The 72,089-nt window shown below is 41.6% G+C and overlaps 2 protein-coding genes and 3 long non-coding RNA genes across 12 annotated transcripts in view; 3 read left to right on the forward strand and 2 right to left on the reverse strand.

Annotated features, from left to right (window-relative positions):
• The first annotated feature begins 1,671 nt into the window (after positions 1-1,671).
• Positions 1,672-10,671, forward strand: preb (prolactin regulatory element binding). Its single transcript, XM_079693504.1, has 10 exons — positions 1,672-1,873; positions 3,484-3,673; positions 5,267-5,477; positions 6,134-6,378; positions 6,859-6,939; positions 7,433-7,560; positions 7,658-7,831; positions 9,297-9,369; positions 9,676-9,835; positions 9,923-10,671. Exons 2-10 carry the CDS (start codon positions 3,539-3,541, stop codon positions 10,015-10,017), a joined length of 1,302 nt encoding a protein of 433 aa, XP_079549630.1. The 5' UTR covers positions 1,672-1,873; positions 3,484-3,538; the 3' UTR covers positions 10,018-10,671.
• An 18,507-nt stretch (positions 10,672-29,178) lies between these two features.
• On the forward strand, positions 29,179-35,664 carry LOC307013003 (uncharacterized protein). Of its 5 annotated transcripts, none has more exons than XR_013800802.1 (6): positions 29,179-29,919; positions 30,998-32,013; positions 32,464-32,620; positions 32,842-32,934; positions 33,639-34,079; positions 34,223-35,664. XR_013800802.1 is itself a non-coding variant. In XM_079640232.1 (6 exons), the coding sequence occupies exons 3-6, from the start codon at positions 32,603-32,605 to the stop codon at positions 34,234-34,236; spliced, it is 303 nt and encodes a 100-aa protein (XP_079496358.1). In that variant the 5' UTR covers positions 29,179-29,919; positions 30,998-32,013; positions 32,464-32,602; the 3' UTR covers positions 34,237-35,664. The 5 variants fall into 5 exon arrangements, 2 of the variants coding, with proteins under 2 accessions (XP_079496358.1, XP_079496357.1); XR_013800803.1 differs by having other exon boundaries at positions 30,998-31,033; positions 31,139-32,013; positions 33,639-35,664; XM_079640232.1 differs by having other exon boundaries at positions 33,639-33,816.
• A 7,969-nt stretch (positions 35,665-43,633) lies between these two features.
• LOC307013005 lies at positions 43,634-45,406 on the reverse strand. 3 transcript variants are annotated; one of them, XR_013800807.1, is made up of 4 exons: positions 44,979-45,406; positions 44,523-44,799; positions 44,296-44,394; positions 43,761-43,858 (listed from the first exon to the last, which is right to left on the reverse strand). It is a non-coding gene; the product is annotated as an uncharacterized lncRNA (long non-coding RNA). The 3 variants fall into 3 exon arrangements; XR_013800806.1 differs by having other exon boundaries at positions 43,634-44,394; XR_013800808.1 differs by having other exon boundaries at positions 44,296-44,799.
• A 5,296-nt stretch (positions 45,407-50,702) lies between these two features.
• On the forward strand, positions 50,703-52,519 carry LOC307012924. The gene is made up of 2 exons (XR_013800781.1): positions 50,703-51,143; positions 51,933-52,519. It is a non-coding gene; the product is annotated as an uncharacterized lncRNA (long non-coding RNA).
• A 4,266-nt stretch (positions 52,520-56,785) lies between these two features.
• The window catches only part of LOC307013006, a 33,393-nt gene continuing 18,089 nt past the window's right edge, over positions 56,786-72,089 (reverse strand). The window contains exons 1-4 of one of the 2 annotated variants that reach the window (XR_013800810.1): positions 60,450-60,775; positions 58,707-58,891; positions 58,100-58,168; positions 56,786-57,044 (exon numbers count right to left, since the gene is read on the reverse strand). This is a non-coding gene — a long non-coding RNA (uncharacterized lncRNA). Of the gene's footprint in view, positions 57,045-58,099; positions 58,169-58,706; positions 58,892-60,449; positions 60,776-72,089 lie in introns of those variants that run through there. The other variant, XR_013800809.1, reaches the window with a different exon arrangement.

Genomic DNA, 72,089 nt, shown 5'->3' on the forward strand with positions numbered 1-72,089 from the left:
ATGCAAAAATGTGTAGGTCAGCTAAAGCCCAACATCACAAGACAGTACATGATGTTTCTCCGGAAATAGACACCCTATATATTGGGAAGGTGAACATTGATCAGCTAAAGTCTAAAGCTGACAAGTCGTGGCATCATAATGTAAATGTTGACTGCATGTGTGTCAAGCTTAAGTTGGACACCGGAGCAGAGGCCAATGTCCTGCCACTGAAAGACAACATTTTATGTTTCCAGGCACTCATCCATTCCCATGCTAGGAAACGAGGCATGTGAAGAACTGCATCTGGTGAAAAGAGTGGACATTGACTCAATAGAAGTGAAACATCCCACAACTAAAGAGGAGCTGATAGCTCAGCACCCAACTGTCTTTGAGGGTTTAGGTGAGTTTGCTGGAGAATATCACATCCACACTGACCCCGAGGCCACACCTTTCATACATGGCTGTAGGAAAATACCACTGGCAGTAATGGACAGACTGAGAGACACTCTCGATGACTTGTTACAAGCTGATGTTATTGTACAGGTAACTGAGCCTACACCATGGGTTAATAGCCTGGTGATCACAGAAAAAAAAGACAGAAAAAAGTTACGGGTTTGCTTGGATCCCAGTGACTTAAACAAAGCTATACTCAGGCAGCACTACTCCATTCCAACGACCAATGAAGTTCTGTGAAAACTAGCTGGTAAGAAACTTTTCACAGTGCTGGATGAAAAAGATGGATATTGGCAAGTAAAGCTAGATAAAGAGTCCTCCCTACTGTGCACATTTAACACACCATGGGGGAGATACCGCTTTAAACGGCTTCCATTTGAGATGATGTCAGCAAGTGAGGTTTTCCAGCAACGCAACTGTGAGACCTTTGGAGATATCCAAGGGATCCACAGCATTGCAGATGACATGATAATTGCTGCATCGTCAGAGAAAGAACACGATGAGATATTACAGAAAATGATAGCCAGAGCAAAGGATGCTAATGTGAAGTTCAACAAAATACAAGATACAGTACAATGTGAGCAGTGTCAGGTACATGGGCCATACTATAACTTCAGAGGGTGTTAAAAGCAGAGAAAGCTAAGATCAAGGCTATCACAGGCATGCCAACAGCAACTGATAAAACAGGACTACAGTGATTTCTGGGCATGGTAAAATACCTAGCTCGGTACATACACATACATTCAGTCAATTAAAGTTGAAAACATTTTCTAACAAATCTTAGTTTGCATAACAAGTTAGAAATATACAGTTTCTATTTCTGCATATTCCCCCCTTTATACGGGGCTTTGAAGCACCAGCTTCTGTTTTAAAGAATGAGCTACCAACACTTTTTGTAACTACATAAATTAAACGTTATTGGAAAGCTGTGATGTAGCATAGGCTGATTTTTTAAGCATATTAAATTATCAAGAATTATTTACCTACGTTTGATTGATTTTGCTAACTTTTAACTTGACTTATGAGGCGAAATAATACCTGACCTGAGTGGCCCTTAGTATACTTTTCTGTATGCGGCCCTAAGTGAAAATGTTTTTGACACCCCTGATCCAGCGCCCCTGATCTAAATGGAGAGGCTGCAGTGATGGATTACTTCCAGAAGATGGCAGCAACGCAACATAAAAGATCCCAGCTGCCGTTAAACACCACAGAAGAAGAATACAACTTTTTGCAATGTTGTGGTGACGTCAGAACGCACCGCACGCTGCTGACGTGTAGGTCAGGAAGTGGCTGTTGAGTGGAGGTAGCATCTAGCCAGAAACTCTTGATATTCCCCTTCTTTACAAGCCTTTAACATTGACAGACCAATATGAAATCCAACAGTTGGGTGCTAAGTTAGCTGTCTGATAACAAAGGAAGACGAACCGAGCCTATTGCACAGGTAGGGGACTCCATCAACCACAGGCAGGAGCTAATAGCAGCCAGTAGCTTACTGTAGAGCTAAACGGTATTTACATCGTATTTGACACATTTAACGGTTGTCATTACGCTTTTTTACGTTATTGTGGAAAACAAATGCTTTTATATTTATAGTGTTACATTCGTATTTACCCTATGGTGTTGACAGTGTTTGTTATGTTATCTGCCGAGCACTACAATTAGCTCATATGCATCATAGCTCGATGAGGAAAGCTGCTCAACATAAAGAAAAGAGATACAAAACAAATCAAAATAAGACGTGTCATTTAAATCACGTAACCTTATTCCTTAATATATCTTACATTTGTTTTGCAATGACATTTATTGTTGTTTACTCCCTGATTAACATTAATGGTCACAGAATGTCATTAGATTATTCTCCCAGTTGATCAGGTCAAGCAGAAGCTAATGCAGTGCACGAACAGTCACATATTTATCTTGGTTATGAGTTTATTCAAAGCATTTCATCTGATTATGAATTATTATAGAAGTATGAACTCTTAATATAAATCAGCCTCAAAAACTCCAGTATGGATCAGGTTTCCGAATGCAGAATATCAGCTGTTCTAGTGTGACTTTTCATAACACATCAGTGGGACCACCCTCAACTAAACAGCTGACTTGTACTCCTCCATTTATAAACCACATATTGTGATATCAATATTGGGGATCACCCATCTGATTCATTTTGATCCCCACAAACTCCAAGTCTTACTACTCAGGTTCAACTCTCATTGCATTATTTTACACTAGACTAGGGCTGTAACTTATTATAAAACAGGCAAAACAAATCAAGCTATCTCAAGGTTCAAGGTTCACGGTTCTTTATTAGTTATACAACCATATCTGCAGAAAGAAGTCCGGTCGATTTGACTGTATACAGTTGGGCTGAAAAGCAAACTCCATGCAGTTTGCTTTTCAGACTGGGACAAGAAAACAGCGGAGAAGTAACGGGGCAGAAACCCTCCTTTTTACGCAGCGGTCCAGACATAGACATCAAATGGCAAAGACATATTCAGTTGCCAGTTACCACTATGCCCCAGAGCCCCACATGATGTCTTGAATTCTCATGACTTTCTACAGACAGGCTTAAACCAAGAGATATCAGTAGTATTACAATTATTTTAAAAAACTGCAGCAAAACTCCTAACTGGCAAAGCAAGACCCAGAATCTTTGCTTTTTTTAAATAGTTTTCAAAGTAGTTTTTTAAAACAGCAAATTCATTTGTTGTCGATTGAAGAATTATTCACATTTTTTGAAATTCCAAAAGACACACCTTGTGCGTTTTGCACATGGCTTTCTTGGATATATTGCTCTTGCATTTAGCCTACATGTTGATTTAACAAAAACACGGCTTCATTGATTCCTTCGTTCAGGAACTATCATCTTGTTTCCTCTAGCTAATATGTTATGGATTCATAATGACTTGAAATGTGTATGGAACAGTTCTAAGATAGTGTTGTGTTGTAAACCTCCGTAATAAACCTGAAGCTTGCTGTTCCAGAGGTGAAGCACTCTCCGTCCCAGTAGATGGAGGACACATGATTAACTAACACTCTGTCTTCCTGCAGGTGTGCTTGAATGCAGCAGTTTTATGAAGAAGTGTGAGTGACGTGCACAGCAACAATGGGTAGGAGGAGGGTTCCAGATCTGTACAGAGCCCCCTTTCCCTTATACACCATTAAAGTGGACCCCAAAACAGGGCTGGTGATCACAGCAGGAGGAGGCGGGGCTTCCAAGACGGGCATTAAGAATGCTATGGTAAGTACTGAGGGTCAAGTTTAGGTGGTTCAACTGTATAACAATATGTTGCAGTGGCCCTGAGAGCTCGATGCACTGCAATGCCCGATACATGCACATAGACAAACACAGTGAAATTGACCTTTACACATTATGTATTTGTGCTTTTTTCCAAACGCTTTGCATAAGCAGCCAAATTGCTGAAGCTGTTCTCTTCATTTGCATATTTGCACATGTTTTTCTTAAATTGTATTGATTAGTGTAAAGGGCTTTTTCCTCTTCTCTTGACTATGTCTTTGCACAGTTCATAACGGCCCTTTTTAAACTCCTCTGATAACTCTGCACAGTCTGGTGTGTTTAGGTTTTGGGCGGTTGACTAACTGCTGACAGTTTGCTCCAATGAACATCATCAACAGTTGAGATGTCATTTCAACGATTGACCTTGGGCAAACAAGCCAGGTCTCAGTCACACTGAATTCACTGTCAAATAAAACAACTCCTAATGACTGCTTTCTGTAGCAAAGCTCAACTCAATAAGAGTTAACAAACAGCTTTCTATCAATAATTACAAATGACAAAAAGATACAATTAATACACATGGATAAATAATTACTCTCTATATCATTATAACTGTTTTCTTAGTTTGACTGTATATTATCAGGTTTTCATTAAGCAGTCACACACTCAACTTGTGTTGGAAAGTAACCAAGTAGATTTAGTCCTCCTTTACCAGCTGCAAAAATATAAGGATGATCACATTAATCCAGAGATATTCTGCATTCTTTTAGTACATTTGGATTCTAAATACTTTGTGCGTACGTACAATTTTGAATGCAGGATTTGTACTTGTAACAGAGTATTTCTACACTGTAGTATTACTACTTTTACTTAAAGGTGGGGTGTGTAATTTATTTCAGATACACGTTTTGTTATATTCCATGGAATGCTCTTAACATCCCGATAGCAATGAATATCTTAAGTGCTTTGACAATAAATCCATAAAAAAATGTAATCTGTGGAAGCCGTAGTACTGTGAAAAGCACGACCAATCATTTTAGCCGGCCCGGCAAAAGTATCTGGATGGCCTACCTGCCTGTCAGCCTTCCATCTGTGCACAAGCTTATCTCGTGCCCTCATTCGTCATGTGCACGTTCGTGTGTGTTGGAGGAGGGGCTCTGTAAGGAAGAGGCAGATTTTTTCCAACTGCGTATTTTCAAATTCTAGCGTGCTCGAGCTGGTTTCTCCAAAATTACCTACCCCACCTTGAAGTAAATGTTTGGAGTATTTCTTCAACCACATTGTGGCAGATACAAGCCGCACTGACCAGTTCCCCCGGTGACTGTAAACTAATAACCAAGTAAATAATAAAATAGTAGTATAAGAATAACACTTATATGTACACCTTACAACTATCATATGAAGCTGAAATTACTCGTTTTTCTTGTAAATATGTATTTTATGCATGTACTGTAACTTGCATAAGTATACAGTACATTTTTAACACACAAGTGACATTTAAGTGTCAACACTGTAACATGTTATTCTGAGTGTGTGTTTAGAAATCTGGATGACATTGCGAGAGTTTGTAGTATTAACTCATGATTTTTCTTCCAGCACTTCCTGGATCTGCAGCTGGTTGGAGAGCAGCAGTACAGCGCCAGCCTGCTCCACGCTCACGACACGGACACCCGTGCCACCATGAACCTGGCGGTGGGGGACGGAGTGATCGCTGCGGGGCAGGACGGCAGCTGCAGCCTGATGAGGTTCAGACACAGCTCGCAGAGAGAGGAGGACAGCGCTGCGGCCAAGCAGGATGAGGACTACGGTCAGAAATATAACCCGTATACCACACACATCAAAAAGCATGCTACATAATTTCATGCATTATATTTATTCAACTTTTTTATTTGTTGATGGCAGTCACAAATGTGTGCATCTTAATTTACAATACAGCATTTATTTTTAAAGAGGCCCAGTTATGCTTTTTTGGTTTTCCATTTCCTGTAGTGTGTAATATAGGTTTCTGTGCATGTCAATGGTCTGTAAAGGCTAAAGTTCCTGTGTTCCCACCAGAGGGGCTTTCTCAGAACTATGAGTACAGTTATAGTATCTAAGGTGACATTAAATGGGCTAATTAGGTTTCGGCAGTAGCAAAAAGGGACATTCAGTAAGGTGAAGCATGTCCAATATAATTACACAACTGCAGGGGCGAAGACAGTCCTAACGTTAAAAGTAAGGCCAAGGTTGTGAGTAAATACATCTGCCTTGTAAATGAACAGATTATCCCTTCATACTCCATTGAGACACATGCTGTTTTTCTTCTGTACAAAGAATAATGATAAGATAAAAACTGTTTGAATAAAGTAAGAATTTCCTTGCCACCAAAGCAAAGAGGAAATGTATAAAAGATCTGAAAAACAAAAGAAATGCTTTATAGTGTCTGTCGACCTGACTTGTTGGATTTAATAAACGGTGCTGCAGGGAATAGCGAGGGGAAGGCCCGGCGACGTGGGGGGAAAGGAGACAGAAGAGGACAGGATGAGGCGGCAGCATCCGGAGACAAGTCGGACATGAAGGACGAGACGTCCCACATCTCTGTGACTCCGCTGGCTGAGGTGCAGTCAGACCTGAACCCCAAGGACCCCCTCCAGAAGGTGGTCCGCTTCAGCCCCGACCTGAGCCTGCTGCTGACGGGGGGCTCCGACGGACACATACGGGTGTGGGAGGTAAACACTGCCCACATTCTGTCACCACTACAGTGTCTTCACTGGGTTTCTTTCTACAGGCGGCGGCCACTAACAGGCAAATATAAACAATGCAATTATACTAAATAAGAATTGGAGCCATTTATAGCTTTTGAACATTATGAGTATTTCTAACAGATATATATTGAGTAACAGTATGATTTATGAATCATAATATATAGAATTGTTAAGATATACAACTGTCATTTACATTTTCACATTAGCTACATGCTATCAAGTGTGATACCTGGTATATCTAAGCAAGATGCGTTGTGTTTTTTTTATTTCTGACATGCACGGAAAGTAAGTTGTGATGAAGAGAATAAAACTTACCCTGCTTTTGTTTTCTATGATCAATATTGAAAGCCCATTTGAAACCATTTTCAATTTATAATTAAAATGTAACCCCCCTCCTGGACAATTACATTGATGTGTTGAATCTGTCCGTCTGTCCGTCTGAAGTTTCCATCCCTGAAGAAGAAGTATGACTTCAAAGCACATGAGGGGGAGATTGAAGACTTGGATATGAGTCCAGGGAACAAGGTAGGGATGCCAGAAACAAACCATGATCAAATTCATTTTTTTTGTTGCGACACAATTTATTTTTTCATTTACACTCGTCAGTTTGAAGTAGATCCACGAGGAACTCGGGGGTCGGTGTGTAGCAGCGCAGGCTGCACTGCTGGCTTCCTCCAAGTTTACAGTAAAACAAACTGGTGGTGTGACCAATGGCCATTTACAATTATTAATACTATTACTATTATTAGCATGAGTCTATATTTTGGTTGAAACTAAGCCAGGAAAAAAAAGGAAAAAACATAAATAATAATAAAAAAATATATAAATAAAATCGATTTTTAAAAAATAATTTTCGATTATGGAGACTGTAACGAATATTTGAAAAATCGAATAATCGCTGGCATCCCTAGAACAAGGTGACACTATTTTAATATCCAATAAAGACTGGCACTACCGATGAGCTGAGCCCTACCCAAATAACGACAATAACAGTGTTATTGTTTGTGTGGTGTCGCAGCACCTGGTGACCGTGGGCAGAGACTTCTCCTGCAGCGTGTGGAGCGGCAGTCAGCTGGCCATGGGTCTCAACTGGCTGGAGACCACGCCTCAAATAGCAGAGAAGTCTTATCGATACATGGCATGCAGGTAAAAAATCTATTAAAGAGCATCCCAGCTGTTCTGGGCATATCCATCAGAAGGATTTTACAGTGACTATACATGATTGTGTTCTGATGTATTTCAGGTTTGGAAAGGTAGAAGACCAAAAAGACGCCCTGAGACTTTACACCGTGCAGATCCCCCACAAACGGGAAAGAAAACCCCCTCCCTGCTACCTCACCAAGTGGGACGGAAAGAGCTTCCTGCCCATGCTGACGGCCCCCTGCGGCTCTGAGGTCATCTCCAGTCTGGCAGTCAGGTGACTGATGGGTTTATGGACTCATTGAAACATATTCACATGAGCTGAGAGGTGTACAGACACGACTCAGTCACTAGAATTATAGTTCTTATTATTAATAAGTCGCCTGCCACAATTTGTGTTCAATGTCATCTTGGCATTTACTTGTTTGTTATGGCACTTAGCAAAAGGTTAGCATTCTGGTGTGAACACACCAACAAAATCTACTATCTACTCTAAAATGACATTCTTTAAAGAGGCCCTATTATTTTTGGGGTTTCCCCTTTCCTGAAGTATGTTATATTGGTATGTGTTCCCCCCCAGAGGGAGTTTCTCTCCCACACATATTTCTGATCTAGAGTGTTTACCTGAGTCGGAAAGTGAGGAATGTTATTTCTAGCTGAAGTCTTTTTAATTGGACACTATGGGAAGGATGGTGTAATCTACTATACTTTAAAGCAGTAGTTCTCAACTGGTCAGGCCTCGGGACCCACTTTTTCCTTTGCCAATAAATCGCGACCCGAAATGTCAACGACTCAAATCTATTCAACAAAAAATCGTGCTGTAATATATACGCTTTTCAGCATACATTATTAATTAAAGTGAAGTACAGTGCATATATCCCTTCACATAACTAAAGTATGCATTTGAAAAAGGTTTAATGAGATGATGGAATCAAAGATGAACTGTATTATAAAAAGGCACACATACTGAAAACCCAACCCCAGCAGCGGGGTCTGGGGGGATTCTCCCCCAGGAGATTTTTAGAACTACTAACATATAAACTAAGCATTCTGGTACGCTCTCAGAAGAAAATAAATAAATATATTACTACCCGACATATGACTAATATTTGATGCTATTGTATGTTTTTCACTTTGTTCTGAAGCTGAACTTGCTGCTCCACACAGAGAGAAGAGTAAAGGGGAGATAGTCTGTGTGACTTACTTTAAATTGTGGGTAAGGGTAGATAGCTCCCATTGTTCTGTGACCTGTCAATCATCAAACCGGGGGTCATATTTCATTATGTGTTCATTTTTATCTGAAGTTGTACCCATGGATGTATAAAGAATAGTTCTACCGCAAAGTTATTATCCGTGGGGACTTCCGGCAACAATCTTGATTCTGATTGGCCAGAAGACTCGAAAAAACATCAGCAAAGATGTTTATTGAGAAGATGATCACTATGTGACAGACGTTTTCAAAACCGTTTATGGTCTCCGGTACTTCCAGTCCAACACCTACAGCATGCACAGCGTTAGAAAATCGGGCCTTCAAAATAAAAGATTGAATTTTTTCCAACCAAAAAAAATATATATTATTTTTATTTGTAACCTTTCTTTTTCTTCACTCACACATCTGCGACCCACTCGAAACGGGTGTGTCACAACCAACCAGTTGAGAACCACTGCTTTAAAGTGTCATTTTGTTTGGAAAGGTTAATCAGACTTTTTTAGGTTGAAATCCTCTTTAACTTGTTTGACAGTGACTCCGGAACATTTCTCGGCCTTGGAACTGTAACAGGATCAGTGGCTATCTATATCGCTTTCTCCCTGCAGGTAAACACAGTGCATACACACATCTTAAAGTCAGGTAAACCAAGCCTTGTGTGTGACTGACTGACTGACTGACTGACTGACTGACTGACTGACTGACTGACTGACTGACTGACTGACTGACTGACTGTGTGTGTGTGTGTGTGTGTGTGTGTGTGTGTGTGTGTGTGTGTGTGTGTGTGTGTGTGTGTGTGTGTGTGTGTGTGTGTGTGTGTGTGTGTGTGTGTGTGTGTGTGTGTGTGTGTGTGTGTGTGTGTGTGTGTGTGTGTGTGTGTGTGTGTGTGTGTGTGTGTGTGTGTGTGTGTGTAGAAGCTGTATTACGTGCAGGAGTCTCACGGCATTGTGGTGACAGATCTGGCCTTCCTGCCTGACATGCTGAAAGGCAAAGACATCAAAGGGAATAATGAAACGGCCATGCTGAGTGTCGCCGTCGACAGCCGCTGCCAGATACACACCGTCCCCAATCGAAGTGAGTCCTGCATCGACATCCAATGAGCAGCCATGATTCATGACCTCTGACCTACTCACCTTATTGTCTGTTTTCCATAACCTCCAGGATCTTTTCCTATCTGGCTGGTGCTGTTCTGCTGCGGCTTCATAGTGGTGGGGGTCGTCTTCCTGCTGCAGTACCTCTTCCCAGGATTTATTTAAGTCATGCGAGTGATGTCACGGATCTGTCAACATCAGCAGCCCCCCCCACCCCCCCACTGTACAGCCTCTCTGCTGACATCATGGCCCTCAGCTCCCTCAGGGTGGTTCCTCTCACCAGGATAGACTGGGGGTGTTACTTTGATCTCTATCAATTATTCTTAATCTTTTCTTGAATCATGTTCAGAGAGTTGGAGGGCTCAGGTTCGTGAATATTTAAAGTGTGGGATCTTTAATCTACATATTTAAAGAATAGTGTACACATTTACAAATGAATGACACATAATGAGTCTGGTTCGGTGTTTTGTACACACTGACACTCTAAATCAGCCTCTCTGAATAAGTGCTTGATAAAGCATTTATAAAGGCATGTTAACTTTGACTAGGATGCCCAATGTTAACTCAATATGACATCACAACAGTGCTTACAGTCCATAGGAAGCAGGGAGATGTGTGATGACATGTTATTACAGCAGAATATAGACCGACCCATATTTTATGAAGACGTTTATTCAAAAATGTACTGCAAATGTTGCCCAGCTGATGTACAAAAATGTGAATTAATCTTTTAAATGATGCCCAGATTATTGTAACTAATTTGGTGGAATGAAAGAAGAAATAAAATATAAATATGAATAAAAAATGTTGTTCTTTGTGCTACGTGATCCTGACCGTCTGTGAACCGAAAACGGAAAAACAATCTCACCTCCAGCTCCCAGAATGCTCAATGAGGCCTTCACTTAGTTTATTTTAAACAGGTTTTAACACGATCTAGCTCAAAATGTGTATCATGTTACTATTTCTATGAGAAAGAGAAATTTGAAAATTAAGGGAATGAAAGACATGATAAATGAAGTAGAGGAAGATTGTAGAGGAAGACAAACCTTACAGGACAGAGGGAGAGTTCAGGATATAAAGTTTCAAGCATAATCGTCATGGGGTTTTCAAATCATGTCCTGAAAGTATCTACACATATTTTTGTATCGATGGTTATTTGCCTTATATTGCTCAGGTTTGAAATACAAGAAATGGGATAAGAAATCAGGATACAAAAACAAAAGTAACTGCATTCTCTGATAGTCAGATAAATGCATTATCAGATTTCTGTTACATTTAAAAAATAAAAAAGGGGGGGATTACGAGAAGGATTACAATGTAACATTACATTTCAGAATACAGAATGATACAGGTTGGTAATCAGGAAATGTAATCGGGTTTTTTCTGGTGTTAAAAACCCGAGTGAAAACTGAATTATATAAATAATTAAGGTTCATCTTATCTTCACTCATTTCATGTTCCAACAGGGGGCTCCACATGTCCACTCTGCTGCTGAGAGCCACAGGCCCTTTCTCATTTCGCTAGCCTCATCCCAATACCCCTCCTCGGGCCTTTCTCACTTCTCTTATTTTTCATTTCCTCGCTCCTCGGTCTCGGTCTCACCGGAAGTTGATTTGTCTGCGCCATCTTGAGTAGCGTCCCAATGGCCTTATTTTGTCAGAGGACCGAGGAGCGAGGAGGGAGGAGCGATAATGGAGGAGCGATAATGGAGGAGCGATAATGGAGGAACCACCAAACCATCCTCCGATGAAATCCTCAGACACTCGCCCCGCCCCCTTACTATGTATCGCTCACTGATTGGACGATGCAGTGCATGCACTGATGTGATGCTTCTTGACATGAGAGCAGTTTCCCAGCGGAGTGAAGAAAATACATGAACCTCACGGGAGTCACTCCTCAGTTTATACCGTGTTTTGTGTCAATTAATGTATCATTTAGTTACAAATATGTGATATATCTGAACAACAAAGTGGTCAAAAATCATTTTATTCATGTTTTGGAAACATTTTCATGATCGCTTTTTTCGTTTTACATTTTCATTTATTATCATTTCTATTCAGTCAGTCATTAAGTGCTATTTAAAATGTTAATTTGCTACATATCCAAACAAACAAACAAAGTGTGCAATCCAATGAATGTTAATCTTACTGGGTTTTGATATATAACATATCTCTTTTTCTTCTCTCAATTATTTTATTTATTTTGTGCACTCAATCAATCAATATTAATCAAACTATTGTTCGTTTATACATTTTAAGAATGGTGTTGATGATACAAATGTTTGTGTCAGTAAATGTGTACTAACAGAGGCGGGGGTGTGTGTGGAAATGACGGGGAAAGAGCTGGCTGCTGTCAGACGATCAGCTGTGCAGCGTCATCACAAACGGACGTCGCTTCACGTGACGCTCCGGAGGAAAGGACGTCCCATTGCTCTTAAAACTCATTTCCCTGCTTCTCGTGGTTTCCTTGCTTCCCTCCATGCTTCCCTGGTGGGAGGGAATAGTCACAGGGAAACTACGCAAGTGAGGGACGCAAGGAATCCATTTAACCGAAGTGAGAAAGGCCCCTCGACTCCGCTCTTCCCCTCCTCTGGGACTTGAACCGGAAATCGATCAAGACACGCCATGTTGAAGGACGTCCCAATAGCTGAAATGCACACGGAGCAGTCGAGGAGGGGTGAGGGAGGAGGGATGCGGGAGGAGACGAAAGGGAGGATACACGCGAGCAGACTACGCGGAAGTGTTTTCACTACTCGCGTATAAAAGCCCCCCCCCACCTTCAGAGCTGGTCGATTTCAACAGAGGAAAACCGACAACTGGAAGATGGAGAGGGGTCTGCCTGCAGACCTCTACTCTCAGGACAGTTCCGGTGCAGACCTCCACTCTCAGGACACCTCCACTGTCAGTACAGGAAGTGATGATTCTGACGTGTGCTAGCTAATAGTGATGCTAATGATAGCTAATTCCTAATAGTAGTATGTGTGTCGTTTGTACAGTGCTACTCAGAGGTTGCGGTAGACTTTTTCGCTGCCCGTCATTTTGACGGACAGGATCGTAACATTTCCGTCAAAATCCATTATTACCCGTCGGTCTGTACACAACTGACGGGGGGGGGGGGGCCTCGTGAAATATTAGCGCCGGTGTTGTGTCAAATGATGCACCCCCGTCGTGAAATGCACCCCCTAGCCTGCCGTAAAAAGCACCCCCCCCAAAAAGATGCTTATATTAATCCCACGCTCAAGCACATTGGAGGGTATAGTTGTAGGACTAGTACCAATAAATGAAGCAAGTTTCATGTATGTGACACGTTCATTGTCAGAGATAGCAAGGGGTGCCGTGGCAACCAGGCTGTTTGTAAAAAGCACCCCCCAAAATAAAAATGTTTCTATTAATCCCACCCTCAAGCACTTGATGTAAAAATAAACAATACATTGTAAAGCACAAGTACAAGCACACGTATACAGACAGGATGTCACAATTAAATAAAAACATATGTTAAATACAAAATTAACTGAAAAATAAGTGAGTAAGTAAGTATGGAAAGCCAAAGGTGCCATAATACGCCCGTATGTTCGTCCGTAGTTTTGCACCAACTTACGGGGAGGCCCGTAAGTAAGAAAAAACAGGCGAAACAGGAAAAAAACAGGCGAACATACGGGCGTATTTTTGCGCGGTTTTTCATATGATAATGAGCCCCACCTTCTGTTTTGCATAGCCAGTACATTTAAAGTGTGTGCAACCAATCAGTGAAGAGTTGACCCAGACTAAAGCAATCTGTTGATGAAAAGTTCCTGTAACATAACTGTTCATTGTGAGATTTATATAGATAGATAGATAGAAAGAATAAAGAATAATCACAATAATTAAATCTAAATTAAACATTTACAGTAAATAATATAAAGTATAAACATATCTACAGTCACAACTTAATTATTGTTATTCATAATTTCTGTTATGTAGTTTATTAATGTTCCCGTGCTTTCAGTTTCCATCCAGTAATATAATCACAATGCTATTTTGAAGGTGTGTTCAAAACAATCTATGTAATGCAACTTGCTGTACGTACTGCTATTGGGGAATCTGATGTATGTTGTAATGTAATGGAGCCGCTTCATCCAAAACAGTACTCCGGTTAGAGAGATGACACCTGACGGGAAATAGTCTCAATTGGTACACACTGTGAATATGAGTGGGAAAAATGAGTGTAATAAATGCTTTTTAGACAAGAAATATAAAGTTAACTCAACCAAAGTTGCTCAGTATTTTTGTATTGTCAATACTATTACTGCATAACTAATATCTCACATCTGAAGGTTTAAAGAAAAGGCACCTTAAAATAAAGATTCGTCTTTCAATACATTAGCTGATTGATTTTGTCTTTTCAATTGTTTATCTAAAATCAAGTAGCTATAACTGGTACTTATCGTTTGAAGATACAGTCTGGTTATAATGCTGTTTGAAGGAGGCACACAGATAAGAGCACTAACTAGCTAATGTATCTTAGCTTGAATTAAATGTATTTAACGTATAATGAAGTGACTGCAAAGAAAATGTATCACAAACTTTATAAAAACTTTTATTTCAGTGCACAAATACACAGAATACATTCAGGTCAATGTAGAAAAATAAGAAATACTTTAGTCCCCTCGGTCTTCCTCTCTTTGACGTTTCCTCATATCAGTAGAGGAAAAGTGTATGTGTACAAGATAGATATTAATTTTACTCCACAATTTCCTACCGTATTCTTAAATAAGTCTGCAATGCAACTGAAAGGTACACTAATAAAAGTAAAATGTTGTATCAACAAAAAAAAATTAGAGTAGAGAAATATTTTACATTGACTCAATGAAAGTCAATTTCTTCAGATCAATCTGTATATTTTAACTCAATTTATTTGAATGAAAAACAAGTTGTTCACACAACCAGCTTTGGCCTCTGAGGCAGCCATTACCTGATCTTAGACATGTTAATAAGTACCACAGTTAAAATGCAGTAATATGTGCCGCTTCCAAACATCAAACTCTTAGAAAAAAGACTTGTCCTTATTATCCACTGCACATTTTTTTAAAGACATGTAATCTCTGAAAATGATTAGACATGCTTCTACAGTGAAAATCGGTCATACTGTAAGTGCAACTTCTGAACACAACACTTTTTTGCAAATGTTTTATAATGCATAATTATTATAAAACCTTGGTTTTAGAAACCTTACCATGTAACAATGGTAACTGTGAGTGAGTGCAACAAAGTGTCTACTCTGGGATGAACAGCTGGGTTCTCAGTCTATTCACTTTTGGGCTCATCTTTTTCCCCTCAAGCTCCATCAGGACTTTTTGCACAACTTCAAAAGAGGATTGCAGTTATTTCGGATATCTTAAGTTCAGTGCGTATATGAGCCCGAAGAGCATGGCAAAAGCTGTCACAAACCGAGGGCAAGCTGCTGAGGACCTCTGTTCCTTCGATGAGAACCTTGATCTCTTTGGGTTGATGAAACTGATCCTCTTTCCCAATGACAAAGATTGCCATTGTTGCCTGCTCCAGTTCTCCAGCCTCAGCTTCCTGCAGATCATGCAAACAAAAAGGGAAATGGATGAGGACCACAGAGTGTAGTTCAACAGGCCTGAGGCACAAACGTTTCCCCAAGTTTGCAGCTACCTTGAAATGCTTCTTACAAAGCCACTCCTTCATTGCCCGGGCGGTGTGTTTGAGATCATTGTCATGCTGAAAGACCCAGCCACGTTTCATCTTCAATGCCCTTGCTGATGGAAGGAGGTTGTCACTCAAAATCTCACGATACATGGCCCCATTCATTCTTTCCTTTACACGGATCAGTCGTCCTGGTCCCTTTGCAGAAAAACAGCCCAAAGCATGATGTTTCCACCCCCATGTTTCACAGTAGGTATGGTGTTCTTTAGATGCAACTCAGCATTCTTTCTCCTCCAAACACGTCTAGTTGAGTTTTTACCAAAAACTTCTATTTTGGTTTCATCTGACCATATGACATTCTCCCAATCCTCTTCTGGATCATCTAAATGCTCTCTAGCAAATTTCAGACGGGCCTGGACATGTACTGGCTTAAGCAGGGGGACACGTCTGGCACTGCAGGATTTGAGTTCCTGGCGGCGTAGTGTGTTACTGATGGTAGCCTTTGTTACTTTGATCCCAGCTCTCTGCAGGTCATTGACTAGGTCCCCCCATGTGGTTCTGGGATTTTTGATCATTTTGACCCCACGGGGTGAGATCTTGCATGGAGCCCCAGATCGAGGGAGATTATCAGTGGTCTTGTATGTCTTCCATTTTCTAATAATTGCTCCCACAGTTGATTTCTTCACACCAAGCTGCTTACCTATTGCAGATTCAGTCTTCCCAGCCTGGTGCAGGTCTACAATTTCGTTTCTGGTGTCCTTTGACAGCTCTTTGGTCTTGGCCATAGTGGAGTTTGGATTGTGACTGTTTGAGGTTGTGGACTGGTGTCTTTTATACTGATAACGAGTTCAAACAGGTGCCACTAATACAGTTAACAAGTGGAGGACAGAGGAGGCTCTTAAGGAATAAGTTACAGGTCTGTGAGAGCCAGAAATCTTGTTTGTTTGTAGGTGACCAAATACTTATTTCATACCATAATTTGCAAATAAATTCTTTAAAAATCAGACAATGTGATTTTCTTGATTCTTTTTTCTCATTTTGTCTCTCATAGTTGAGGTATACCTAGGATGAAAATTACAGGCCTCTCTCATCTTTTTAAGTGGGAGAACTTGCAAAATTGTTGGCTGACTAAATACTTTTTTGCCCCACTGTATATATATATGAACTTTGACCTTGTACATGAATGTATCTTTTAAGAGTTATTAGCCGCATTCCCCCAACTGTATAGTCAGCCAATGGGTATTCTTCCTCAGGAAGTTCTTCAGATGGCAAATCATCATTCAACTGATCAGTAGTACCCGTTTCAAATTATTCTAAAACATCATACCCATCAAAAATTCCTGGCTTGAAATCATTAAGTGTATGTGTGGTATGCTTCCTCCATTTGTGAGTATTGAAAGCTCCATAATGATTTGTATGTATGAGCAACCAGAACACATACAATTTACAAATTCATACCCTCATGACATTTTTATTTATTTGTTTTAACTTACCACAAGCAATGACCATTCACAGGATCATCCAAATGGGTAGAACAGTGGAAATAGACGGCTGCTTCCCTGAAGTTTAAAGAGAAAACCTTTCATTAGTCTTTAATTAGCCATCAAAGTGTCTAAGCTACAAGAAGATCATTGACATATTCAAAATATATCAAACATTAAACTTAAATTCGTTACTTAAAGCCTATACTTTATTTTAGGACAGTGGTCAACATTTTGGTGATGTAAAAATATATAACACAATGTTGTAAACTAAAGTTACATTTACAATATCTTTATCAATTGAACTCGAAAATTAAAATATAAGTCGCTCGTCAATATGAAAGAAGCCCACTTACTCTGTCCTTAAATTGACGTTTAACACCAGAATTTCTACTCAGGTAATAAATACAAATTCATAGTCTTATCTATTTATTTACAATAGAAAACACGCAGCCCGTCTGTTCATACTGTTTACAGGCCACCAAGCCTCAGTTAAGAAAAGGTAAAGTTGATACTTAATGTTTGTCTGAGTATATCTACCTTTGAATCTGGCCATGACTCATGCTGGTAGGCCGCTTCATTGTAAATATAAAAAAAGAACACCATGCGTGTCATGATAGCACATAACAGCTCGCGGCCGCAGATTACTCCGGGTCCCAGACCCCCCCATACTCTAAAAATATTTCTATTGCAGATCTACATGAATCACACAAACGACCTATTTTGGATTCAAAACGGCAAATTTCGCCAAAAGGTGACAAGTTTGCATCCCTGTATGTTACACCCACACAATTAAAGTACACTATTACTGGAATATTTACATTGACCTATCTTCAAATGGATCCTTGTTGTTGTTGCTGTATTCTCCAGGTTCTGATGCTCCATCTCCACTGCTGCTATAAGTCCGCTGTGCAGAGCTGGTAAACAGATAATAAGCCTGTTGAACAGGAGAAAAGAATGAAGCAGAGGGAAACTTGCTGCCGTTTGTGTGGTTGTCCTAGGCAGAATTTATTAAACACATTAATAAATTCACTTATATCCGTTTTCTCTATTTATCTAATAATTCTCTGGTTTGACGCCACATGTATCTCTGCGTTGTGTTGTGTGGTCGAATGAATATAATAATAATACATTACATTTATAAAGCGCTTTTCCTGGTGCTCAAAGCGCTTAATATGACTTCCTTCTTGCCAACCAGGTTTATTATCTGTGCAAACAGAATATAAGGAAATGGCTTCACCAGCTTTCTACCTCAATACTTCTCCTCATTGAGGCCTGAAGCTAACTGAGAATGTAAAAATACATTTAGCCAATCAAAATAACTGTATGTCTGACATATTTCGTTTTCTAATCAAAAATGGACATAAATCCACATGCCATATTATGACTTTCATGAAGGATTAAAGCCTTTTTAATTTACAGTATAATACAGTGATAACAGATAACACACACAGTACATGACTGTACTCACTTTAACATGGCTGTTGTACAGGCACAATATTAGCATAGCATTAGCGCTTTAGCATTTAAATAATATGAACAATTATGAACTCAGACCAGCATTTCACATATTTATACAAACAGAATAAACTTGAAATGTAAGCCAGACTAGTGCACGGGAGGCGTCTATCGTTATTCCAACCCAGTTTAGATTTAACCACTCCCACTTCCGCATTACGCAAGAACGTAGCTTTAGCGTCATAGACTTCATCTTCGGCAATTATAGCGGTCGCGGTGTAAAGCAGGATATTGAATAGTTGTTTTTTGTCTTTCCAAAGGATTTGTTGACTGAAAGTAAACGATCCAGAGTCCTGAGATTGTATTACTGGTGTTTTATCATCTCAGCTGGTGTAAGTGCAGAATATTGAATATAACCTTGACTATTACTGTGTAGCCTACTTAATTTATCTGACAGCATTATTTAATGATGCTATTTTATATATATATATATATATACACACACATTTATTCATTTATAAACATATATATATATAAACTAGGGCTGGGACTTTAACGCGTTAATTAAGATTAATTAATTACACAAAAATTAACGCATTAAAAAAATCAACGCATTTTAATCGCACTTATTTTTGCACCGCGGAACGTTTCTCACTGGATGAGTTTCAGGGGTACCGATTATACTGGAGCACCAACTAACGTTCATTACTTCAGAAAACAACAAACCACAGTGAACAATAGTCAAACATGAACGAAGAAGCTGATGAGACCGCTTTGGTTGGCCCCGTGGATTGGACATTTTGTTTTAAAAAACGGACGGATGGAAGCGTCAATAAGAGCACGGTTGTTTGCAAATTATGCAAAAAGGAATTCGCATATCACCGCAGCACATCAAGCCTCAAGTATCACCTCAATTCAAAACATATAGCAGCTAGCGTGGAAGCTAGCGTGGACGTTAGCCCGACTCGGAGTACAAGGACCCACACCCAATTCGCGTTGATCAAACAGCGGCCTATGCAACAGAGAGATTTTATTTTTCATCAGGATATTGGAAGAATAGGAGGGATTGAGGTCAATCACTGGCACTTTTTTATTTTATTTTAAATGGTACACTTTATGTTTAACTATTTATTACGTTGTTGGTGCAACTGGCACTTTATGTTGAACTGTTTATTGTTTTGGCCAAGGTTATTGAGAGAGTTGGACTGAAATTGATTAGATTTTTTAAATCAACTGTTGGTAAATCAACAAAGTCTGTTATGGCCTCTGAAGCATCAGAGAGATGTTTTCTAATAGTCAGGGTTTCCAATGTTCTGAATGTACTTGAAAGTATTGTGTTTTACTTAAAAAACAAAGTGTTATAGTTTACAGAAGGTCTACCTACCTATAGGCTACCTGAATCTCTGAAATGTACTATATTCCTAAATATGCTATTGCTACACTTTATGGCAAAAATTGCACTTTTCTGTTGGTCTTGGTTAAGTACCACCTTGAAAAAAAATAAACAATGTTTTGTTGCTTAAGCTTATTTATTCAATCATTATACAATGGTAAACTAAAATCCATGTGAAAAAAATTGCTTCTCACTGTTCTCAGGTCAAATATTTATATGTGATTAAAAATGCGATTAATTTTGATTAATTCATTACAAAGCCTCTAATTAATTAGATAACATTTTTTATCGAGTCCCGGCCCTAATATAAACACACACTTATATGTACTCACACATGTATTTATTCATTTATACACACAGATGTATTCATTCATTTATACACACACATCATTATTTAATGATACTATCTTATATATATACACACATTTATTCATTTATAAACATATATATATAAACACACACTTATATGTACTCACACGTGTATTTATTCATTTATACACACAGATGTATTCATTCATTTATACACACACACTCACATATATACACTTTATATTAATTAATTTGTACACACACATATACATATATATATATATAAACAAAACAACACAATATAATAAAAACAGTTGCAATAATAATATGGTATGATCAATTCTACCCTTTTGTTTTTGCTCCCATATTTCAATATTGGTGGGGGCTCTTTTGCAAAGATAATCAATAACACCGCCTGACAGTTGTTGCAGATTATACAGCATACTTGTTACTTACACACATGTGCCATGATCGGAATGATCTTGTCTTGTACCTTTACTCAAGTATAAGATCTTATCACTTCTTACACCTCTGGAAAGCACTTTTATGTAAAGGAATACATTTTTATAAATGTCCCAACATTTCATTTTTACATGGCAAAACGTTAATATGTTATTAATGTTAAAATAGACATTTATAACATATTATAAATGTCTATAAAATATTAAATAAACGTTAACATGTTACATGACAAACAAAAAAACGAAACATTATATACAGATTATATATATATATATACATATATATATATATACAGATGTTTGCTAATGTATCCCTCTTATATCCATCAGGAATTAATATTAAATGATGAATTAACATTACCTCAGCACTGCATAAGTGTGGTCGGCAGTCATATTGACAAAGAAGCACTATTATATTGTATATTATGCAGCGTTTATAAGGACAGTATTTTGCTTGTCAGATTCAGATTTTGCGGGTGTGCCGTGTCTATGACGCTATCGCGTAGAGCTACGTCGATCCTTGCGTAATGCGGAAGTGGGCGTGGTTAAATCTAAACTGGGTTGGAATAACGATAGACGCGCACGGGACTCATACACATAGTAACATAGTAGAGCTACATTATTCAGGGAGCAACAGCCTGTTTTAAAGAAGCTAGCGGACGCCATTAGCCGCACGCTAATGGCGTAGCTCACAGAATGACATTAAACTACACATAAAACAGTTTCAAAGACACTTCTTAGATCGAAATATGACATAATCTGGGTACACAGTACACACTACTAACCTGTTGAACAGGAGAAATGAATGAAGCAGAGGGAAAGTTGCTGCCATGTGTCTGTCGTCTTCTTCTTCTTCTTCTTCTTCTTCTTCTTTTTCTTCTTCTCTCGGACCATGCCGTTTCTTTAACGCTAAACCGGAAGTGGCGATACCGTAAACCGGAAGTGATGCTAAGAACGGCGAACTTCAAGATAACAATACCATTAGCACTCCCAGTGGTGACTTTATGAAGTGCAAACATTCCTCATTCCTCATTTGGTGGTGCTTTACCAAAGCACCACCTAGAAATACTCACTTCCTATTTGTGTTGATGATAGTGAAAACTGGGTAATGATCACTTCCTATGGTACAGTCACTTTTTACATGGTCAGATAATAAGCCTGTTGAAAAGGAGAAAAGAATGAAGCAGAGGGAAAGTTGCTGGCGTTTGTGTGGTTGTCCTAGCCAGAATTTATTAAACACATTAATAAATTAATAAGTGTGATTGTCATTCATGGGGGTATTGATGGGTATAGCTGCCTGGTCGTCTTCCTCCGGGCCTCAGACAACAACAGGAGTACTACCGTGATGGCGAGCTTCATGGACGTGGTGGCCAAGTATGGTGTGCCCTCGAGGGTCAGAACCGACCATGGGGGCGAAAACAACGCTGTCTGCCTAATGATGAACATCTTCAGAGGCTCTCACAGAGGCAGTGCTCTCCGTGGAAGAAGCACTCACAACCAGAGAATAGAACGGCTCTGGGGTGACCTGTGGCGAGGTGTGAGCAATGTCTATTATGACCTCTTCAACAAGTGAAGGCATAAAAGACGAAGACAATGAAATGCACATGTGGGCCCTGCATTATGTCTATCTCCCACGCATAAACCATGACCTACAGGTTTTTTTGGACCAGTGGAACAATCATGGGTTGAGGACCGAAAGACACCAGAGTGCCATACAACTTTTTGTCCAAGGTTGCCTGGAACGGCAGGGCCAGACCAATTCTGCCATGCAGAGCCTCTTTGGTGGAGGAGAAGGAGATGCTCAGGAGGAGCCAGAAAGAGAGGGTGGAGCTGATGCAGGGGATGTTGCATTGGACTGGCCAGAGAGGGTCACCGTACCTCGAAACTAGCACCTGCTAAGCGATGAGGACATGGAGCAACTCACCGCACAGTTTGATCCTCTTGCTGGTCGTAGAGGAGATCTTGGACTGGACGTCATCCAAAATATACTGTCATTCATGGCAACATTGAATGTTGTCTGATTTTGTCACGGAAATGACACATATTTCACAGCGGCTCCCCTGCAGGCTGTTCTTTGCCCTTTGAACTCACACTAATTGCCTTTTTTAAAACTACTACTTTGCACATTTTTCTAGTGTGCAGTGTATATATGTGTGTACATATGTTTTTATGTTGTAGTATTTGAGTGAATTTTCCTTAAATAAATTACTTAGTTTAAACAATGGTCTCTCTCATTGATGTTGTGACAGTTACTAGCCCACTTGTGGCCTGCACTTTGCCACGGTGACTGGGCTTTATATAGTCATCCATTGGGATGTGTTTTCGACAAATAACAGTCCAGACCTAATGGGGAAATTCAATAATAGCCACTAAATGTTTTTTTAAAGAAAACATAATGTGTTGACATTGATATATTACAAAACATATCCCTGAGTTTAACATTGTTCATTAGTGCCACGGTACAGAAGCACATACTGTAGGAAAGCAACAAAAAAGCTATAGATAAATGCACTATGCATTGCTGCCTGAGAACATGCACAGCTTGAAATGCTATTAATATCTGCATGAAGTTTAAAAAATGCTCTTGTTTCTTTTACTAATTACAATGCTTTTCAACATGTATATATCCATTTTCATTCAGTCTTCATACACCATGCTGTTTCTTGGTGAGCTTGACAGTAATTCTTGACTCCAATGAGGTGAAGAGGCTAAAATTAAGTTTATAATGTAATCTCTGGATGTTCTCAGACATCTAGGATATGTTCTGGGCATAATGTAATCAAATATTCTGACTGACTAATTGTGATACCACTTTTACCTACTGATAATCTAAAACCTAGCAACGGATAATGTAAAATTCTCGTTAAAATGCATAATTGGGAATTGATCACGTTTTTTTTTTTTTTTTAAACTGATAAAGTTATACATTTGGTGTTCTAAGACCTGGGATGTATTTCATACATGTGTGGCATGGCATTCAGCTAAATTGAAAATATCTCCATCACAGCTACACACTGTGTTGTGTGTCCACTTGCACTTCATCCCCTCGTCACCCTGTTAGTATATAAGTCCTGGTTTTCTGTCCTGTTCTTGTCGGTTCCTTGTTTGTCTATGTCATGAAGTTCTGTTTTTTTCCGTGTTGATTGTTGTTACTTGAGTTCCTGTTCTGCCTGTTAAATATACATTTTTGTTCAGTTTTCTGGTTTCTCCGCATTTGGGTCCAACCACTCCTTGCTTCACATGACAATGATTGATTTGTACTATATATCGAATTGCTATTTTTGCCATTATTGTATTGTAATTAGTGCTTTTGCAGGGAATTATTATTATTACTTTAAATCTCATAGATATTAACACTATTATACATATGGCTGAAATAATCATCATCATTAATTGTTTTGTGATATTATGTCCCTCTTGTTTTCATATATATATATATATATATATATATATTTATATATGTGTCCCTCTTCCTTCACAAGCACTATATATCAATATATATATATCTATTCTGAAGCATGCAATGAAATAGAAGCAGAAAATGCTGCAGTGTTTGTGATGAACCTTTGTATTCATTTCATTTCATTTCAAACCTTTATTTAGACAGATTAGTCCCTTGAGATCATCGATCTCATTTACAAGGGAGACCTGCATCATTTAGTTCCACATGAAACATAAAAACAACATACAAACAACAGAGGATATCATATTTACATATTCAACATTTACAAATACCCAGAGTGTCAGAAAGCATTTCATTTAGACATGCCTTAAATACATTCAAAGAAATAAAAATGCTCAATTTCAATTTTGCCTGTAGACTGTTCCAAGCAAGTGGAGCTGCGCACATAAAAGCTGTCTTACCTAAGACAGTCCTTACTCTTGGCACATCTAACAAGACTATATCCTGTGATCGCAGACAATAGCTGCTTGCAACTTTCTGCTTTATCAATGAACAGATATAATACGGGAGTTTGCCCAACATAGCTTTATAGATAAAAGTGTACCAGTGACTGAGCCTCCGTACAGTGAGTGATGGTAAACCTGCCTTGGTATACAATGTACAGTGATGAGTAAGTGCTTTACAGTTAGTGACAAATCTCAGAGCACTATGATACGCAGCATCTAGTTTGCTTAGGTAGTTGGCAGGTGCATTCATATACAGCAGATCACCATAGTCCAGCACAGGTAAAAAGGTCACAGTGACTAGCCTTTTCCTGGCCTCAAGCGAGAAACAGGACTTATTCCTGAAAAAGAAACCTAGCCTAACCCTCAGTTTTTTAAGCAGGTTATTGACATGAAGTTTAAAAGAGAGACAGTCATCAAGCAAGATACCAAGGTATTTGTAACAGGCAACAACTTCAAGTTTTGTTCCTTGCGTTGATACAATATCTAAAACAGGCTCTGGTGACTTTTTAGCTTTTGAAAAGAGCATTATCTTGGTTTTATCCACATTTAAAAGAAGCTTTAGTTCAGAGAGCTGAGTCTGAATAATGTTAAAAACAGCCTGTAATTTAACAACCGCCTCCTGAATGGAGGGACCTGCACAATACATCACGGTATCGTCCGCATAAAAATGTAAAGTAGCTTCATCCACATTTTCACCTAAACTGTTGATATATATAGAGAATAAAAGTGGACCTAAAACAGAACCTTGAGGAACACCATTAGCAATGTTTAACCACTCAGAAGACAGCCCATCAAAGTGAACACATTGGGACCTTTCAGAGAGGTAGTTCACAAACCACCCCACTGCATGGCTGGATATGCCAGTACTGAGTAGCCTCTGTTTTAAGACACGATGATCAACGGTGTCAAACGCTTTGGAAAGGTCAATAAACAGAGCTGCACAACTCTGTTTATTATCTAGCATACTAGTAATATCATTTACCACTTTCATTGTTGCAGTGATGGTGCTATGTTTCTTCCTGAAGCCTGACTGATGTTTAGACAGGATATCATTTATACATAAAAACTCCTTTACTTGTTCACTCACAAGTCGTTCGAGCACCTTAGCCAAAACTGACAATTTAGAGATTGGCCTATAGTTATTTAAAATAGTTGCCTCCCCTCCTTTCAGTAGAGGCAGGACATAAGCAGACTTCCATACTTTAGGAATTGTATTTGTGCTGAGGGAGAGGTTAAAAAGAGAAGTAAGAGGTGGAGCAATAAAATCTGCAGCTATCTTTAAAAAGAAAGGTTCTACGTTGTCCGGGCCAGCCGGTTTCTTAGGATCTAACTTGGATAAAGCTTCATGGACAATACCAACAGTTAAAGGAGTAAAACTGAAAGGGTTTTCCAGACCACATTGTTCAGAGTCAAGGACTGGAGCGTTCACAGAAGCAGAAGCACAGTCAGTGACAGAATCAAACAGAGAGCCACAAGAGACAAAATGCTTATTAAAGCAATTTAGCATGGTGGCCCTGTCTGATATAATGCCAGATGCTGTGGTGAGGTACGGAGGTAGCTCATTTGGGATATCACCAGTGGAAATCGATTTTATGGCTTTCCAAAATTTACTAGGATTATTCAGGTTTTCTGTGGTAACTGACAAATAGTACTTTGACTTAGCACTTTTGACATTTGAAGTAAAGCTATTCCTTAGCTGCCTAAAGCGTAGCCATTCTACCTCTGAGCCTGATTTCCTAGCCTTTGCCCAGGCATTGTTTCTCTCATGAAGGAGACTGGACATTTCAGCAGAAAACCAGGGATTGTTTCGTCCCTTCACTCTAAATTTACGCAGAGGTGCATGTTTATCTATAATTTTTATAAAACCAAGATAAAAATAAGACCATGCAGTTTCTACATCAGCACACAGATCGATTTTTCCCCAATCAAAATCAAACAGATCATGTAAAAAACCCTGCTCCACTAAGTGTTTTTTATCTCTCTTTGTGATGATGCGTGGTTTAACTTTTTGGACCTTAGTGTCCCTAATTGTGGCTACAACACAGTGGTCACTCACATCATTAGCAAATACTCCCACAGATGAGTATTTATATGGAACATTTGTTAAAATTAGATCAATTAAGGAGGATTTATTTGGGGACTTAATATTTGGGCGAGTAGGACTGTCTATAATCTGAGTAATGTTCAAAGAGGTACACAGGTTTTTAAAATCCTCTGACACAGAAGTTAACCAATCCCAATTAAAATCACCAAGCAGCACTATTTCCTTGTAGGAAAGTTGAGATAACAGTTTTGCCAATGAAGATAAGGAGTCCTTGACAGCCGAGGGGGCCCTGTAGCAACCCACCACCATGACCTGTTGACCCTTTGTTACTTCGACATTCACAGCTAAAAATTCTAGTTGTTTACTAACAGATTTGGAAACCATTTTTGTTACACAAAACTTATTTTTGACATAAATGGCAACGCCACCACCTTTTTTAGGACGGTCAGTGCGATATACATTGTAACCATTTATGTAAATGTCAGAGGCCAAGATCGATTTGTCTAGCCACGTTTCTGATAAGACAATGACATCAGCATCAGTTGAACTCGCCCAAATACGGACAAAATCTAATTTAGGTAACAGACTGCGCACATTTAAATGAATTAAACCTAACCCCGATCTAGAACTAAAATCAGCAGGAGTAGCTATTTGACTAAAACTACCAGGTGGACCCGGATTTGGCTGTACATTTCCTGATAGTAACAACAATAAAAATACCAAGCACCTTTTCCTCTTAATCAACACACATACATTTTCAGCTGTTCTAGAGTCACCAGCAAACTTCGCAAAAGTGAGATTAGAGTTCAAAAAACAATTCTGAAGGACCATTGTGGCAGGCATGTGAGAAAGACAGACATTTGACGAAATGAATGTCCGCGACAGTGCAACTAGCAATTGTTTGTGCAACCCATCCGAACCTGTACAGGGGATGTCCACTGCGGGCGGCAGAACGGACCCGCATCCAGCAGAATTGTCAGGATGACTAGCGAACTTCTCCTTGTCCAGCACAGTCAAAAAAAGGCACAGCAGAAACACGACATTTGCCATTTTCCCAGTCCAGCTCAACAGCATCCACGATGTTCCCGAAGCAAAACCACGTCAGGACAGCAGCAAGGAAATAGGCAATCAGCAGTGTGGCAACACTCCGGTTTCTCCGCGGTATCTCCAGACCAGGCCTCCCCCGCACAGTAGCACCCAACAGGTGGGAGTAGGCCTCTAACAGCAGGTGGATAGCGGCCTTCAGCCGTGGGAACCACCACCAGCAGAAGCAGAAATGGGTGGACGGCAGGCCCTCAAACCGCGGCAGATCCTCCACAGATCAATGGCGTTAAAGATGGAACATAGATGGACATAGATGGAGCCTAAGCCGGAGAGCTAGATCTATGCTAACAGATGCCAGATGCTAACAGGTAGTGGGAGCCTGTAAAAATTGCGACTGCCTCACGCGAGGCTGGGTATACATTTCTGAATAAGTCTCAGAACCATTTTGTGTTACGCTCTGAAAAGTGTACTTGATAGTAGTTGAAGCAACTTAATACATTTAATAAATCTGATTCAGATTTATGCTTTAGAGATTCCAATGTACTTTTGTGGGTTGTATTCATGTGATTTTTTTGTTCGTTGATTTGACTTGCTATTTTGTTATCAGTGAAAGCAAATCAATCAAGTTTCTCTCATCTAACGTGTGTGTGACGTCATGATGTCAACTTCAACGTCTTTGCCAGATCTTTCCACCGTCACATGTGCCGCCTTTTTCTTTTGAGATGTGACTTCGACATACGATAAGTGTGATTCAGACAAGTTATATTTCTTATATAAAAATAATGTACAATGTCAGATATAACATGTTCCACCTAAATTGTTTAACCAAACCAAACCAAGCTATGATGCACTGGCTCCACTGTTAGCTAAACCGCTAGCTTTAGCTCAAACATGACGATAGTTGGTTGCTTGCGGGTAGAAGCCTACTCTCTTGGTTTAATATTGTCACTGAAATGTGTTAAAGTTATTCCTATTGTGTACTGGCGTAGCTGCTTATTACCAAATTAGCGCAAAACTAATGCGCAAACTGGGTCATGTTAAGGCTAGTACTATCATTATTAGTACATAGCTTGTCACCAAACTGCACACATTTTTTTTGTACTATTTCGGCGTGTGTGTGTGAACGGTTTAATGTAGTGTCACCGCCGCTGCGTCGAGTGTAATTATAAAGACGATACGGCATCACTGAGCAGTGAGGGGGCATGTTGCGCTGGTGAAAGCCCGGTGATGCATCCGGCTGACGAACATAAAACTTAACCTCGCTGTGTGGGAGATGCAGCAATAATTTGTTGTGCCGGTCGCCTCGATGGCAGAACTCCCTTCTTGTTTATGCTGGAAGTGATTGATGCGGCGTTGATAAAGCCTCACATTTATAGTAGCTCGGTGGTTAAAGCGTTATCCAGCTCTGTGTTGCTGTGCTAATGTGCTAATAAGAAGCCTTGTAGTGTAATTTGCTGTTGCTGATAAGACCATTACTACGTTCGGGGTGATAATACGTGACTGTGAAAGCTTAACAATGAATAGAAATGTCCCCCCTAATACAGTATATAATAGGGATGCACCGAATATTCGGCCACCGAAAATTGTGAAAAAGGCCATTTCGGCTTTCGGCATTTTTTTTTTACAAATCGCAATCCGCGCCTCTCTCTCTGATATTTTTAAATATCTCCAAGCGGCAGACATGTTGGCTGTGAGCCAGCCGCGAGCATGGTCGCGCGCCGTGCTTGTTGCCGCGTTTTGATTACGTCATCACAACAACACGTTAGGTTACCAAACTTATAGGTGCTTTTGTTGTTGTTGAAGGCCTGGCTGTTACAGTCTTTATTTACACTATTTTGTTGTAGGCCTACTGGCCTAGATGTTTATGCAGTTCAAAGCACCTTGACTTTGTTCTGAATGCACTTTGTTGTAGTTATCCTACAGAGAAAAGAAAATGCACTTGACTTGGAATTAATGTACTGTATGCATTCAAAAGTACTGAATAAATGTTTTATGGACCCATAATAATGATTATTATTTAAGTTAAGTTAAGTTTTGCCATAATCATGTCTTTTTCCATAATCAGGTAGCTGAACAACATTGGTAAAAAATGTATACATTATATATATATATATATATATATTTCTATTAATCATTTTCGGCCTTTCGGCATTCGGTTTTCGGCCAACTGTTTCCTATTTTCGGTATCGGTTTCGGCCAAGAATTTCCCATTCGGTGCACCCCTAGTATATAAATGTATTTCTTTTTCTTCTTATGATTTCTCATGCCTGACCGGTGGTGGTTTCTTCAGGCTTTGACACATCGTATTGGACTACTACCTAAGGTACGTGAAGCTACACTACCGTGAGTGATATAGAGAGTACTTTAATGTTGCTGTGTGTTCTGAAAGTAATTTCAACGTAAACGCAAAGTGCAGGAGGTGATTATATGACAAAATCCACTGTTTTGTTTTCTGTGGAGTTATTCAATTTAGAGTTCAGCCAAAGCTAATATACAAATTATTTTGTACCTACAAAGATACTCCCAGTAAAGTGTGGGATGATCTTGATCTACGGGGACTCCCAGAGTTTTGTGAAATCCTCCAAATGGTGATACTGCAGGACAAGTTGATCTTCATGGTGAAAAAGCTCAGTGGATGGTACATTGAACATTATAGAGCTTATGATCTCAAAACGTCACCAGGCAAGGAAGTGGAACTTCTTGAGCCACAAGATGATTACCCACTGGCAGACTTCAAAATCCGAGGGATGCGTCTTTTCACATTGAAAAGATATGTCCATGTTTAAAGGGTGAGGAAGCGAAAAGTGATATTTCATTAGGTGGAAAAAGAAATAATTCATAACTATTGTGTTCTCAAAACAGATTTATTTCATACCAGTGTTTTTTTTTGTTTTCAAAGGTTTTATTTATCATTTCACCAACAAATAATTACACTAGGTAAATATCAGAAAATAATTTGTGAGAACACTCAAACAGTGTGTGGGCTTTTTTTGAGTGGTCAGAGTTTTAATGCTTCACCTGCAGAACAACAATATATTAGTTTTTTATGACTTCCTATACATATTTGTTATTGGTGCAAGACTAACTATCAACCCTTTGGAGATTTCAAATGATAACATTCAACTTTTTTGCACATACAAGTTGTCAACTGCAGATTTCATTTATTTAAAAGGAACCTAACATTGAGGGTAAGGGTGGGCATTATGTCATTTTTTAAATATGTGCTGATGGAGTCCAGTCAGCAAATGCTGCCAGTGGAAAAGGGATTAACACGAAGCTGTAGTCCTTTCACTGAAAACTGATAACACATCTATAAGATGATACATTAACAGTGTGAATAATAAGGAATTATGTTTAATATGCCTTTCTTAAAACGTATTGTGCTTGTGTTGTCTTCTCAGACTGCCATGGCTGATTCGACGCCTGCAAGACTGAAAGTGATTTTGGGGGAGAACAACATTGAAAAACTGTCTCTTCCAAATGGCATACCGGAATCATTGGATGACCTTCTCAGCAAGTTAAATACTTTCTTTGGGTTAAAGGGCGACGTCAGACTGCAGTACATGGAACAAGACTTTGGCAACGACTTCTTCAATCTGAATTCCACCACTCAACTTCAGGATTTGGGAACAATCAAATTGATCCACCAGCAAACAAATACACCTTTGAACATTGCCACTGATACCACATCATCGTCTTCACTTGAGTGTGATGACAATGTTTCGTTGGCATCAGATGACACAATAATCCTCTCATTCCCCAAATCTGTGTCCTCTCGTGCCAAACAGTGGCCAGCGGACTTTCCGATTCCTCAATTTTCATATGACACGGAGCTGCAGCTAGTGAAAGGGAATTCTGAGTTTAATGGAAGCCACAAAATGTTGACTGTCAGCTCCCGAAGCAAGTCTGATATTTTGAATAGACTTGCAGAAACAATTTCTGGATACAAGGCCTATCCAGATGATTCACATTTCTGCACAGTAGCAGAGGCTCTTATCAAAAAGCATCCTTGTTTGAAAGAACCTGGCTCATTCAATGGCTGCAATGGATGGAAACAGCGCCTAAAATATAAGATGGGGAAACTACAGGACTCAGCTCAAATTGCAGGGGTGCCCAGAGCTGTTGGTACATTCCCTGAAATCTAAAGCTGCTACAGATGCTTTCCCTGCTAAAAAAGTCAAGAGGCCAAAGCGAGCTGAGTCTAACTTTTATCCATCCTTCCCCACTGGTGGCAATCTGGAAAGCCTGGAAAAAGAAAGAATAGAACTTCTGACAGACATCAGGATAAGGAACAATAATAGGGTCATCGCAGACAAAATGGCTCACACGTTCGCACAGACGACAGGAGCTGGTAAACCAAGAGCCAGGAATCAAGGACTTCAAAGACAGGTGGCCGGCACTGTTCCAACAAAAAGAGGTAATAATCTAGTCTGTATCAATTTTTTAGTAAGCTTTTATCCATTCATCATAATATGGTGTGGTAAAGATTATGTTTAACAGTGTTTACTGAAAGAATTTACATTTTTAGTTTGTTATACTTTTTGCCAGTGTGTAGGCATGCTTAGTTTATTTTTTTTTCCTCGAGCGTGTAAAACCAAAGAAAATACAAATGAAACAAAAGATGATACAGTACTATACAAATGAATGCAATAACGAAACATTTAATTAATAATTGAATAATCTGTAGTGTCATTGTCTGGTATCAATAAACAACAAAGCTTTGGCTAATTACACGTCCGAAAAGGGGTCGGAAGAAGTTTACACTTGCTTCAAAGGTTCTTTTTTCAAATGTTAATTGCATACAGACTGAGTTCAATTGAATTTTTATGAATGTACTCACTGTCATTTTTGTATTATTCTTTCATAGATCAATGCAGAGTTCCAGAGGATAATGACCATTCCTCTGGAGGAGAAGTTCATGGCCCAGTTGGACATTCACTCAAGTCAGCTAATCACAGTCATCCGTGCCAAAGGAGAATCAAACACATCAAAAGACTGCTGACATCATGGACATTTTTGACCAGGTAAATCTGCATTGTCAAATGAGTCATTGCCAGCTAAAAGGGATACATTTTGTGTATCCTTTTATAGATGCATTGGGAGGGCAACCGTTGTTTTATGAAACTCTGTAACTAGGACTGTCCATTTGTTTCTAAATAAAGTGAAAGATTTTAGCTGTAAGAGTAAGGAAATCTGTCAATAGACATTTTGAAAAATAAAATTAACCAAAATAATGTTGTCCTAGACTGAAGACATTCATCTTTGGAGGGAGTGTGTCCTGAGAGCCCTCATTATCTTCCTGGGAGAAGATCCAGATGAGCTGATCAAGGAATATCTAGTAAGTTTTAACTGCAATTTGCATGTCAGCACAGCTTGTCAAAGGCACACGTGCTAATACATATTAGATTGATATTAATGCTGTAAAAGGGACATTTCTATACTAAAATAACACCTGTCGGGTTTGATTATATTCATAATCTTGGACATTTGACATCATGTAAGTTTAAAGCACCTTTATGGTTTTCCAACTCCTCATAGCATTTTAATACCACGTTCACATTCACCCATTCATACACTGATGGACCATGCCACCTGCTCATCAGGAATAACTAAAGCATAGCATCGGAATTTGGGTTTTTAGTAATTTTCCCAAGTATACCGCGAAACACAACATGTATATGTAAAAAGTAGTCCTAGCATGTTAAATACTCATTGTTGAATTTTACACATTTTAACACAAAACACAGAACAATGCACAACAACCCCCCCCCCACCCCCACAGACAGCCACACAGCACGTCCACAATTTGACAACAATTGAATGATATTAATATTAATCCTTCTCAACATAATCGCAATAATACAGATGGATCAGATGAGATAAATGAATTAAATATTAGGTTCTGACCATGTGATTCGTCAGAATAATCCAGTGAATAATCACAGAGTAGGACTCCGGCCAGTGATATTATTGTCCCATATTAAGTGCATATTAGTGCAAAATGATGCCAGTGATGTTTGTTGTCATTTACTCCTACTCTAGGACTCCAGAACAGATGATCTTCAGAAGGAGATGGAGGAGCTCACAATGGGTGTGTTTGTGATACGGAAGGAGGAGGAAGGACTGCAGGAGCCACCAGCAGACATCGGCATCATCATCGAGGGCGTGGAGGTGCTGAATGAACTGCCTTCAGTTGCCTCAGCTTGTGCCCTCCTTCTGGGTTTGCTATATGCACTCAACATAGCATATCCAAAACCCCCTTCATTTCACTTTTGAAGTACCTCAGAAAATAATCATGCAGATTGACCAACACAAGATGTCCGCCAAAGTCCAAAGTCTGTATGGCAGACTTCAAAGCTCAGAGTAACGACAAACAAAAGAATGTTTTCCTCCTCTGGGCCAAAACATGGCCTAGTGCTGTATTAGCACAATGGCGTCTTGACATCGGACATTGCACATGTAAAAGAAAATGTTGTGGGTGCGGTAGGTTTCTGTTTCACCATTTTAGTTTCGATTCCAAGAAACGGTTGAGTTGTGCATTGTTATTTGTGCTTGAGAAACATTCCACTTGAACTTTATATTTTAATGAACTAATTATTGTCCTATATTTCTTTCCGATTTCACAGCTGCCTGGGCCTAGCAGCAAGAACCTCCATCTGTGCATGCACCCAGGTCAAGATCTACCGTGGCTCAAGGGCCTTCACCAGAGCCATCACCACCAAGGACCAGCATCACTACAGCGGCCTCCACCTCCATCTGTGCCTGTGTAGCTGGTCTGGGCCTACTTCTCAGCAGACCCTTGCTACGACTCTGCGTTGTGTTGTGCGTGTTTGATGGACAAGGAGATTCGGTTGTTGTCCTTAACCGAAACTGTGGCGTATTTATTCCTCTGCATGAAGTAAACACAATAATGCAGCAGCATTAATACACATGGACGTCTGCAACACACCAGTCTCAGTCTGCCATACAAACAACTGAGAGACTAGTACTTATAAAACATTCAGATATCAAATCTGTCACAATAGATCACAATACACTGTACAATTACAGTTACACTGGAAATGTATACACCACCGGCTAATTAGTATTTTTAGACATGTAAATAAAACAATAAAATAAACACATAGTACAAAACACAATAGACCAAAAACATGGGAGCAACAAACATACCTGCATGAAGTAAACACAATAATGCAGCAGCATTAATACACATGGACGTCTGCAACACACCAGTCTGTGGTGGGGAAAAGACGCCATTAAACATGCTGCAGGTGCTGTGTGTGAGTCCTCACAAGTGCTGCTAAACAGTACACTTAACTAAAAGTTTGCTAAAACACTCAAACTTCTGCAAAACAACTACACAGCAACACATTAGCACCATGGAATGATATTATAACCTTGTTTCACAGTTTAAGATTATATAAACACTGTAAACATCATTTAGAACAGAAATCTACAAAGAGCACATGACAAACTCTCCTCACCTCAGTCTGCCATACAAACAACTGAGTGAGAGAGGGTGCAACGCAGGTAGATGACGTCACTGCCGAAAGTGAAGACTTCAAAATAAAAGCATTAGCTCCCAAAACGGTCTTTTGTAGTAAACATACCAAAATAAAAGTGACAATAAATAATATTGGAACAATAAAATAAAACGTGAGGGATTATTGGTGGAATGCATTCCTGTATATTTATATACCTGCTACACCTGCCACAAGATTAAGATACACCTCGGTACAAAGGCCTCCACCACAGCCATCACGATCAACCCAGCCAGCAAAGAAGTCTCTCCTAGTAGACGTACCTCCCACACAGCCGCCAGCATCAACCTGGGACAATCACACCTACCTCCCTCCGACACAGCCACCAGCAGCCCATGCACCATCACCCCCACCTACACAGCAGCCAGACCCACTGTCATGGAAGACAGACCATTACACTGCTCTCCCTGTCTTTACATTTCTAATGAATAGTTGGTAAAGAAGGTTCTGATATTGTAAATATTGAGATTTTACAGTTTCTTATGTTAACATAAATAGTTGGTTGAATAAAAATGTTTAATGGTCAATTTGTATTTGTACACATCATCACATGAAACTTGGTATGGAATATGAATCAGTCCTGATGTAACTTTTCTGTGGTGAAAGTAGAGGGATGGAAATATTTTACTCTAAATTATAATTTACACATTTTCATTTTACACATGAACAACACATTTATATAGGCCTATAGTGTAATTCATATATTTCACTACTTTGGTGAACCAAATCTGAAACACCAAAACAAATGGATGACATGAGTACATCTGTGTTTGAAAACAGTTTTAAAGTCTTCCAAAAATCGGATTTCTAAGCTTAGTATCTCATAAGGTGAGTGCATTTCTAGCAAGACCAGAGACTACTGAACATTTTGAGATGTAACACCATGCTATGTTATAAGAAGTAAATTTAAAAGTTGATTTAAGGAGACATCTAAAAATTGAGAAAATACCCTTCACTTCACACTCCAGAGGGTTAAGGAAAAGGGTAAGGCAATTGTATTTTTTATATATATGTATTTTATATTGTTTGATTTATTGATTATATTCAAAGGAAAATTAATACTTGGTCCCCTTGGAACTTTTCATCTACATCATAGTACATCTGTGTTTTCACAAGAGTTTTTAAGTTTTCCAAAAATCTGATTTCTAAGCTAAGTATCTCATAAGACAGTGCTCTAAGGTGAGGAGTGACTTTGCATTTCTAGCAAGACCAGAGACTGAACATTTTGATATGCAAAACCATGTTATAAGAAGTACATTTAAAAGGTGATTTAAGGAGACATAAATACCCTTCACTTCAGTAAGATAAGGTAAGGTAAGGCGATTTTATTTTAAAAGACAATGAAGGCAGGATATATTGATTGATATATTTATTATATTGAAAGGCAAATTAATACATACTCCCATGCATCTGGAATAACGTGCAATGTACAGCCTCACAATGTCAGGAACTTTTCATCTACAGATTGCTTTGGTCTGGCTTTACTCTTCACTGATTGGTTACAGAAACGTTGAACTCATTGGCTATGGAAATCAGAAGGAGGGGCTCATTATCATATGAAAAACCGCGCGAAAATACGCCTGTACGTTCGCCCGTTTTTTCGCCTCCCCGTAAGTTGGTGCGAAACTACGGACGAACATACGGGCGTATTATGGCACCTTTGGCTTTCGATACATGCGCGTGTAAAAGCACATTTCCCGCTCGTGAGCAGTGTCGGGCAAGTTACTTTTAAAAGTAACTAGTAATAGTTATAGTTACTGCTCTCAAAAGTAACTAGTTACTTTATTCGTTACAAAATTATAAAAGTAACTAGTAACAAGTTACTTTACTTTAAAAATAATAACAATACAAATACAAGTTTTTGTGTTGTTCTGTGGCACAGTAAGAGAAAAGACAACTCCCCATCATTGTAGCAATTATCATTATGAAATGTAATGGAACAATAAAACACAAAAGATATGTTTAGACATTTTGACAGGCATCTTTATTGTAGCCTCAACAATCAAGTGGACAATGCTTTCTGTCCTGCACACAGTTTACATTTGACCGTAATGTTTTTTGCGTCCTTTATCCCCACAAATTGAAAATAGTGGTTATATTTCCAAGTTGCAAATGCGCTGCTGCTCTCGCTGATACTTGCATCTGCCATTGTGTGTGTGTGTGTGTGCTGGTGGTGAGCTTTGCCGTGTGTGTGTGTGTGTGTGTGTTAGCATTAGCAAGTGTTCGTGTGTGTGTATTTTCCATGGTATTTTCCCCATAAGGCAAGACCATACGGCAAGACCCTCCCAACTCTGTCTCTGATTGGCTTACCCTGAAATGTTACCCCGCATTAACCAATCATCACTCCTCTCTGGTTACTTTCACTTTTCCATGGTACTGTGAGAGGACATCGCTGTATTCACGTGTAAGTTACATCCGCAGGGAGATTCGCTTTGTAACGCGTTAGTCCCAACACTGCTCGTGAGTAGCTTGTTTTGCGCGCTAGAATATTGACCCAAATCTGACTCCATACCTGAGGATTCCTCTGTCCTCGCGTCACCTCTTCGTGTCTCTCGCTTGCATCTTACGGAGGCGGAGCTAAGACGCAAGGAAGGGAAGCGAGTGAGGGAAAGGAGGAGTCAAGGAGGGGTATTGGGATGAGGTTTCTAACTCCCCTCCTCGACTCCTATCCTCGAGACTTAGTCCCGCCCACAGGAGATGCGAGTGGAGGAGCCGAGGAGGGGAACCGAGGAGAGAGGAGGGGAAGCAGCAGGCGGTTAGAGAAATGAGAACTCCTCTCCTCTGAGCGGTCATTTTAAAGAGACGTCCATTAATGATGACAGGAGGCAAAGAAGCCCTCTGTCTGATGGACAGATGTGTTCATGACGACTTATCAGTGTTGGTACTAACGCAACTACTTTTTGCGGTAACTAATAGCGTTACTAGTTACCTATTCCCATTAAGTAACGCCGTTATAGTTACTGTGATTTAAATGGGTGCGTTACTACATTATGTGATGAAACTGAACCGAATCTCCCTGCGGATGTAACTTACAGGCAAATACAGCGATGTACTCTCACAGCACCATGAAAAAGTGAAAGCAACCAGAGAGGAGTAATTATTGGTTAACGCGGGGTAAAATTTCAGGGTAAGCCAATCAGAGACAGAGTTGAGCGGGTTTTGCCTTACGGCACACAAACACACACACACACGCACGCACGCACGCACGCACGCACGCACGCACGCACGCACACACACACACACACACACACACACACACACACACACACACACACACACCCACACACACACACACACACAAACACACAGGGCCGTTTCTTCCTATATGCGGACTATGCGGTTGCATAGGGCCCCGGCGGCCACTAGGGGGCCCCCGAGCTGAAAGTTCAGATTCAGCCGCGGCGCGTCAGTAGAGTAGCGAGCGTAATGGGATAATCATGGCTTCAAAACGGACATATCCCTCTGGTTCAGAAAAAAGAAAAAAGAAGAAAGCTGAAGAAGAAAAACGCTCACATGATGAGAATAAGGGTAAGGCATTTGTTCATGGTGTAAATTCACTTGTGGGGTGGAGGGAGTAGCTATAATGTTAGCCAATGTTTGAGCAAGTTTGCTACTTTTGAGCAAGTCATGCTAGCTCCGCTAGCCTCAGCTAGCTCCGCTATCTCCGTTAGCCTCAGCTTAATTGATAAGAGCTAGTTGGTTAGGATTGTTTGTACTTTGTAGGCGAATAAACCCACTTTAATACAGTGTTTGCTTTACGAAAAGGCTAAAATTAAATTGTCATGCAAAATGGACTGTGCTATGGGAGTGAATGACTGAAGTGACACAGGCTGTGTTGGAGTATAGCAGGCTAAGTCAAAATCAATCCCAGTCTGTTTTTCAAGAGACTGGATAAAAGCGTCAGCTAAATGTAATGTAATGGAAAGTTAATAGGATTCAAGAGGTATCTGTACGTTTATTTTTCAAAAGCTAATAAAGAAATCAATATTATATTTATCTATTGTTGGGGTTAAATTATGGAACAAAGCCAATGTACATTTAAAAATGTACCTTTTCTTTTGGTTTTCAAGAAATTGTTTGTATTGCTTTTTTGGGGGATACAAATGGGAATAATGTATTTGTTTTGTTTTCGATTTAATCATAAGAATATAGGATATTCATATATAAGATTGATGCCAAAGCCTTTTCAGTTACTAATTACTGTTGTATAAGTTTACATTGTGATATGTTTATGATTAATGTTTGTATGATGACTGTTTAAAAATAAACAACAACAAAGTTTGCTTGCTAATTTAAGGAGTTTTGTCTTTGCAGGGACAATTCTCAAGTATTTTTTGCAAGCAGAGCCAGATGCTGCAGGTCCATCCTCCTCATCACCTCCTGAGCCACATGCAGGTCCATCCTCCTCATCCTCCTCATCACCTCCTGAGCCACATACAGGTCCATCCTCCTCATCCTCCTCATCACCTCCTGAGCCACATGCAGGTCCATCCTCCTCATCACGTCCTGAACCACATGCAGGTCCATCCTCCTCATCACCTCCTGAGCCACATGCCACAGGTAAATATGCTCCTCCTGCAGACATACAAGCAGAGCAGCCAGCTTTTGGTCCACCAATAGATCCAGCTGATTGGCCATCAGTTCTACCCGATTCCTTGAGGACCGATTTAGTAGGTAGAGGGCCTTTTCAGGTTGATAAAAAATTCACTTTTCCAAGAGAAGATGGTAGGAGCTTTAACCATCATTATTTCCACAGAACATTAGTGAATGGGGAAAAGATAAAGCGAACCTGGCTTATCTACTCAAGAAAAAACGATGCCCTTTACTGCTTTTGCTGCAAGTTATTTCCAAGGAAGGACTACAAATTAATGACAAAGGGACTATCAAACTGGAGCAGCATGGGCATGCTTCTGAAAAGTCACGAAATTAGTCCGGAGCACACAACCCTCATGGCAACCTGGAAAGATTTTGAACAGCGTCTACAAACCGGAAAAACCATAGACCAAGCTGAAAGGACACTTTTAGAGGCTGAGAAGAGGCGCTGGAGAGATGTCCTAACCCGCCTGATCTCTATAATGCAATCTTTGGCTGAGAGAAATCTTGCATCGAGAAGTTCAGCAAACCCATTACACCAGCAATATAATGGAAACTTCTTAAAAGAGGTGGAGCTTCTAGCTAAATGTGATCCTGTCATGAAGCAGCACATTGAGCGTGTGGAGAGTGGCCAGTTCAGTCATTCCAACTATCTTGGAAATCTGATCCAAAATGAACTGATTGCTTCAATCAGTGGGAAAATGTTGGACACAATGGTGACTGAGATTAAAAAGTCCAAATATTATTCAATCATTTTGGATTGTACCCCTGACGTAAGCCACCAAGAGCAGATGTCAGTCATCATAAGGACTGTCATAATGGAAGAAGCGCCCAAAATCAAGGAACACTTTCTAGGATTTCTTGTGGCTTCCAAAACAACAGGTCTTGGTTTGTCATCTTTGATTTTGAACAGGCTTAAGGAGCTAAATATTCCATTTGATGATTGCAGAGGTCAATCATACAATAATGGTGCCAACATGAAGTGGAGGAACAGAGGGGTTCAAGCAAGGCTGCTCCAGAAAAATCCACGTGCACTTTATGTTCCATGTGTGTTACATTCATTGAACTTGGTGGTGGCTGATGCAGCAAAAGCGTCGACAGATGCCATCAGCTACTTTGGTAATGTATAGAAACTGTACACCCTTTTCTCAGCAGCCCCACAAAGATGGGCAATCCTAAAGGAACATCTGACTATTGCACTTAAGTCTTGGAGTGACACACGGTGGGAGAGCTGTGTCAACAGCATAGAGGCAGTGCGGTACCGGGCCCCGAACACAAGGGAGGCATTGTTGGAGGTCAGGGACAAAGTGACAGATCCCCTGACCAAGGTTAAAGCACAGAGTTTGGCAGAAGAGGTTGGGTCATACCTAGGCCTGTCACGATAATTCATTTTGTTGCACGATACATTTTTATGGAAATTATTGCGATAAACGATAATATTGTCGGCGCCGTTTTAAGACCATTTTAGACATAATGATAATATATAATAATAATTCAAGTACATCCTTTCAAACATAACTTTTTATTGAACATTCAACATTGCAAATGAAATGTGAAATAATATTAAAATATATAAATTATATATAATAAATAAAACAAATTAATTAAATTATAATAAATTAATTAAATCACACACAATCAAAACAATAAATTAAATAGAGTCAGGCTGGAAAACAGAGCTCTCTCTCTATATATATATAAATAAATGAATAAATAAATATGAGCACACATTATCTCACAAGCAAAAAAAAACTCCTTAAAACAACAATCAAGTGTCCAGTTCACTGTCAAAGACCCAGATGCCTCAACAGGCCATATCCAAATCTGTTTTCTAAGTTTTCGAGCAAGGAACACCAACATGTTTGCATTGTCGGGCCGGGGCTCTCCATCTCCAGCTGCCGTGTTTGCTCCCAGCTGGGAAAACGGAATGGGGTGGTTGTGTTTTAGGTGGTTTAAAATGCGTGGTATTGCCTGCTTTTGTCGCTACCTTTTTTAAACCAATGCGACACACCGCCCAGCTCATTCAAGTCCGTAGGTTCGCCTCGTTGATTTGGTTTGAATCCAAAATACTGCCACACCGGAGAATCGAGATGTGTAGTAAGGTTTTGTAACCAATTCCATTTCACTTTAAATTCCCCGCGAGTAAGTCACACGTTGTCTCCCGCTTGTCGCTATATTATTAATTTGTCTGCTACGCTGCTGCACGTGCACGCGGAGTGTCCTGACCTGGCTGTGTGTCAGCCCCGCCCCTCACAGCGAGCCTGGCAGCCACAGCGCTCCAGGCTAAAATGCTGGTCACATCTTTATGTAAACGGCAATTTATCGAGATCAGAAAAGTTATCGAGTCCATTTTTATTTATCGTACGATAAGTCAATTGATCGATTATCGCGACAGGCCTAGTCATACCGCTTCCTCATGTGCACAGTGGTATGGTATGAAATGTTTCACCATGTGAACCATGTTAGCAAGCTCCTGCAGTCTGCCACAATGCAGCTTGATGTGGCAATTGACCTCCTTACAAAGGCAAACATGTGTCTGACTAGTCTTTTTTTTTGCTGCAGCTCAGGCCACTGCTAAAGACATGTGTGAGGAAATGAATTTGGAGGCTGTGCTGAAAGAGAAGAGACTGAGAAGCACAAAAAAACACTTTGCCTATGAAGCCCCAGACGAGCCTATTGCAGATGCCATGAAGAGGCTAGAAATTACATTCTTCAATGTAGTTGTTGACACGACTATTGAATCCTTAAAGGATAGATTTTAAACTCTGGGTGAAGTGAGAGCCAGATTTGGAGTGCTGCTCAACTTAAAAAAACTGGATGGTGTGGAATTGTGCAACCAGTGTGACAAGCTCTGCAGCACATTAAGCACTGGAGATGAAGGTGACATTGATGGAAAGGAGCTGGCTCTGGAAATTACCAATCTGCCGAGTCTGCCTACATGTGAAATGACTGCACTGGAGCTACTCTCTTTCAGCGCCATATAGATAGAAGAGTTACGACAGAGGAAGTCTAAAAACGGTTATCGTCACGTGGTTCATGAGGACGAGGATTGTTCCCCGGAAGTTCACGGCGGGCAATGTGAATGCATTGATAACAGGAGATAGAACTACGATTTTTGGTAATTATTAGTGAATAAAGGTTTTGATTTGCAATATTTATACAACAAATCGATATGTGTATGTATTTACATCAATATGGTTTAAAAAATAAAATAGAATTTGCTAATATTAAGTGATAATATTAGGATTAGTGTGAACAACTAGTTTACATGTTAGGCTAACAGTGCCTTGGTTAAAGAGCCTGTTGCTGTTTATTTATAGCTTTGAATTCTTTCAAACCAATATTATCTTCTTAAACTTGTATAGTAGTCAGGAGCATCACTTTCTAATGTTTATTGATATATTTAGAGGGAGGGGATCTAAAGGAATGCTTAAAAATTCAGATTAGATTAAATTCTACCATTTTCTTAAATTCATGGTAGTTTCAGTAATCCCATGGTAATTGAGGACACAAGTTATCTAAATGACTAATGTCATCTTTATGGCTTTCAGAAAAGACAGGAGACCGACAGGTGACTATCAAAGGACTAGCAGCAGCAGCAGCAGCAGCAGCAGCAGCAGCAGCAGCAGCAGCAGCAGCATGATGATGATGTTAAATGTGTTGTTTTAGGAACATCCATTGCAAATACATGGAATTCAATAAACATTGACTAGCATATCATGCAGTTTGTCTATGCCTTTTCCTCCGTGTTTTCCTGGTTTGCTATGCTGCCTCCTAGTCGCCACCATGGTTTGCTGTGCTGCCTGGGGATGCTCAAATCGCTCCGAGAAAGGAGTACGAATGTACGGCTTCCCCACTGACACAGAGCGGAGGAAAAAATGGCTGGCTCAAGTCAGCAGGAGCGATTTCACGACCAACAGCAAAAAAACATGTGAGGATATTATATACAAACACTGCATTTGCACTTTTTCACAAAACGAAAACCACACCATTGGGAAAGCTTAATGTTTTGTTTAATACAAAAAAACAAGGAAAGGCTTGAAAAACAAAGAGTTGAGACTCAGGGTGCAGGGTGAGGGTCTCAGTGCAGGTATTCAGGCTCCATTGAATCCCCCTCTGGTTCTTGTGCTGAAAGAGGGAGTAACAGACAGGAGAAAGGGTTATACACACCTATATAGCACACCTATTGGATGGGAAATTGCCTTGGGGAGATAAGGTGGGGTCTTTGTTCCCAACTGAAGTTATGGAACTTTATTATTTGTGAGTTTAACAAAGTATGACAAATGGCATCAGTAACAGATGTGATATGAATTTCTATAAAGTTGTCTCACATTATTGGTCATATTTTATATACAGTATGTAATGAGTATAACATGTCCAGTAAGTATAAAGTGTTTCCTAATACTGTGTATTCAACCACTATGGAATATGTATGTGGGCAGACAAAACTGAGTTGTTCTGTGTGTGAAGTAACCTCAAGTCACTCCGCAGGCACATTTTGATGCAGACCAGTTTGTCAAGACAAAAAAGGGCAAGACTAGGCTGAGAGCAGAGGCTATACCCACCATCTTCGTGCATCGCCCTGTGGTCAAAAAGAGAAGGGCCCCTGCACCACGATTCACCCCGGGACCTGTATCTACAAAGCCCATAGCTCATGATCACAGCTATAGTGTGAAAGGTGACACAGGTATAAAAAGTATGAACTCTTAGTAACAAAAGTCATATTTCTTATTTTTAAGTGGTATAATATTTTAAATGTTCGAAAATCTACAGTGCCATGTCTTCTACTTACATTAGTCTCAAAGATTGAGGGAAGAAGGGATGAGGAGACTGAGAGAAAGGAAAGTGAGGGTGAAGAAAGAGAGGACATGGCTAGTGAGGAGAGACAGGGAGGGTGGACACCACCCACTCAGCCAGCAGCCAGTCAGCATACGAGGGAACCAGCAGCCAGTCAGCATATGAGGGAACCAGCAGCCAGTCAGCATACGAGGGAACCAGCAGCCAGTCAGCGTACGAGGGAACCAGCAGCCAGTCAGCATAAGAGGGAACCAGCAGCCAGTCAAACAGATCTATTAAAAAAATGAAAGAGAAAATGAAAGAGCCAAGAAGGAATCACCAAAAAAGCAAAGTCTGCACTAAGAAAAATCAGGAAGGAAAATGCAGCTCTCAAGAAAACAATGAAAATTAGGGACAAAAAATATAAGAAAACGTTTTCAAAAGACCAACTTAAGGCATTAGGCAGACTCACCACAAAGGGGATGAAATGGAGCAATGAGACAATTAAGAAGGCTTTAAAAATTCGCTTTGCGTGCGGACCAACGGGTTACAAAACTCTGCAGGAATTGCAGATTCCCCTTCCAGGAATAAGGACACTGCAAAGAAGGATGCAATGTGTTAAGTTTGAGCCTGGTGTGTAACAGCTAACATCAATGCCCCTCCACCCGTAACATCACTGCCCCTCCACCTGCCAACATCACTGCCCTCCACCTGCCAGCACCCAGCCAGAGGAGCGCAAACAACAAAAACAAGCAAGGTGTCCCGTCATGTACCTGGAAGTTTGGGTTGGCAAAATGGAGTAAGAGAGGGACTTGAAAAACCTTGGTGGCTCTCTACTCATGTTGTTACAGTTGTCTTGGTTGCAGCTCTCAAGTTTTTTTGTTGCTATTTCCACATCTTTAGAAAATATGAAATAAATGAAGTGAAATCAACCTCTTCTCTGGAGAACAAACTTTGATTTCTCTGTCTTGTGAGTTTGCAGTCTTGCAGTTTTGCTCCTCCACCTGTAACATCACTGCCCCTCCACCTGCCATACAGTAGGTTACTAACAAGATTACTTATATAATACAGTGATAAAATACATGTTTAGTATGCTTACTTATATAAAACAGTAGTATTACATTTACCTTGTGTTTTCACTCTCACTTAAGTCCCTCTCCCTTTGCCATCAATCCAAAATCAGCTGAGCTGCAACATTATACAGACAGGTAATAATCAACATAATCACAAGGACACAATATGGCTCTGCTAAAAACACTCACTCTTACACGCACCAAAGTTATATTTATCCAATATTTAACTCCCTCCACCCCCGCATACAATCCCTTTTAGAAGCCCCTCTTCTCTAATTCAACAACGTTGGACGAAATGACATTAAGAGAACGGAATTTACAATTAAAAGGCTGTTCAACGTGTGTTGCTAACTTGATCCGGAATCCTAGCTTTATCTGTTATATGTAAACGTTCCCTAAATCTACTAATTTAGGGATAATCCACTGACATCCTTTAATACACATGTTAATTTGAATCAGATGTACTGATAATATCCGCAATATAAATCTTTAAACTTCTTCTTACCTTTAAAAGTCCGTCACGAACGGTCTATTATGCTGCAACTCTACAGCTCTGCTAGCCTTGGCGCTAACTTCCGGGGAACGATTGAGAGGCTCCACGATCCGCCATTGCTGTAAAAAAGTGGTCCATTGGAGTGAACGGAGATGATGTAACTCTCAGTCTATACGGCGCTGCTCTCTTTCATCCACAAAAAAACCTGAATGAACTGTATCCCAATCTGTGGATTGCCATGCGAATCGCCTGCACTCTTCATGTGACTGTGGCCTCAGCAGAGAGGAGCTTCTCAAAGCTGAACCTCATGAAAACCTACCTGAGGTCATGCATGGGACAGGATCGCCTCACTGGTCTTGCCATAATCAGCATCAACCATGAGATTGGCAAGCAGCTGTCATATCATGACATTATTGATGACTTTGCTTTTAAAAAAGCAAGGAAGAAGAAGTTTTGAGGAGGAGGAGGAAAAATGTAAAGTAAACATTTTTGAGAAAATGCTGCATCTCTTTCATTTATTGACATAGAGGAGCCTCATGGTTTACCTTTTTTTAATATCATTTTCTGTAAGTTTCAATTGCTTGGGTCAACTTGAGATGTTCAATTTGAATTTAAGAGAGGTTTTCGTTAATTTAGCCTGTTTTCCTCTTAAAGTGTAACAGATTAATGCATCTCCACAGATCATCTTAAAGGCTTTGTAATCCTCCCAATGTAGTTTGACAAAATAGGGCCCCCAAACAGCATCTTGCATAGGGCCCCCAAATAGCTAGAAACGGCCCTGCACACACACACGGCAACGCTCACCACCAGCACACACTACACACAATGGCAAATGCAAGTATCAGCGAGAGCAGCAGCGCATTTGCAACTTGGAAATATAACGACTATTTTCAATTTGTGGGGATAAAGGACGCAAAAAAAATCTTACAGTAAAATGTAAACTGTGTGCAGGAGAGAAAGCATTGTCCACTTCGAATAACAGCAATGCCAATCTCCTGAAGCACCTAACTAATGTACATGGGGCTATAAAACTAGTCACCAAAGACCCCACCGTCTCAACCAATGTCTAAACATATCTTTTGTGTTTTATTGTTCCACTACATTTCGTAATGATAATTGCTACAATGAACGGGAGTTGTCTTTTCTCTTACTGTGCCACAGAACAACACAAAAACTTGTATTTGTATTGTTATTATTTTTAAAGTAAAGTAACTTGTTACTAGTAACTTTTATAATTTAGTAACTAATAAAGTAACTAGTTACTTTTTTGAGAGCAGTAACTATAACTATTACTAGTTACTTTTTTAAAGTAACTTGCCCAACACTGCGACTTATATATTTACTTTTAATTCATTCACAGTGCGGTATAATGAGACAATAACAGGCTACAGATGCGGACACACACACATACACACACACACACACATGTATATATGTATATATTTATATAAATTTATACAATTTCAGAATCAAAACAGAGCACTCTCATAATAACGTAACACTATCAGAGACTGGATATATCTCTCACTGTAAACATCGCGTCGCGATGAAAGAAGTTACTAACACAATATCCAGGGGATGCATGCAGAGCTGTCATTGGCTGAGATAAGTCCGGCCGTGCGTCACAACTCTTTAGAGGTTTCTCAATACTCAAGTTTCCCCTCCTCGACTCCTCGGTCCTCCGGTAGTGACCCGGAAATGAATTTCAGCGCGCCATTTTGAAGGACACCTCATTTCTCTAAATGCACTTCGAGGACCGAGTATCGAGCATCGAGGAGGCTCTCTGGAGGAGCTCTAAACGAGGAGCCGTGTCTCAATTCAGGGGTTGCATCCTTTCGAAGGGTGCATTCATAGACCGCAGATGTCGATTACGCCGAAAGAAGGCTGTCTCAATTAAAAAAAAAGACGAAACTTCTCCGAATGCGGCCCACGAATGCAGCCTACTTTTCCCCAATTTGAAGGATACATCTGATGTACACTCCGCGACCTACCATATCCCAGGGTGCAATGCGCGCAGGGAAGAGTGAAGAGGTTTCTCAATACTCAAATTTCCCCTCCTCTACTCCTATCCTCGACTCCTATCCTCGACTCCTTTCCTCGAGACTTGGTGCCGCCCACAGGAGATGCGAGCGGAGGACTGAGGAGGGGAACAGAGGAAAGAGGAGTGGAAGCAGCAGGCGGTTAGAGAAATGAGAACTCCTCTCTGAGCGGTCATTTTAAAGCGACGTCCATTAATGATGACAGAAGGCACAGCAGCCCTCTGAAGGACAGATGTGTTCATGACGACTTATATATCTTTACTTTTAATTCATTGACAGTGCGGTATAATGAGACAATAACAGGCTACAGATGCGGACATATACACACACACATATAAAACATAAATATATACAATTTCAGAATCAACAAGTATGAGAGCACTCTCATAATAACGTAACACAATCAGAGACTGGATATATCCCCCCCCCCCCCTTCTCTCTGGTCACTGAAATGGGGAATTGAAATTACAGGCCAAAGGTTGTACAAGTATTAAAAGTAAGCATAGGACACCAAACCAACTGAGACCCGTCTGTCCGCCGCATCTACGCACTGTACAACACACACCTACACACTGTACTACACACACCTACTGCTCCTAAAGCATAATCAGGCTACAGCCGTTGTGTATTTTATTATGTGGAGCACTAAATGGTCTTAGAAAAATATCGACTCTTTGTTTGTAGATATCTACTAAACTACAGCATACAAATACAGAGAGTAGTAATGTAATAATAATAATAATAATAATACATAATATTTATATAGCGCCTTTCACGAAACCCAAGGTCGCTTCACAAGTCGGGCAGGGGGGGGGAGTATGGGAAAAGAGGCAGACAGGTCAGGGAGGGGGGGGGCAAGCAAGTAGCGGAAAAATAAAATAAACCTATCAAACTAACTACAGGACTGTCTCAGAAAATTAGAATATTGTGATAAAGTTCTTTATTTTCTGTAATGCAATTAAAAAAACAAAAATGTCATACATTCTGGATTCATTACAAATCAACTGAAATATTGCAAGCCTTTTATTATTTTAATATTGCTGATTATGGCATACAGCTTAAGAAAACTCAAATATCCTATCTCTAAATATTAGAATATCATGAAAAAGTATACTAGTAGGGTGTTCAACGAATCACTTGAATCGTCTAATTAACTCGAAACACCTGCAAGGGTTTCCTGAGCCTTGAAAAACACTCAGCTTGGTTCAGTAAACTAAATCACAAGTATGGGGAAGACTGCTGATCTGACTGCTGTCCAGAGGACCGTCATTGACACCCTCCATCAGGAGGGTAAGACACAAAAATAAATGTCTCAAAGAGCAAGCTGTTCACAGAGTGCAGTTTCAAAGCACATCCACAAAAAGTCTGTTGGAAGGGGGAAATGTGGCAGGAAACGCTGCACAACCAAGAGAGATGACCGCAGCCTTAACAGCATTGTGAAGAAGAGTCGCTTCCAGAATTTGGGGGAGCTTCAAAGACAGTGGACTGAAGCTGGAGTCCAGGTATCAAAAGTCACTGTTCACAGACGTGTCCGGGAAATGGGCTACAATAGCCGTATTCCCATGGTCAAGCCACTTCTGAACTCAAGACAACGGAAGAGGCGTCTGACTTGGGCTAAGGAAAAGAAGCACTGGACAGTTGCACAGTGGTCCAAAGTCCTCTTTTCAGACGAAAGCAAGTTTTGTATTTCATTTGGAAGTCAAGGCGCCAGAGTCTGGAGAAAGGCTGGAGAGGAGCAAAATCCAAGTTGCTTGAAATCCAGTGTGAAGTTCCCACAGTCAGCGATGTTTTGGGGAGCCATGTCAGCTGCTGGTGTTGGTCCACTGTGTTTCATCAAGCCCAGAGTAAATGCAGCTGTGTACCAAGAGATTTTAGAGCACTACATGCTTCCGTCTGCTGAAAAGCTCTATGGAGATGAGGAATTCATTTTCCAGCATGATCTGGCACCTGCCCACAGTGCCAAAACCACCAGTAACTGGTGTACTGACCATGGCATTACTGTCCTCGATTGGCCTGCAAATTCCCCTGACCTGAACCCCATAGAGAATATGTGGGGTATTGTGAAGAAGAAGCTGAAAGACACCAGACCCAACAATGCTAATGAGCTAAAGGCCGCTATTGAAGCATCCTGGGCATCCATAACACCTCAGCAATGCCACAGGCTGATTGCCTCCATGCCACGCCGCATTGATGCAGTAATCCGTGCAAAAGGATTCCCAACCAAGTACTGAGTGCATTAATGGACATTTTCAAATGTTTGATTGTGTTTTGCTGTTATAAATCTTTTTTTTTTACTTGGTCTGAGGAACTATTCTAATTTTTTGAGATAGGATTTTTGAGTTTTCTTAAGCTGTATGCCATAATCAGCAATATTAAAATAATAAAAGGCTTGCAATATTTCAGTTGATTTGTAATGAATCCAGAATGTATGACATTTTTGTTTTTTTAATTGCATTACAGAAAATAAAGAACTTTATCACAATATTCAAATTTTCTGAGACAGTCCTGTATATAGTGGGGAAAGCCTTGGTGAATGTAGGCCTGTTATACTGAGTGATATATATTGTACACACTGCTCTGTTTTCTGCACGGACCTCACAGCTGTTCTTACTGTAAACATCGCGTTGCGATGAAAGCAGTTACTAAAATAATATCCAGGGGATGCATGCAGAGCTGTCATTGGCTGAGATAAGTCCGGCCGTGCGTCACGCCTCCACCGTTCCCGGAAATGCATCCGTGGAGGAGCCGTGGAGGATGCATCAGTGTCTCCTCGGTTAGAGCACCTCCAGAGAGCCTCCTCGATGCTCGATGCTCGGTCCTCGAAGTGCATTTAGAGAAATTAGATGTCCTTCAAAATGGCGCGCTGAAATTCATTTCCGGGTCACTACCGGAGGACCGAGGAGTCGAGGAGTCGAGGAGGGGAAATTTGAGAATTGAGAAACCTCTTGAGTTTTTTTCAAATGAAATGGCTTCCGGTCTCCCCAGCAGAGTAGATTTAAAAGCAACAGCAAGCGGAGGAATCACTAATAAATGTGAGTATTGGGTTTGAACTTACTTTTAAATTAACTAACGTCACACACGTCAAACCCAAGGGGCATTAAAACGTACATTTTCGTTAAATAATACGGATAAATATGTGACGCTAACTAGCTAGCTGGACGTACTGCACTGTTGTTTACACTTATTTTTTATTCAATTCAGAAGTTCACTAAAGTCATACAGAGATCTTGAATCTGTTATAGATAAGTTATACTTTATGTTACATAAATAGACCAAAGTGAAAACATTTAGACCGGCATAGCCTACAGTAGGCCTACGGTGGGATTTATAAAATGCTACCCTGAAGTGTAGCTGCTGTTTGCTTTATTTATTTCTCTGACATGTTGCAATGTTTTACTGTTTATTAAACTTTGGGACAACATTACAACCTTCTTATTCTGCTCATGCTGCTTTGAGGTAGGGCTAAAAGAAAAGCCTATTTTAAATATTTCCACCAGATTTGATCATCTTTTATTTAGGTTAAAGTGTATTTAATTTATCCTAATCCCATAATAATAATAATAATAATAATAAGACAATCAAAAATAGACAGCAGCCTTTTTCTTGATATTAGTTTGTGCAGTGCTGTCAAAGGGATGCACGTGTGACTGTCATTGCATCTCTTTAGTTTTTTCAACCAGAACAGTCATCATTTAAAATGATCCTTTAGGGATTGTTAGTCTGAAATGCTTAGTTACATTTTGCAATAATACTTTTGCAACCCTTTGTTTAATATGATTAATTCACGTTTTTCTTTTTGTCTTGTTTTTCTCTGGAATTAGGACAATTCTGGAGAAATGGATCTGCTGGAGAAGGACCCCTAATCTGAAAAGTGCACAGCGGATCATCAGGACAGAGCTGCCATCCACCTGGACCCCCCGAGGTGCTGGAGAAATGGATCTGCTGGAGGAGGACCCCTAACCCTAGCGGATCATGAGGAAAGAGCTGCCATCTACCTGGACCCCCCCGTGGTGCTGAAGAAAGCAAAACGCCGATCAGGAACATCCTCCACCCAGACCTCTGCTTACTGCCGTCCTACAGACTTGTGTCTTAGTTTCATAATTTGATTTTGTATGTGTCTTTTCTTTTAATAGATATTTAACGGTTTTAGCTTGATTAGTCTGATTCCCCAAACAGCTGCTTCTATATATTTGCTGCACATATAATACAAATAAACGGGAGAAATACGACCCCGGGAGGAAACCGGGAGAGGGCAGTGAAAACGGGAGGGTTGGCAAGTATATGGTGGTATCCCTTACGCAAAGAAAATATATTTCCCCATATATTAACTGTCAACATATTCGGTTATTTTGTTTGCTGATTAATTGAAAAGATTTAATAAAGGAAATCTTGCTGTTGGCTACACCAACTGATTCTGATTACTAATCAACATGAAAAACATATTTATTCATATCTACAAAATATTGAAGATATATAGAATAATATATTGTGTTAATATATTACAATATATTGATATATGGAATAATATATTGTGTTAATATATTGTGTTAATATATTACATCCATCCATCCATCCATCTTCTCCCGCTTATCCGTGGTCGGGTCGCGGAGGTAGCAGTTCCAGCAGAGAGCCCCAAACTTTCTTTTCCCTGGCCACATCAACCAGCTCTGACTGGGGGATCCCAAGGCGCTCCCAGGCCAGAGAAGAGATATAATCCCTCCATCTGGTTCTAGGTCTACCCCTTGGTCTCTTCCCAGCTGGACGTGCCTGGAACACCTCCCTAGGGAGGCGCCCAGGTGGCATCCTAACTAGGTGCCCGAACCACCTCAACTGGCTCCTTTCGACGCGAAGGAGGAGCGGTTCAACTCCGAGTCCCTCCCGGATGACCGAACTTCTCACCTTATCCCTAAGGGAGACACCAGCCACCCTGCGGAGAAAACCCATCTCGGCCGCTTGTACCCGCGATCTCGTTCTTTCGGTCATGACTCCTTCATGACCATAGGTGAGGGTAGGAACGAAAATGGCCCGGTAGACAGAGAGCTTTGCCTTTTGGCTCAGCTCCCTTTTCGTCACAACGGTGCGGTAAAGAGACTGCAGTACCGCTCCCGCTGCTCCGATTCTCCGACCCATCTCACGCTCCATTGTTCCCTCACTCGAGAACAAGACCCCGAGATACTTGAACTCCTTCACTTGGGGTAAGGACTCATTCCCTACTTGGAGTGGACAGTCCATCGGTTTCCTGCTGAGAACCATGGCCTCAGATTTGGAGGTGCTGATCCTCATCCCAGCCGCTTCACACTCGGTTGCGAACCGATCCAGTGAGTGCTGAAGGTCGCAGACCGATGAAGCCATCAGAACCACATCATCTGCAAAAAGCAGTGGTGCAATCCTTAGTCCACCGAACTGCAGACCCCCTCCCCCACGACTACGCCTCGAAATCCGATCCATGTATATTACAAACAGGATTGGTGACAAAGCGCAGCCCTGGCGGAGGCCAACCCTCACCTGAAATGGGTCCGACTTACTGCCGAGGACCCGGACACAGCTCTCGCTTTGGGAGTACAGAGATTGGATGGCCCTGAGTAGAGACCCCCTCACCCCATACTCCCGCAGCACCTCCCACAGTGACTCCCTTGGAACCCGGTCATATGCCTTCTCCAAGTCTACAAAACACATGTAGACTGGATAAGCATACTCCCAGGCACCCTCCAGGATCCTTGCGAGAGTAAAAAGCTGATCCGTCGTTCCACGACCAGGACGGAATCCGCATTGTTCCTCCTCAATCTGAGGTTCGACAATCGGCCTGACCCTCCTTTCGAGTACCTTAGAGTAAACTTTCCCGGGGAGGCTGAGTAGTGTGATGCCTCGGTAATTGGCACACACCCTCTGATCCCCCTTTTTGAAAAGGGGAACCACCACTCCGGTCTGCCACTCCTTCGGTACTGTTTCCGACTTCCACGCAACGTTGATGAGACGTGTCAACCATGACAGTCCCTCAACACCCAGAGCCTTCAGCATTTCTGGGCGGATCTCATCCACCCCCGGGGCTTTGCCACTGTGAAGTTGTTTGACGACCTCAGTGACCTCCCCCCGGGAGATTGGTGTCGATCCCCCTTCATACTCCAGCTCTGCCTCTAACATAGAGGGCGGAGTTGTCGGGTTCAGGAGTTCCTCAAAGTGCTCCTTCCAACGCCCTAACACTCCATCAGTTGAGGTCAACAACGTCCCATCCTTACTGTACACAGCTTGGATGGTTCCCTGCTTCCCCCTCCTGAGGTGTCGGACAGTTTTCCAGAACAACTTTGGTGCCGCCCGAAAGTCTTTTTCCATGTCTTCTCCGAACTTCTCCCACACCCGCTGCTTTGCCTCGGCCACGGCTGAGGCTGCTGCCCTTCGGGCCTGTCGGTACCTTGCAACTGCCTCGGGAGTCCCCCGGGATAACAAATCCCTGAAGGCCTCCTTCTTCAGTCGGACGGCTTCCCTGACCACCGGTGTCCACCAGGAGGTTCGAGGGTTACCGCCCCTTGAGGCACCTAGGACCTTGAGACCACAGCTCCCCGCCGCGGCTTCGGCAATAGAGGCTTTGAACACCGACCACTCTGGTTCAATGTCCCCAACCTCCACAGGAATGCCCGAAAAGCTCCGCCGGAGGTGTGAGTTGAAGGCCTCCTGAACTTGGGCCTCCTCCAGACGTTCCCAGTTCACCCGAACTACACGTTTGGGCTTACCAGGTCTATCCAAAGGCTTCCCCCGCCACTCGACCCAACTCACCACCAGATGGTGATCAGTTGACAACTCCGCCCCTCTCTTTACCCGAGTGTCCAAAACATACGGCCTCAGGTCCGATGATACGATAACCAAATCGATCATGGACCTTCTGCCTAGGGTGCTCTGGTACCACGTACACTTATGAGCATCCTTATGTTCGAACATGGTGTTTGTTATGGCCAATCCATGACTAGCACAGAAGTCCAGTATAATATAATATAATAATATATATAATATATTACAATATATTGATATATGGAATAATATATTGTGTTAATATATTGCAATATATGGGATAATACATCAGTAATTGCCACTTTCCATATATTGAGTAATATATGTAAATATATATAATATATTGGTTGTGTATATATGTGAACATATATTTACTATATATTAACATTTATATTGGGACATGTATGTACTCTATATTCAGATTTATATGGGGACATGTATGTAGTATATATTCACAATTATATGGGGACATGTACTATATATATTCACAATTATATGGGGACATGTATGCGCTATATATTCACAATTATATGGGGAAATGTATGCACTATATATTCACAATTATAAAAGACCATGTACGTACCATATATTCTGAACATGAGTGCAATATATGTTCACAATGAGGAGAAATGCATGTTGGCACATTTAATAAAACCACAGCATTCGATCTCAGGCAGTAGCCACTTACAATTCGCCTTGAGATCAGGGAGCAGATGTAGGATGGAAGTTTTCCTAACATGGCTTTGTATATAAAAATGTACCGGTGACTGAGCCTCCGTACAGTTAACGAAGGCAACCTGCCCTTGCATACAGGGTACAGTGATGGGTTAATGCTTTACAGTTTGTCACAAATCTCAGTGCACTGTGATAGGCGGCTTCTAACTTGATCAGGTAATGGGCAGGGGCATTCATATAGTCCAGCACAGGTAAAAAGGTCACAGTGACTAGCCTTTTTCTGGCCGCAAGTGAGAAACAGGACTTGTTTCTGAAAAAGAAACCTAGCCTAACCCTCAGTTTTTTAAGCAGGTTATTTACATGAAGTTTAAAAGTGAGACAATCATCAAGCCAGATACCAAGGTATTTGTAACAGGTAACCACTTCAAGTTTTATTCCTTGCGTAGTTACAATATCTAAAAACAGGCTCTGGTGTATTTTTTGCTTTTGAAAAGAGCATTACCTTGGTTTTATCAACATTTAAAAGAAGCTTAAACGCTGAGAGCTGAATAATGAGAAGCTTAATTTGTTTTTTTTTTATATCAATGTGTAAGTTATCAAAATACTCATTAAAAGGACAAGGAAAGAATAAAAGAAAAGGCCTATAAACAACACATTATGTAATGACTCAAGAACATTTTCATGTAATTATGTAATAAAACCCACATTTTATAATAATCTGCTGCATTGTGTAACAGCCTGAACGCAATATAAAATACATTTCCCTGCATTTTGTAATAAATTATTACATTTTGCAATGGTTATTACAAAATGTGTGAGTTTCCCTTTTGAAAAACTGTAATATTCATTATGTAACCATAACCAAACTGTAAATATATCCCACAATTGATGTTGATATACATGTTGGCTAATGAATATGGTAACACTTGATCTAGTTTTGGCCAATGAAAGATATTCTACTGAAATATTTTTAAATTATGAGTAAGGATGATTCATGGTTGAATAAATAAATAAACAGTTGTAATGTTATTGTTTGCAACTCATTTTGTAATAACCACAGCAATAATAATATATTTCAAAATGTGGTGACATGTATTACATATTTGCATTGAACTTGTTTACTACATAATGGGCAAATTATTGCAAAAGGAGGTGTTATTACATAATGAAGGGAAAATGTATTACATTTTGTTTAGGTATAGTTAATAAATGATGCATTGTTATTTCATACAGGGCCAAAAAGAGCAGTCTGTTATCCTATTTAACAATCTTGTTTTTTGTTTCACCTGGTGACAACTTTAAACATGAGCTGATCACTCATTAAAACAAGGTCCGGAACAGGGCCAAAAAAACTGTCTTGTACCCTATTTAATCGTCCATCGTGTTTTTTTCGTGCCTTAACTCACAAATTATTGTATTAATGGATGTTCTTATATCTGATGTCTTGGTCCCTGGATGGTGGTTTACTACAGCATCTGTGGAACAGAACAATTACAAATAATTAGAAGTTCACAAAAGACAGCAGGAATTATAACAATATCCATAATATCTATATTAAAGCATGGGCTGGTGAATAATGTGGGAATACAAATAATGGAAGAATAGGCTTTGTACATTTTCGTCTGAGTGTGGCGCTACTGGTTGGTATATTTTATGGAATTTGGACCAAGCATCTGCATCTGTAACAGTTCTGTTTAAAACTTTTTTAAATGTAATTGCATTCGTCTTTAAAGGTGGGGTAGGTAAGTTTGAGGAACCGGCTCGAGATACACTTTTTGTTATATTCCATGGAATGCTCTTAACATCCTGATAGCAATGAATATCTTAAAGGTAGGGTATGTAAGTTTGAGAAACCAGCTCGAGTGCGCTAGAATTTGAAAATAGACAACCGGAGAAAATCTGCCACTTCCTTATAGAGCCCCTCCTCCAACACACACGAACGCGCACAAGACCAATGAGGGCACGAGATAAGTTTGTGCACAGATGGAAGGCTGACAGGCAGGTAGGCCATCCAGTAATTTTAGCCGGGCCGGCTAAAATAATTGGTCGTGCTTTTTACAGTATTACGGCTTCCACAGATGACATTTTGTTATGGATTTTTTGTCAAAGCACTTAAGATATTCATTGCTATCGGGATGTTAAGAGCATTCCATGGAATATAACAAAAAGTGTATCTCGAGCCGGTTTCTCAAACTTACCTACCCCACCTTTAAGTGCTTTGACAAAAAATCCATAACAAAATGTCATCTGTGGAAGCCGTAGTACTGTAAAAAGCATGACCAATCATTTTAGCCGGCCCGGCTGAAATTACTGGATGGCCTACCTGCCTGTCAGCCTTTCATCTGTGCACAAACTTATCTCCTGCGCTCATTGGTCATGTGCGCGTTTGTGTGTGTTGGAGGAGGGGCTCTGTAAGGAAGTGGCAGATTTTTTCCGGGTGTATATTTTCAAATTCTAGTGCACTCAAGCTGGTTTCTCAAATTACCTACCCCACCTTTAAAAGACTACTTTTATTGAATGAGAGTTTTACCTTGCACAATGAGCCTGGGGTGGTGGGAAGGGAGAACTGGGCCTCGGCATCGGCAGGAGTTGTAGTCGCCTATGAGTATTAGAATTTAGATGAACAAAGGCATAGAAAAACCCTGAAATATGTACTGACACAAAGCTACAACCCTCGATTTTGTAAGTAGTAGTAGTAAATACATACGTATATACAATATACAACAATACGCATAGTGAAATTAGCAGTACCAGTAATAAGATAACTGAATAAATAGAACCTTTATTTAGCCAGGAAAATCAATTAAGAACAAATTCTTATTTACAATGATGACCTGACAGGAGGCAAAAGGCGTCCTGAGGGGATGGGGGTTGGGAGGAAGAAAATAAAAAGACAGACTCCGGGCACTACAAAACCCAGGAGACAACACAATGACACAGAGCAGAGATGACAGGCATAGCAGTTAAACATATAAAATCTCTAAAACAATATTGCTGTGGTTCAATCTGTCATTAAAATAATATAGAACATTCATCCATTCATTCCTTCATGGCAAGGATAACTAAGCTGAATAGTGAATAAAGTGATATGTGAAAAGTAAAATTACAGTGAAATTAAATGACAGTGCGTTCCTTACCACTGCGATCTGGCTCCTGTGTCCTCGTGTCTTTTGGGTCTGATTCCTCACTACTGATGTCTGCCTCTGCATGGGCCCTCTCTCCTTATTTCTTCTGCCTCAGTCACCACTGCTATCTGGCTCCTCTGTCCTCTTGACTTGTGGTTCTGCAGGCTTAGTTCGACCTATGAATTTCAACAATGCTCCTGTAAAATATATAGATATAGTATTATGGGTCAACATTAAACTAACATACACTGGAGAGCAAATGTGAAATGCCATTGACTGTAGGCTACATATTATCCACACAATTGTCAGCACAGCAGGGGCAATAACAACTACAATGTGAACTAACTTGAATGCATTAGTCCACAAATAGTTTGAAATGCTCACTGTTGAGGCAGAATCTCTGCTTCGCGCGTTCCTCTATGAGTTTGTTTTAAAAGAAGGAAAAGTCAAAGCACCAGGATAAGGGTTAAACAATAATCTGCTTTAATGGTAAAAACATACAATACATCACCCAATCACCTAATCACCTAATCACGAAGCACTCTGCAGAGTACTCCGGGCTCAGGTTCTACCACCGTGTGAGACACGTCTCAGGAACGGCCAGTCAAAAACAAGAGCGCCGATCTTCAAAATGATCACAACATTTATACACAGTTGGGGAGGAGTTTTGTCGCTTGCTCCTTCCTCGCTATTTGTTTATTGGCGGGTTCTCTTCTGAGCGAGCTAGCCAGTGAGTTGGCAGTGTTCCATTGGTCGGTTTCCCTTCTGGGCGGGACCCCAGGTAGTGAGTCCGCAGTTGTTGATTCCATCTGTTGCTTCACAGTGTATGTGTGTGTGTGTGTGTGTGTGTGTGTGTGTGTGTGTGTGTGTGTGTGTGTGTGTGTGTGTGTGTGTGTGTGTGTGTGTGTGTGTGTGTGTGTTTGTCCCTCTGCCCTTAGGCAGATCCCCCAATCAATGATTTGGAGTAATGACAGAGGACTCTTCGACAGGACACATACTCATTCCCCCTAAACATCTTCAACACACACAAACATCCTAGCATGTATCTTATCACACAACAGTCACCTGTTTTTCTTTATGAAAGCCATATTTGTAAATATCCAAACGCCATCGTCCCATGACAGTCACCGAATCAGTCAACCAACATAAGTTAATTGTTCCCATGCCCTAAGGTCTTCCCTGAACTTCCCTTCACCCCAAAGTCAGCTACTTTAGAATCAGAAGGACCATTGTCTCTCTAACTTGTGTGTGACCCAATCATCTCCTGATCTGATAAGAGTCTTGCAGGAAACGCACGTACATTTCAACACACCAACACCCTTATCGTTTCTTAACTAATGCATGCTGGACATGAATCACTAATTAACAGGACTTTAACTGCATTATATTTGAGGAAAATGTCCTTTGGCTTAATCAATAATAGTTTTAGCACTTAACAGAGGAAGCCAGAGACTCAGGGCCTCTTCAGAGGTCTGGGAACTGCAAAGCAGATGTCAAAGGTCATTTGTATTATTCTCAACCACAGATAGCCAAAAAACCACCCTTTTAATTACACATAAAAGTGGAAGAAAAGACTATTGCGCTATATTTAAAACAGGAAAAATGTACTTTGTCCCTTCAAATTACATAACACAAATGAATATATGAGGTGACATTAAAATGAATACACCGGAAATACACTGTATCATACTTTCTGCCATAATACGTTACTTTAATACTTCAAATAAATCAAATAATACTTCATCACACACATACCTGACTCTCGTGCTGTATTTTCCTCTCGTTTCTTTTTAATTTTCCGTTTCGAAGCACCTGATGGATGCTTTCTCTTTGACACTCACTTGACAGAGGCGGCAACCCAGATTTGAATCTGTTCTTCTTTCTTTCTTTCGTGTTTATTGGCGGTTGGCAAACCAACTTGTAGGTGCATTACCGCCATTTGAATCTGCCAATCAGATCAATCTATTGCTGGAGAGGGGTGGGGCCTCCCCGAAATCTGTGAGATTGATTGGTGATGATCACGTAATGTGTCCAATGAGAACGTTAACACGTTTTAGAGAGTTATGTTTAGCGAAGACGGAGGTCAGCCACTGTCAGCGGAAGTGACGCATTCGATTACTGTTTGGGCTGTCTGCCGTGGATGGGCTGCATTCCACTCCAAATAGCCGGTCGGCCGTAATATATGCATATATATTTATGAATATATATATGAGTGCATATATATGCGTGCATATATGCATATATACTGTATATATATATATATATATATATATGTGTATATATATATGCATATTTATATTTATATATATATATGCATATTTATATATATATATATGTGAATATATATATGCATATATATATATATATATATATATATATATATATGCGTGCATATATGCATATATATGCGTGCATATGTGTGTCTTGGAGATGTTAAGATTCACCGATTCGCATCGGTGCACCGGCATAAACGTTCAAGATGCGAGTGCACCGGTTGAAAGAGTGCACATCGGCTACAGTTTGGGTTGAACCGGGTTGAACTCGCGATGCATCGATTGCGTAGCGTCTTTGCATCGGTAAAAAACCGATTCATTCATATAAAATCCCCTCATCTTGTCAACGCTCAGCAGAGACGATCTTTGATATTTGCTTCGCCACTACGGAGAACGAGAGTCTCAGTTATCAACACACACGGAAGTTGAGGAGAAAGAGAAACACAGCGCACCGAAAAATACCTACAAATCAAATGTTTGGTAACACTTCGGATTGTTCAAGAAAGACGGTGTAATAGTCATTTATGCTATATAGTTGACCGCAGGTCATGGAGAGTAATAAGGTATCCGTAGACCTTTGTATGAGGTATCTTTATTACTTAACAGGTCTACAGCCATGATACATAGATCCGTCCTAGATGCGGACTTGCATACACACAGTATCAATCCGCAGCCGCACCCCATCAGTAACGTCCTGATGGTATATGTGCGCGGCCCTATTACTACAGACGGTCAACTTGAAAAATCACTCGCAAATTGTTAACGATGCCGAGCCGCTTTAAAGTACACAAGTAGTACGAGGAACTTAGCGACGCACATAAAGAGGCGACGTGGGGTCTGCGGCTGAAAAGAGAAACCTGAAAGTGAGACATATGAGTTAAATCACTCAGTGAGGTGTTCTGTCAGAGAGAGGTGTTTAGCTTACCTGTGACGGCCAATAATAATTTAAATGTCTTCCTTACTGTAAGCAGTTATGAAATACCTGTTTGTGAAAGGTTATTTGTTTTCTTTATTGTTCAGATAGAAACCACTGCTTTCTGCTCACTGGTGAGTTAGCCTCTGAGTGTTAAGCACATCAGGCTGGCAGCTGTATGGGCATTGCTCTATGGTAGCTGTTATTTCCCCATTGTTAATCATGAGCAATGCATCCTTACATTGTTTAACTGTGAGGTGTTATACAATTGTACTCTGGAGAGCTTTTAAAGGTAAAAAAATAAACGGCATGATGGGATGTGCAGTACCAAATATGTAAAGCACTTTTTTGTTAATGTATGATTTGCTGCATATCAGGAATAAAACAAAAATCCTCTGTCGTACCATATTGAAGTATCATTATTTTTGCATCGTGTTGAATCGCATCGTATCGCCCCGAATCGCATAATGTTGAATCAAATCGTATCGAACTGTATCGCAACAGGGGTGAATCGTATCGTATCGCATCGCCTGGTGTTTCAAAGGTATCGTTAATGTATCGTATCGTGGCAACGTATCGAGATGCGCATCGCATCGGCCTCAGTGATGGAGATGCACATCCCTAGTGTGTCTGTATATATAAACTGTATATTATTTTCCATCATTCAATGGACAATTTGTACTTCTTTAATATATACCATCAAACATATGTTCATATATAAAGTGGGTATCTATACAAAACGAAGTGAGATAACTGTTTATGAATCTCGGTTCAATTTTATGTAAACTTGAAAGATAAATGTTTTCATTGCAATATATTGTTTTGATATGTATCAATATATAGCCATACATGGTCCATGCATATATTGCAATATATTTAAAAATATAAGGACTACTTTCCCATATATATGGAAATGTATGATCCAGTATATTGTATTATATTTACCAATATATTACAATATATTTTTGTTTCATAGGTGTGTGTTGTGCAGTGCGTAGATGCGGTGGACAGACGGGTCCCCAGTTGGTTTGGTGTCCTATGTTTACTTTTAATACTTGTTATAACTTTTGCCCCGTAATTTCAATTCCCCATTTCAGCGACCAGAGAGAGGGGGGGGGGGGGGGATATATGTCCAGTCTCTGATTGTGTTACGTTATTATGAGAGTGCTTGCTCTCATACTTGTTTGATTCTGAAATTGTATATATATATAAATATATGTGTGTGTGTATATGTCCGCATCTGTAGCCTGTTATTGTCTCATTATACCGCACTGTCAATGAATGAAAAGTAAATATATATAAGTCTTCATGAACACATCTGTCCATCAGAGTGCTGCTGTGCCTCCTGTCATCATTAATGGACGTCTCTTTAAAAAAACCGCTCAGAGGAGAGGAGTTATCCTATGTTTATAGGTTTAAGAGTCTGATATTATCAGAGATGGGAGAAGTACTCAGATTGTGTACATGCTTACTTTCTTGCATGTATTTGTTATTGTTATCTTGTATTTACTCATTCATTGCAATTCATTTATTTTTTATTTATCACTCATTATTATTAGAAAGGATTAACATACCAACACACCATGGAAAAGGAAATAGCAAGGAGAGGTAGCACGGAAAGGAAAACATGTGAAAAACACAATTCAAAACAAGACAAAATAAATGGTTGGACCAAGGCGCAGCCCAAAAACAACTCTCTATATCTTAGTTAATATATCCTTCTACGGTGGCCCTGAAGTGCAAGTCAAAACAACATTTCACAAAACACTACAGCATTTCACAAAACACCACAGCATTTCACAAATGACGGAAAGGGTATTGCTTTAGGGAGAACACTTCTTGTTTGTGATTGGACAGAGCCAGCCAGAGAAGCACTGCTGTGATTGGTTGTTTTGCTGCCAGTCAAGAAATTACGCTCCGTGATTGGTCAGCACCCGACAGGGCCACGTATTAACTGTTAGGTAGATACCAACTACAACAAAATGAACATATTTTACCATGATTTAATTGTAATAGAGAGCCGAAGTCCCACCCTTTCCAGTGGAACTCCATGGGACCTTATTTCGTAAAAATTATGTATTGAAGTCAATGGCGAGAGAAAAGTTATCTTTCGATCCCGTTTGAAGTGTGCCATGAATTACACATATGATGTTTGTCAATTTAAAAGATAACTCAAGAAAAAAAAAGTTTGTCGTAAAACTGTGAAGTAACACTTATTTTTGTGTGAAATCGCTCCATGAACTACATCTCTGGTCTCGCACAATACACGTCACCAACACCAGAATGAGGCGAAAAGTATTTAACGAGGTGAAAATCATTACACGTCTGGGCATGTTGAGAGCTGCAAATACACAAAAGGGGAGTTAGTCGGTTCCGTAAGAGCCAGCATGCGGGACCGACTGTACAAGGTTCCGGTGAGTGTTAAGGCCCTGCACCAAGCAGTCACCAGAGGACTCGCCGACGCCGACGCCGGCTGTTGCGTCACCTTGTTCTCCTGCGTCTTGGCCATGTGTTGCAAGGGAACACACCGCAAAGACTTCAGTGCGTGAGTGGCAATAACTCTCCTTACCAGCAGGCGGCGGTAGTGTGTATTCGTCATTCAAAAGAGGCAACAACCGGAAGACAGAGAAGAAGAACGGACTGCGTGAACTATGGATATAAACAAACAACAAATAGCGTGTGCGTTCCATTTTCACTCTCGTCCATCGAAAACATGTTTCATGCGGCACTGGAGCTAGATTTGGGTTCTGCCCGCTCTGTATTAATGTCATGTGGATTTTCCTGTCATGTTGACAGGTTATCATCATGTAGGCGTTGATAAAAGCTCATTCTAATGTTGTGTTGTGTGTATGAAGGTACCAAATAAAGTTTTGCATTGCCTATCGTGCTATTTGTGTTTATTCTTTTAATCACACAGCGATAAGAAACAATATGAATGTGCCTACATAACTGTCAGTTGCAGCCCTAACATTAGTATTGGTTATAGTAACAGCTACAACATTAAAATACTTATACTGTAGGCAGATTGAGGAGGATGATGGGAGAATGAACAGAGGGGCAGAAACATCCATCTGAATAATAATAACTTTATTTGAATAGCTCCTTTCATACAGGGGATTGCAGTTCAAAGTGCTTTACATCAGTAAGAAATAAGATATAAAATCAGTGTAAAACAAGCAGCAAGAGCAAAGTATAAATGGGATAAAATAATGCAGATATATATATATATATATTGTGGTGATTGACATTATTCACCCGCGGATCTATGGGTTGGGGTGGGGTATTGTTCTGCACGGACATTTGAGTGAGCCGGACTTCCTGTTTCCGCCGGTCTTCGCTTCCCGGGCTTGAAGTGTTTACATGTGTTTGCAGATGCTTAATAAAAGTCTAGCTTGTACCTTCGATACCCGTCCTCCGACTCCCGTCTCTCAGCACCACATTGGTGACCCCGACATAAGTCTTGTTGAAGGATCCGAGACTGAACCGAGCATGGCAAGTAACGAGTTTTGGGAGACATCTGCGGCTGCATGTTTTGCTCAGGCGAAGGCTCAGTTCGCCCTCCGCGGAGTGACTGACGATGCAGCACGCTATTTTCACGTCATTTCGGCGCTGGAGAGCTCCACTGCGACCCGGACGGTGGGCATTACATCTCCTCCTGCCCAGGATAAATATGCAGCGTTCAAGGCTTTCCTGCTAAAGACTTTCGAGCTGTCATGGTCGGAACGGGCCCGACGCTTGCTCGCTATTCATAGCCTGGGGGACAACAAGGCTTCTGACCACATGGAGATGATGCTCGGCCTGCTGGGTACGGAAGGACCACATTTTTTGTTCATAGAACTGTTTCTTTGGCACATGCCGCCGCATGTACAGACAGCGCTCGCTAACACGGCTATTACTGAGCCCCGCGCTTTGGCCGAAGAAGCCGACCGGTTCTTCCTGGCAACACAGCGTTTTACCCCGGAGGTGCTGGCCCCGACACGCAGCGGCACCTTCCCTGGTACAGGCATGCCACCTAGCAGAAGCTCCGGGGCAGACGTCAGCAACTCCAGCCGCTGACGTTTGCCTCGTTCACGTGTACCCGCGGCGAGGCCTCATTCAGCGGGCTCTCCAGCTCACTCTCACAGGGCGACAAGTTCCAGCACCTTCTCAGTGAGTTTCCCGACTTGACGCAGCCCGCCTTTTCCGCTGCCACTACCAAACAATGGGGTAGAGCACCACATTGACACTGAAGGCCCCCCTGTCTATGCTATGGCCCGGCGGCAAACCCTGACATGCTGGCAGTCGCCAAGTCGGAGTTCGTCAACATGGAGCGTCTTGGCATCATCCGCCGCTCAGACAGCCCTTGGGCTTCGCCGCTTCACATGGTCCCTAAATCAGCCGGTGGCTGGCGACCGTGTGGTGACTACCGCCGCCTTAACGACGCCACTACTCCAGACCGCTGCCCGGTCCCTCACATCCAGGACTTCTCTGCACACCTGGCGGGCAAGCTGGTTTTCTCCAAGGTGGATCTGGTGCGGGGCTACCACCAGGTGCCGTTGCACCCCTCGGACGTCCCCAAAACTGCGGTAATTACGTTGTTTGGGCTTTTCAAGTTCCTGCGTATGCCGTTTGGGCTTAAGTGGACCTGTGCCCACCCATCGCTATCACCACCGACGCGTCTGACTACGCAGTGGGCGCGGTGCATTAACAATGGGTCGACGGCGCCTGGCAACCGCTCGCCTTTTTCAGCCGCCAGTTGACTCCCAGGGAGCACAAGTACAGCGCTTTCGACAGAGAACTCCTTGGTCTCTATTTGGCGGTTCGCCACTTCCGTTTCCTGCTGGAAGGCCGGGAGTTTGCGGTGTTCGTGGATCACAAGCCACTGACCTTCTGCATGTCCAAGGTGGCCGAGCCGTGGTCCGCCCGACAGCAACGCCAGCTTTCGTACATCTCTGAGTACACCACGGACATACGACACATCGCTGGCAAGGCTAACGTGGTCGCGGACTGCCTCTCCAGAGCGGTCATCGGAGCTGTGCAGCTGGGCCTCGATTACCTCCGCATGGGCGCTGACCAGGCCTCTGACCACGGGGTCCAGACCCTCAAGGCCTCAGTCACGGGATTACGCCTGGCGGAGGTCACGGTCGGTGACTCTGGCACAAAGCTGTGGTGTGACGTCTCCACGGGCCAGCCTCGACCGCTGGTCCCTGCGGCCTGGCGCCGACCCGTTTTTCAAGCGGTTCACAATCTTTCCAACCCCGGTAGGAAACCGTCCGTGAGGTTGTTGTCACAGAAGTTTGTGTGGCAGGGGCTTAAAAAGGACGTGCGGTCCTGGGTCGACTCGTGCATGGCCTGTCAACGGGCCAAAGTCCACCGCCATACTAGGGCCCCTTTTGAACTTTTTGCGGTCCCAGAGAAGAGGTTTGACCATGTCAATATCGACCTCGTGGGTCCGCTTCCCCCCTCTCAAGGTTTCACCTACCTGTTTACGATGGTGGACAGGACGACCCGCTGGCCCGAGGCCGTTCCCCTCGCGACGTCAGCTTCCGACGTTGCCCGCGCTTTCATCGGCAAGTGGGTGGCGTGCTTTGGGACCCCATCTGACCTCTCGTCTGACCGCGGTTCTCAGTTCACCTCGGAGCTGTGGAACGCTGTTGCTCTGGGTTTGGGGGTCAAACTGCACCGCACCACCGCATATAACCCCCAGGCTAACGGATTGTGTGAGCGGTTTCACCAGTCCATGAAGGCGTCACTGCATGCCGGCTTGACCGACGGCAACTGGGTGGATAAGCTCCTGTGGGTTATGCTCGGCCTCAGATGTGCCCCCAAAGAAGACCTGCAGTCCTCGTCGGCAGAGCTTGTCTATGGCCAGACGCTACGGGTCCCCGGGGAGTTCCTTCCCACCGCCACTGTGCTCTGGTCTGCGGCCGGACAGCGCTCCTCCCTGCTGGAGACCGCCGGGACATTCGCGCCCGTCCCCACGTCACAGCACAGCACAGCAACCCAGCTTTCCGGGTGTCCCCCAGATTACGGTCGGCGGATTTCGTTTTTATTCACCACGACGCCCACCGCGGTCCCCTGCGGCCCCCTTACGACGGACCGTTCAGGGTCATACGTCACAGGGACAAAAGCCTGGAGGTGGACATTGGTGGCAGGCCTGAGACTGTGTCCGCTGATCGGATTAAGCCTGCTCACGTGGACGTTTCCAGGCCGTTGGAGTTGGCTCTGCCCCCACGTCGGGGCCGCCCTCCCATGGCCCGCCCCCTGTCCCCTGTGGGGATACCCTCTTGGCGCCCCTGCCCTCGCCTGCGGCCCCGCCCTCCTCGGCCCCTGTGGTCCGTACGCGCCCTGGTCGGGTGGTACTTCCTCCAAGGCACGAGGATTTTGACTATGGGTGAATACTGGGGGGGCTTGTGTGGTGATTGACATTATTCACCCGCGGATCTATGGGTTGGGGTATTGTTCTGCACGGACATTTGAGTGAGCCGGACTTCCTGTTTCCGCCGGTCTTCGCTTCCCGGGCTTGAAGTGTTTACATGTGTTTGCATGTTTGCTCAAGATGAACGGAGAACACAGGAGACAGACATCAAACACCCCTTGCATGGCCACGTAGCACCCCCACGCAGGCTCCGATCCAGAACCAGTTTTCTGCAGACAGTCCTACCCCTCCAGACAACCAAACAAGCAACAAGGACCAACATCTGGGAAGATGAATTGCAAATAAATGACACACGAGCTCTTGAATGGCTGGACAGAGGAATCACACCAACGGAAAGCCTCGCTAGTGGCCACGACCTTGGCTGGACAACCTGGAAGTCACTTAATAGACTGCGTGTGGAACAGGGGAGGTGCAAAGCACTGATGAAAGTGTGGAACTACGACACAGAAGACACATGCAGCTGTGGATCAGTGCAGACAATGTCCCACCTACTGGAATGTGCCAATGCCCCCCGGTGTAGTCCAGAAGACCTGGCAGAACCTACCCCATCAGCTGTGGCCTGTGCCCGATACTGGCAGAACTACATCTGAGATTGATACGGACTCGAAGAAGAAGAATGTGTTTACAGATGCTTAATAAAAGTCTAGCTTGTACTTTTGATACCCCGCCTCCGACTCCTGTCTCTCGGCACCACATATATATATATATAAATATATTTATATATAGTAATCCCAACAGGCCACCTTGTTTATGGTTTGATTCAGTTTTAGTAGAATATAAAATACATTATGATGAAATGAGCACTTAAAGTGCAAACATACTATAATAATATTGAGGTACTTGAGACTAATCCTGCAACTTTATAGTTCTGCTCAACAACAGTTTGAGAATGAAGAAACCATCACGTATGAAAGGCTACATGGTAAGGCAGAGAGGCGTCGGGTGAGAGTCCTCAGAGCTGCGCAGCCGGGGCATCAGAATATTCCTTTACCTAGAAGACCTCATAGTTATGGCCAGCTCCAGGGAACGGGCAATGTGTCATACGGCTCAATTGATCCCACATCTAACCGAGTTAGGATTTGCGATCAATTGGAAGAAGAGCGCCCCCATGCCTCAACAACAGGTATTGTATCTAGGAGTGGTGCTCGATGCAGGCAGGCTACGCGCCACCCTGTCAGAGAGCAGACAGGCATCCTTGCTACAGGCAGTTTGCAGACTGTGACAGGGGGCAACAGTGACAGCTTTAACTGCTATGCAGACCCTGGGTCTCATGGCAGCGGCTCACGTTGTGGTCCCGCTGGGGTTACTGCATATGCGCTGCCTGCAGAGGTGGTTCTCCAGCCTGTGTTTAGATCTCAAGAGAAACAAACGGCGGCTGGTGACCATCCCCCCCTCGGTGGGGGGCAACCTCCGGTTTTGGGGGTCCCCGGATCATCTCCGGAGGGAGTCCCCACTGGGACCGGTGATCTCCCACATCTCAGTGTGGATGCATCTGGAACGGGATGGGGAGGAACCTGCCTAGGGAAAGCTGTAGAAAGCCGGTCTGAAACAGGGGGAGGGAGCGGTATTCTCGCGGGACAGCAGAGCGGGTATACGTCGGGCTCCGCCCCCTGTACCCATAGAGTCCAGTAGAGGAAGGAGCCTGTGAGAGATATAACGTAGGCTTACGTATGGTAACCCATGTTATATAAGCACAGCGGAGCCCTCTACTTATGGAGCACTGAGCCTATGCTGCTCAGCTAAAAGAGAAAGTAAAGGGATAGCAGTGAGCGGGCGAGGCCGCCTCTTATGCAGTGGATGTGCGCGCATTCAGGTAGGTAGCCATGGGGCTGGCTACGGGTATGAGTCTCAGTGAAAGAATGCGTGCATAGATAGGATCGAGGGGAGTACCCAGAGTCCAGTAGAGGGCTCTGCTGTGCTTACATAACATGGGTTACCATATGTAACCCTACGTTTTGACTTGCACTTCAGGGCCACCGTATTCTCCCTCTCAAAAAACCCTTCCCGCTTTGTCTTCTCTTCACTCGCACACACTCACAAAACCCCACACAGTAGTCTGCCTTGCACCCTTATTCACACACACACACACATATTTTGCTGTTCTGCCTTGTCGTGTCATGTTAATCCATTTAAGACACCCAGCGTGTGAAGCTCTGTCTCAACACCTACTATGTGTCGCTTCATGAAATAAAAAAACCTCCTAAAGGGTGCAACCGCGGAATGTGCACGGAGTTCACACACTCTTATCCTCTCGACCCAATCAGCAGTGAGCGAGCTACCAGGACTCTGTAGTGTCTCTCTCACACACACACACACACACACACACACACACACACACACACACACACACACACACACACACACACACACACACACACACACACACACACACACACACACACACACACACACACACACACACACACACCACAAGAGTGTGTTGGGCCTGCATGCTGACGTCAGTCATGGAGTCTGTTGGTTAAGGGTTTAATGAGTGGAAAATATGTCAGGCTGCTAAATATGGATGACGACTACACATGTAAGTATGACAGATACCCCAAGAGCACTAACAAGAGGTGGGGGGGGGGGGGGGGCTACACTTAAAGGGAGTGTAGGAGCATCATAGGTCACAGAAGCAGTGTGTGGCAGGATGGAGTGGAGCAAGGTGGAACCAGTGCAGGAGTCAGGCACATTTAACTGAAAATACATTTGGTTTGTAACATAACTGCTACACGTTTTATGACATACACTGACATACTGTTAAAAGATCAGACAAAAACGAGCAGAGAACCAGGACAATCTGAAACCAATAAAGGGCTGAAGCTGTGTTTCCGCCTGACCAGGGCTGAGAGGGCGTCCACCCCGAGAGCTGGGGGGGATTTTGAATTGAGCCGTCCCTTATAGATAGTAGGCTTGTTTGAGATGTGCTGCGGCTCGCCTCGAAAGTAGACGAGAATAGCCGATTGCAGCCGGGGGAGGTCTCAAAAGGCTCGCCTGAAGTCGGACAGCTCCGAGCAGAGTCGGCTTGACTCGGTTTGCATTTATAAAGAATGCACAAATGTGTTTAATCGTTCATCTCAGATATGTACTAAGTACATTTGTTCCTGCTCAAGATTAGATTCAACTGTATTATTATTGCACAGATTACAGGTACTGAGACAACGAAATGCAGTTTAGCTTCTAACCAGGAGTGCAAAAAGCAGTAAAGTGAAAAGTAATGTACACAATCTACAGAATAAAATATAGAATGAATTAAATGATAAATAAACTGTGAGGGGTATGAATACACTAGATACACACAGCAGCCGTCCCTTATACTATCTCTTTAAGTCTCCCTGCCGACAGGTACACCCCTCCTGGCATGGTCCTTGGAAGATGCAGCAGTGTTTTGTTTTTTTCGTCACAGTAACGTACTTTGCTGGCGGCGAAAATAATCCCACCAGACTCCTTTGCCCCTCCAACAGAGGGATGTCCTTGTCCTTTTTCCTTATAGTCATTTCAAGCGATAAAAACTTGCGATCTTCTCTCAAATTATTATTTTTTTTGGACGCCCTTGACTCGAGTTCAGAGCCAACGCCATATAAACATTGATTTTAATTTCTTACAGACGCCCCCCTGGCGGAAACGCTGGGCTGAAGTGAACAACAGGTCAGGTGGCTTCAGGGAGTAACCTGAGCAATAACAGTTCATGGGGAGTACGGCAAATACAAGTTGACTAGAACGCGACCACACACTTGTAAAAAAAACACACTTTATTAAGTCCGGCAACACTAACCAGGCTTAGTGTGATT

The sequence above is a fragment of the Notothenia rossii genome (genome assembly GCF_949606895.1).
Source record: "Notothenia rossii genome assembly, chromosome: 7".
NCBI lineage: Eukaryota > Metazoa > Chordata > Actinopteri > Perciformes > Nototheniidae > Notothenia > Notothenia rossii.

Excerpts from the sequence above, each read along its gene's own strand:
- preb (XM_079693504.1), top strand. The coding sequence starts at position 3,539 with ATGGGTAGGAGGAGGGTTCCAGATCTGTACAGAGCCCCCTTTCCCTTA. Across the intron at positions 3,674-5,266 it reads CGGGCATTAAGAATGCTATG|CACTTCCTGGATCTGCAGCT; the intron begins GTAAGTACTGAG and ends TTTTTCTTCCAG. Across the intron at positions 7,832-9,296 it reads ATCTCCAGTCTGGCAGTCAG|TGACTCCGGAACATTTCTCG; the intron begins GTGACTGATGGG and ends CTTGTTTGACAG.
- LOC307013003 (XM_079640231.1), top strand. Across the intron at positions 32,935-33,638 it reads AGCTGATCAAGGAATATCTA|GACTCCAGAACAGATGATCT; the intron begins GTAAGTTTTAAC and ends CTCCTACTCTAG. Across the intron at positions 33,768-34,222 it reads TCATCATCGAGGGCGTGGAG|CTGCCTGGGCCTAGCAGCAA; the intron begins GTGCTGAATGAA and ends CCGATTTCACAG.